General features: G+C 45.0%; 1 protein-coding gene across 1 annotated transcript; it reads left to right on the plus strand.

The window, feature by feature from the left end:
- Nucleotides 1–16,724: 16,724 nt before the first annotated feature.
- On the plus strand, nucleotides 16,725–47,202 carry LOC135058125 (bile salt-activated lipase-like). The gene is made up of 3 exons (XM_063963721.1): nucleotides 16,725–16,792; nucleotides 26,114–26,332; nucleotides 45,998–47,202. The coding sequence occupies exons 1-3, from the start codon at nucleotides 16,732–16,734 to the stop codon at nucleotides 46,471–46,473; spliced, it is 756 nt and encodes a 251-aa protein (XP_063819791.1). The 5' UTR covers nucleotides 16,725–16,731; the 3' UTR covers nucleotides 46,474–47,202.
- Nucleotides 47,203–72,089: the final 24,887 nt, after the last annotated feature.

Below are 72,089 nucleotides of genomic sequence, written 5' to 3' on the forward strand. Positions count from 1 at the left end.
GCACTACGGCGCCAGCGCATGCGCAGCGGGGACCCGTTCGCACTGCTGCGTTAAAACGCAGCGAGCGAATGGGTCAGGATGACCCCAAATAGGTCATAATTTGTGTTCTGAGTCCAAGAGTGCCGATGATGACCCTCACTCAAGCCCAAAGTCCCTATTTGTGGATGCCTCTAAGTTCGGTGGTGCTTTGGTCTTCTTTAGGAAGGGACGGTTCTCACCCTTTCTCCTTTCTTGCAGAACATTATGTCCGGGAGAGAGGGTGCAATGTCAGGTAAGCAGCCAGTCTACACCTGCATGGCAGCAGGCACCTCACTGCCCTCTCACAGTAGGATAGACAATAGATAGTTGTAGTAAATGAAATGCTTATAGTAAGACTCAGAAGAAAAGGTGACCAATGGATAACCCAGGTATGCATTCTTGGATCAGTCCTTTTCAATATCTTTATTGGTTACATTATTTATGATATTAAGGAAAAATATGATGTAAATTATATTAATTATAATGGTTAATAATTAATAATAATAATAATAATAATAATAATTATTATTAATATTATTATTTATTATTATTAACATGACTTGTTTTTTTTGGCCCCAGCACACTTTTCAAAAGATTATGAGGCGAATTCAGTTAGGTGCAAGCTTGATCCCGCTAGGGAAATTCACAACAAATTTGCATTGCAAATTACATTTGCAATTGATTTCCAAACTTGCATTTTGGGGGTTATTCAGAGATGAACTCAGATGGATGCATATGCAGCCAGATCTGCGTTCATCTCTGCACATGCTGAGGGCCGCCCAGCACAGGGCAAGGACACCCTCTGATGCATCTATAATTAAATTGTGGAGGTGACCCATGGCTGCGCTGTCAGGTGGTTGGTGGCCATATTTTCCTCAGAGCGGCCGCCCCGAAAATGCTCCCGTCATGCTTCCATTTGGTATTCCCCCCCCCCCCCCATGTCACAACGACGGCCACCGCTGTCAATCACACTGCAGTCACATCCTTCATGAATGCGCCCGCAATGTGTAAGGTCACGCATGTGCACTGCGGTCAGTGTGCATGCACAGACCAGATGGACGCAGCCGCTGTCCATCTCTGAATTAGGCACTTCTTTTTCAGAGTAAATTTTACCTGTTTTTGTTCGCACCCCCCGAACCAGGTGAAGAGATGGGAAAATCTTTATAATAAGGTTTTTTTAAGTAGCTTAACCACTTAGCTGATTAATAGTTTTCCTAAAAATCCTCAGAAATTGTCATTTTCTTAAAAAAATGAAGGAAATTAGATTAAGAACATTTATTTTAAATATATCCAATAAATGTTATAAAAAATAAACATTGGTATAAACTTTGAGGAGAGGACCTGGAAGCAGAGGTACCAGAGAGCAGCTCCCTCTTCCTGCAGTTGTACAGTGGGCTCTCTGAAGGTCGCATCAGATGCCACCATGTCAGGGAAAGCACAGCCTGGTGTGTTCTCATCTGATGTGACCAGTGTCAGACAGGGGCATGTAGGGCCCACTGGGGGAATACAGTAGTAGGGGGCCCATGTTAATGGTGTGGCCAGTCTGCCGAGGGGGTGTGGCCTGCCACCTCATTGATTTGACTAACCATTAGAGAGTGCAACGTTTTGGGCCCCTTCATAAAACATACACAGTAAATTCAGCTACTACATGCATGAGAATGTACCAGATTAATAAGAGCAATGCACTGTAGAAATACACCATAGTCCAGTATAAGGTAACATATGTGTAATGTATAATTGAAGTGCACAGTCTGGAACCTGATCCTTTGAGGAGGAGGTAGGGCCCCAGACAGTGGGGCCCACCGGTGGTTTCCCCTGTACCCCTGTGGGCCAGTCCAAGCCTGTATGTGACCATGCCAGGCAAGTGGTAAATTAGGCCAATAACTACAGTACATGTCATTTATGGGGTGAAAACAAAATGGCCTCAAATTACCCCAAATCAACTTTTCCACTAGTTTATGCACCCCAAAATAAATGAAAGTATTTATTTCAATGAAAAATTATTTAATTGTTATTATTTTTTTTTAGCTTTTTCTTCAAACAGATTAGTGGTCTCAAATTACTCCCAAATATTTTTTTCCTACTTTGTTTTGCATTTTTCATTTAATCCCTTCATAATTTCACTAAATTCATCAGCTTTTTACAATATTTAACAAATCAGCCATTTGACACCTTTTAAAAGCGTACAGTAATTTCTTTATGCCCACTTCAGCCTTCTATATGGTCCTAGTAATGGGTTGGGTATGGTATGTTGGCGCCTGGGATCCCGGCGGGGGGGAGAGCACAACGAAGCCCCTTGCGGGCTCACTGTGCTAGCCACGCTGCGGGCTCCGTGGCTTGCTGCGCTTGCCACAGGTTCTATTCCCACTCTATGCGCGTCTTGAACACCCACGAGTGGGATTAGCCCCTGTAAGTCAGCATTCTGGCTGTCAGCACTTTTAGTGGTCGTTTCCGTCGTCTGTATCCTGACCGCAAGGGATCCCGACCGCCGGCAACGTGACTACATACCCTAGTGATGACGTTGTCACTTTTTCATGCTCTTTTCCCTATTTGCTTTTTTACAACATTTGCACAACCTTGTGAGTAGTAGTGTGAATCTTGGTTCCACACAGCGAAGTGTGCTCCTTTACCTCGCACCTAATTGAATTTCCCCCTATATCATGGTTATCTATTTAGATGAAGAAACATCATTATTGCAGAGCAATGCTGGCACTAGAAATCATGTCAATCAGCACGGAGCTATAATGTACAGTCATGCTAAATGCATTAATAGTAACATCGTTCCTTTTATCACTTCTGAAGGAGTTGGTGCATTTTGCTATTTCTGTTTTATTGAAAATAAAACTAATGTTCCTGCCAACTGACTTTACACTATAGAAAGTTTAAGACTTTCCACTAGATGGCAGCACTGCATAACATTTTGCATTGATGTGCACCTACAGAATGCTGCAGATTTCTGATGCTGGACACTCTTGCTTGTTATTAATTCACTCCTGTACAGCATGTATTCTGTAAATTACCAACAATGCAGCATTTCACAGTGCCAAGCACTACAAGCTATCTGTACTGTAAGTCATTTAGTGACCAATTATCTATTTGAATAATTTACTTATACTTGCTTCTGGAATAGAACATCTTTAATCCAACTAATTAGCAAAAACGCACATCATGTTTATAACAATAGCTCAATCCAATATGGCCATACCACAATACATATCCCTAGGTAATGCATTCTAAAGAAATGTTATTAGCAAATGTCATTTGGGGACTGTAAAACTGCATGGTTTGTATGGTGGGCGTGTGGTTTTACCTAGCCAATGAAATCTATGAAAAAACATTATTTAAAAAAAAAAAATCAATACAAGAAGTGAATTAAAATTGCTGGACATTTAAAACATGATGATGAAATCTTTGCGGACGATTTCTTGCTACACAACTACGGCTGATACTACGAAACTACGCGTGATGCAGAGTTGCACGCAATCTGAAAGCATCTTGGTTATGGCTGAAGAATCAGAACCAGGTTGAAATGGGCGTTCTTACATAGTCAATGTATAATATTGTGTGCTATGCAGTGTTGCACATTTGCGGAGATGCACATTACAGTAGGTTTACAATTATCACCTATTACAGGGTAGGTGCAAATCCAATGATAATGAACTAATAGACTACCAGAGAGGCCATGATGCAACAGCTCCAGAAATGACATTACTTGTGTCGTCAAACAAAACTATTAATGGTAACTGGACAAACACACAAGTATATATATATATATATATATATATATATATATATACATACACACATACATACAGGGTGATTTGACAGTCGAACTACCCCACTTTGTTTCAACAACTGTGCAGGATGTGGGAAAACTGAATACTCCAGTAAGGTATGGTGGTGAGGTGGGCTATCTTTTATTGTATGTACCGAACATGGGTGCCATATTGAAATCGACCATCTTGAATCTATGTCAGTTTTTTTCAAGTGGAAAGGGGTCGTGTAACATGACAAACAACATCAGAATTTGCTGAAAAGTTTATTGCTGCAAACAGATCTGCAATAGCAGTTATGATTCAAAAGTTACAACACTGTTTTTTGTTCCAGGTAGCTGAAGATGGCTTTGACAAAAGAGTAGAGAATTTAGGTAATTTTGATGTCTGAAGTCTCCATGTCATACTGTAGCTGCAAATTTTAACAACTGGCACCCTCCAATTTCACATAACACTGTCAGGTTCCTAATTTCCAAATTCCGAGAATTTGGGACTGTTGCTGACAAGTCACAGAGTGGTCGTCCAAAAAGTGCTACTAACGAGACAACCTCAACAGTGGTTTTGGCATCCTTCGTGAAGATTCTGCAATGCAGCACACGACATTTGTCAGCAGAATTACATTAATTCTCTCCTCTATTGTCAAAGCCATCTTTAGTTACCTGCAACAAAAAAGTGTTGTAACTTTTGAACCATAACTGCTATTTCAGTTCTGTTTGCATCAATAAACTTTTCAGCAAATTCTGATGTTAGATTCAAGATGGCCGATTTCAAAATGGCGCCCATATTCGGTACATACTCTAAAAGATAGCCCAACTCACCCCCATACCTTACTGGAGTATTCAGTTTTCCCATTTCCTGCACAGTTTTTGAAACATAAGGGTGTATTTTCGACGTTTAAATCTCCCTGTATGTATGTGTGTATACAAATATCTATCTATCTATCTATCTATCTATCTATCTATCTATCTATCTATCTATCTATCTATCTATCTCTGTATATCTATCTATATCTATATCTTTCTCTCTATATACTGTATATATATCTATATATATCTATATATACATATACACATATACACACACACACACACACACACACACACACACACACACACACACACTACATGGATAGGGCCGCATTGGGTCACAATGATTAGCATTGCTAACTGTCAGCATTTAGGTCATGAAGTTGCTTCTCATCAGGGCCCAGGGTTTCATCCATGCTCTCCAGTTTCCAAACACATACTGGTAGGCTAAGGCTGCATACTATGGTTGGCATTACATAAATAAACAATAATAATGTCCTTTCACAGAACAAAATACCTGGCGAGCCACCATTGAAGCTATAAAGTTTCTAACATTTGCTTAAGTTGATAACAGCAAAAGGTCTCCTATTGCTATATCTCCTCAAATCAGACTTAATTACAAAAAGGTTAGAAAAATATACTACAGTCTAAATGTTAGTAAAATATCACAGACAAGAAATAATGTTGATTAGAGGATAGGATTTCATAGAAACAAAATATGAAGTTACCTGGACATTTGACATTGACAGTTGTTATTCTGTGTTTCTGTAAAAGTAAATATCAACCTTGTCAAGCGAGAGAATATTCTTGTTTCCAGAATGTGCCTGAAACATATTGGAGTTTTGCTTGCACTATTTAGTGGTAAACATGCAGTAAAATGGATCCTATATAAGGTAGAACTAAATCTATCTATCTATCTATCTATCTATCTATCTATCTATCTATCTATCTATCTCCCCCCCCTCTACACCAGACATTTATTTTTATTACCAGTTATTTCTATAGCTCACACATATTCCATAGCGCTTTACAGGGAATATTTGAATTTATATATATATATATATATATATATATATATATATATATATATATATATAATCTGATGACTTGGGGTAATAAGCATGGTAGAGGGGTGCTTAATCAGGATCCAAACACAGCTTTTTAGGCAAATAGTGAAATGGTGCATTACTGTCAGATGAAGCTAAACAATAATCACCCTCACCCTGACTATCCCTGTGACAGCCAGCCTAATCAAAGGAGGGCAACCGCACAGCATGCAAATAGGAGGCATTCCTCCTGTTTGAATACTGTGCTGTTGCACTCCTTTGATTGCCTTGACCCTTCTGTGCCAAAATGTCGACAACCCTGTGAAGACATTAATGGCCTAGTAAACCCTTTTCAGTCATTTGATTGGTATATCCAAAGCCTGGAAATATTGTGTGTATACTGTGTATATATACTGTATATATATATATATATATATATATATATATAGAGAGAGAGTGAGTGTCATATGCGATGGTCACTGTATAAAGGACCTATAATAAGGATAATGCTACACATAGGGATATGGCTTAGTTCATGTACAGAGATCACAATGAGAGGGAGAAAACAAATACTCCTGCACTGGCCCGGCCTCCCCCAACCACCCTCACCGTGCCTACCTGGCCTCTCCCAGCCAACTACCTCTGCCCAGAGTGGGTGCTTGATGAGATGATCTTTATGCCTGGGCCCTTCAGAACGCCAAGTTATCACCATCTGGGTGTCAGCCGGTGATTAGTGCAGGCCCGCTCCCTCCCGGGCTTCCAGCCGGCCCTGTCCCTGCTCCTGCTGTCAGAGAGGGGCGGGGGTGCAAATCCCCACCCCTAAATTTCCCTTCAGCACACTAAAAATTACCTGTAACCATTCCTGAACCTATCTGGTAATAGAAATTCAGAGAATTAGTCACACATGTTTGCAAACGCATATTTAAGCTGCTGAGCCACTTCACGGCTTCCCTGATATCAGCAGTCCTGACACTACATAATAGCAGTGCCCACATAGGGCCATGTAATTTGTCACAGTAGGCCTCATGATAAAGGCTATTACTAAAACACATCCAGACAGAGAGCTAACTTACCCGGGAGCCACCCCCAGGATCTCCCATTGGCACTACAAGGAACAAATAGGTTCAGGTATGGTTACAGGTAATTTTTAGTGTGCTGAAGGGAAATTTAGGGGTGGGTATTTGCACCCCCGCCCCTCTCTGTCTGTTGTTTGTCTGTGACCCCTCCCCCTTTCCAGCACCTGATATATAATTATCTGCAGGAATGACCGAGCAACTACCATTGTTTGTCTGCTTGTGTGCGCGAGGCATTGAATGGGAGCAGCATTTGGAAGGCATGCTGTTCCTTGTAGTGCCAATGGGAGATCCTGGGGGTGGCTCCCGGGTAAGTTAGCTCTCTGTCTGGATGTGTTTTAGTAATAGCCTTTACTTCTGGTTGAAACATCTGTAACCTTCAGCCTTCTAGCACTGTACTAGCTACCGACATACTTCACTAGTAACTCATCTTCTTTCAAAGAGTCACTATTATCCTGAGTTCCACCAGCATCATATCTTTCGGACTCTCAACCTCTGTACTCTTTTCTTCACATAACTTGCTCATATGTTTATATCACTGATCCTTAAACCTCATCCTTAAACCTCATTTCATAATTTTGATGGCTATCTGCCACTTCAATAAGGCTTATTTCTCCGGCAGGGTCCACAGTTTATCCACAGGATAACACTGTGATATGAGGTAGCGACAGCGGATTGGAAACCAAACGATCAAAGCTTTCGACCTCCCAGCATGCAATGGGGTGTCCATATATATCCCCGCCTCCTGGCTCAGGCAAATTAGTTTTTGGTTTAGTGCGGCAGGAGTCAGATTATGGTCAATGGGCTGCTGGATTTAGCAGCCATAAGCTTTTTATTTAATTTTTATAGTCTTACTATTTTTTTGGAGTGATCTAAAAAGTGTCTTATATGTACCTTGGAAAGAGTCGCTTTAACAGCGTCCCGCCGGGTCGCAACAATGCTTACCCACGTATACAGTACTGTTTCGGCGGGCGTCTGTGTAGGATGTCCTAGCAAGTCGAGCAGACATTACCCGGCTGTGGCCGGAGCACGGGGAGAAGGTGAGGTATCGGCTCCGCTTAGTAGGGGAAACGTGAGACACAGCCGCACTGTTTCGGGATGGAAACTACCAAACAGTCGCTGACATGGCTGCCACCTTGGGTGCACCAGCGCTAAAGCCTCAGGGACCATAGGCTCCAGGGGTAGTATGAGGCCACGATCCCTAGGGTTGATGTCAGCAGTGGGTCGTCCCTCCCCCTGGTTCATGACCAGTTTCCTCCAAGTTTCCCACCATGAACTGAGTTCCTGCTTCCGTCTGAGATGCTGTGTATCTAAAAGGACCCAGTCACAGCATAGGCTGCTGTGTGGCTGGTGCGTCAGTGTTCACTTGGGCATCTGTGTTCACTGTAGGTTCACTGGGCAATTGTGTACACTAATAGCATCTGGATCCACTCTGCATTCACTAACGTATTGATCGATCATGGAAGCGGGTTGACGTCTCCCTGTATCCCACTCTCCTGAGCCAGGTGATACAGCACTAAGTCTCTATCTACCTTTGAGTACGAATAGTTGGAAAAATGCCTGATGCATATGAGTCTGTAAAACTATTACTGCTGTTTATTTCACTGTGCGACTGAATATGTTTAAACTCCTATATAAGGTAATGCCGTAATATGTTTCTCCTACATACTTGAAATGTATCTGTAGTTGATTATGTGCTCATATTGCTTATTATACTAATGTATATCCTGTGAATGATTGCTAGTGTGATTGCTGACTTTACTAATAATTCTGTAAGTCTAATGTGTATTCTGATCCTCAATGCTGGTGCAAGGCAGGGAAGGATCGGATTGTATGTCACTTTAACAAAATTTAAAGTGATTGCAGTCACAAATTGTGTAGTAACACTGTACAGGTGTGTGATTTATTTATGGTGTCTAAGAGAGGCAAGGGTGAGGAGGATACACTCTCCACAACATCAACAACACTCATTTCATGTTGTCTTGCAAAGCTGGGTTAACCTCTCAGGATCTGGTTCAAAATGGATTAAGTGCACATTGTTTTAGCTTTTACTAGAGCCTCTTAAATAATCCAAGGCAGGCACAGGTTCAAGTGGAACCACCATGGGCTACTTTTGCACAGACTTTATCCAGTATGGCTGAGCGGATAATGCCAACTCCTATACCAGGGATAGACTACCCTATTAACCCTTACATGCAACATTCCACCTGGGTTTTATCACATCCAGCACAGGAATTGACAGCCTCTCAACAAAAGCAGACTGAAAGGCCAGTGGTAAGTAAATCACATAGACATGAAACATCATCTTCACAGTCTACACATGTTTCAGATGAGGACTCATCGGAGGATGATGACTCATCGCACTCCGGGTCTGCATACAGAGATGAGGAGGAAGGCCTAAGCACAGTGGACATACCTGAGCTAATTAGTGCTATGAAAGCCATTCTATCCTTATAGGAGACAGTAGAGCCTCTGTTAAAATCTAAGGCACCTGTGTTTAAATGTCCCAAAAGAGCTAGGACTGAGTTTCCTGGGTCAGAACGGCTGGTGAAAATTATGCAAGAGGCCTGGGTTGCACCCAGTAAGAAGTTTAGAATTCCCATTATCTTCATCCGGCTGGGGACTGTCTTCGCAGGACTAAGGGGGGGAGTAGTGTCTGCCCTGCAGGGTCTGAGCCACTTACTCCGCTGACAGAACACTGAGCTCCTGAGGGGTCAGATCACTCCCCGCCACAGGGGATCGCTCGCCCCAGCAGCATGTCGTCACCCCCTTACAGAGCTGAAGAATCGGTGGTGGGTGAGACACTGACCCCCTAGCAAGCGGGGGGTCGGTGTGAAAATGGCAGCAGCAGTATTAACTGCACTCCGGGAGGCTCAGTGGTACATGGTGGGGTGCCCTGAGCCAGCGCTACACCCTACACTGGTCCCAAAACCTATCGGGGTCCTCTGATTTCAGCCAGCACTCAATCCTCAGGCCAGTATAATCAGTGGAAGAGTGGGAAGACAGCACCATTTTGGGGGCGGACCTTCTCCTCAGAGCGGACCCAGCAGCGTTCAGCACCATTTTCCTGCCTGCACAGCGCTGATCAGGAGAGACCGGTCCCTCCACAGCAACTCCAGCTATCTGTAAACGGTATCAGGGGGTTGTAGAAGGGGAGGGGGGGAGGCTGCAATATGACTGTGTATCCTATTAAGGTGCACAGTCAGCACTGACAAGGGGTCTCCCTTTTGGTTAGAAGCGCTGTGTGTGGGTTGGCTCCAATCTCTGTGTCTCTCTTGCCATTCTTGGGGGGGGGGGGGGGCTTTGTCTGCCCTCCCCTGTGTGTGTGTGTGTGGATGTCCAGGGACACTGTGTCATATGCTGCGGAGGATGTGTCCTCCAGGATGATCCCATTCCATGTAATCAGGATAGCACTGGTTTAGCACAGATTCCAGCAATGGAACCTGAGTGGTTTTCCTCTATCAAATCTTGGATTTCTCAGATTTCAGACAGGGTTGCAAGTAATGAATCTGCAACCCAGGTATTACAGAACTCTATGGCAGTATGGCCCGATTCTGGTACCTCAGGATGCTCTGCTATATACCCCCACAAATGTGCGCTTGTTCATGTCATGCAAGATGACACGGATACCGATTCTGACACCACAGACAATAATGGGGATGTGTTGAGGGGGTCTGCCTCTCTTGCAAAGGGGGTGCAATTGTTTATGGAGGCTATCAGGGATGTGTTGAATATTAATGATACCACACCTGAGCAAGTTGAGGAGGATTTTTTCACTGAAAATAAGAAAGCCTTGCTTACCTTCCCTGCGTCAAAGGAAAGCATGGGAAAACCCTGCGAAAAAATTCCAGATCCCTAAAGGGTCCAGGTGGCGTTCCCTTTCCCTAAGGAGGACTGAAAAATATGGTAAAACTCGCCAATTGTTGACACATCTGTGTCCAGATTATCAAAAAAGGTGGTTTTACCTGTCATGGGATCTACCGCCTTAAAGGAGCCGGCTGATCGTAAAATTGATAATACACTTAAATCATTGTACACCCCTTCGGGGGCCATATTACGTCCCACTATTGCTAGTGCATGAATTGCAAAAGCTATAGTAAAGTGGTCAAGCACCTTACTTGAGGATTTGGATACGATGGATAAGGGTGATGTTGAATAACATTCACGATATCCACACGTGGTGCAATTGGGGCACCTGAAACAACCATTTCTTATAGCCCCCAAAAAGGTGGGAGTTTCTTTAGTGCCCAGTGCAGAGACATAATTTTCACTAAGTAGTCCCTCAGATTTTTGCTTCAATCATAAGTGTTTTCTGATGGAAAATCTTTATTGGATTTAATCATGGGCCATAACGTTTTAGCATGTGTATCTATGCATGTACTCAAGTGTGTAAATTTATTAGCCCACACATGTCTATCACTGGTTGACTTTCTAATCTTAGGTTTAAGTAATTCGTCAACCGGTATAGCCAAAGCCTTAGATTTGGCCCTCTGAAGGTCCAAAAGGTTATATCCTCTTTCCAAAAATTTAGAAAACATCTTCTCAAGTTGTGCAACTCCCACCTCTCTACTGCTGGAGAACTTCAAGGCCCACATAAACTGGGAGTAGGGCAATGCATTTTTTAAGGAGCCAGATGTGCACTAGATGCCAACAGCAAGTTATTTCTGTCTGTAGGTAAGTATATATATATATATATATATATATATATATATATATATATATATATATTATTTGCTGCTTTTAAAAAAAAACCTTCCCCTCTGCCTTCAGGCATGCTCTTGTCTCCACTATTCTTAAAAAACTTACCATTGATCCAAACGCCATCTCCAACTAGTGCAAACTGATCCATTTTTCCATCATCCGTACACGGGGGTGAAATATAAGATCAGACATCACTTGAGATATACTACAGGTAGTAGGTTTGTGGTGTATGCTATTACCTGTCCGTGCTCTAAAATGTATATCGGTAAGACTGAGGTTACGTTCAGGGAAAGGATGGCACAACATCACACGGCTATCCATGCTGCCATCAACACAGGTAACAGCATACAACCAGTAGCCTGACACTTCTATGAGGCAAAACATAATTTGTCCTCCCTACGCTATTGCATTATCGATAATGTACCACCACTGACTAGGGGAGGTGACAGATCGAGCAAACTATTACAGTGAGAATCTGAGTGGATTATAAAATTGGACACATTAGCTCCTCTAGGGCTTAATGAATTATTAGGGCTCCAGGCATTTTTGTGAGCACTATTAAACAGAGGTGTAAACATTGGTGGGCTCAGCTTGGCTGTTCATGTTCTAATGGCCGTTAAGCTATGATTAACTGGGTAACAGTTAATCATAGCTTGGGTACTATAGCAATGGGTACTATTGTTTATTATAGACTGTGTTTGTGGCATTACTAATTGTAGATGTTGATGTATCGCTTCAGCATGTATAGTATTTAATTGAGGTCTAAGTATGTTCTATTCATGCAAACTGTTTACACAGTTCAATCAGTATGCTTTTTAGAGATGTGCACCGGAAATTTTTCGGGTTTTGTGTTTTGGATTCGGTTCCGCGGTCGTGTTTTGGATTCGGACGCGTTTTGGCAAAACCTCCCTGAATTTTTTTTTTCGGATTCGGGTGTGTTTTGGATTTGAGTGTTTTTTTTTCAAAAACCCTCAAAAACAGCTTAAATCATAGAATTTGGGGGTAATTTTGATCCTATAGTATTATTAACCTCAATAACCACAATTTCCACTCATTTGCAGTCTATTCTGAACACCTCACACCTCACAATACTATTTTTAGTCCTAAAATTTGCACCGAGGTCGCTGGATAACTAAGCAAAGCGACCCAAGAGGGCGGCACAAACACCTGGCCCATCTAGGAGTGGCACTGCAGTGTCAGACAGGATGGCACTTCAAAAAATTGGCCCCAAACAGCACATGATGCAAAGAAAAGAGAAAAAGAGGTGCACTGTGGTCGCTGGATGGCTAAGCTAAGCGACACAAACACCTCAATATCACAGGAATTATTCGTTCTAATCAATGGTATTATTGGTCCAAATCACTGGAAGAAAATGACAAAATCACAGGAATTATTCGTTCTAATCAATAGTATTATTGGTCCAAATCACTGGAAGAAAATGACAAAATAACTGGAATTATTCGTTCTAATCAATGGTATTATTGGTCCAACCAGTGGCGGATCTTGCCACGGGCAAGCAGGACTTTTGCCTGGGGCGCCGCCTTCCGGAGGGCGCCGGCGCCATCCGGAGGGCGCCGCACCATGGCAAGATCCGCCACTGTCAGTGTGCGCCCCAGCAGTGTCCCCCCGCTGTGCCCCCCCTCCCGCTGTGAGAAGGGAACCAGACGCTACGCGTCTGGTTTCCCTTCGTGGCGCTGGTCCTCCCCCGCTCTGAAGGGAATCAGACGCTAAGCGTCTAGTTTCCCTTCATGGAGAGGACCTTTGGTGTGCGGTGCGCGATGACGTCATTGCGCACCGCACAGCATTGTGGCACAGACGCTAGGGGTCATAATTGACCTCTAGTGCCTATGCTGTGCTATGGGAGAGACATCATGACTGACGTCTCTCCCATAGATCCGAGGAGAAGAGCGGCGCCGGTCTGCAGGGTCTGGAAACAGGAGCGGGGTATAGTAAGTATACTTTTTCTTTTTTCCCTTTCAGCCGCGCTACAAATGGGGGCGTGACTGACCACGCCCCCATACTAATGCACGCCCCTAACTTTTGCCCGGGGCGCCACAAGGGCAAAAACCGGCCCTGGGTCCAACTCACTGGAAGAAAATGACAAAATCACTGGAATTATTAGTTCTAATCAATGGTATTATTGGTCCAAATCACTGGAAGAAAATGACAAAATCACTGGAATTATTAATTCTAATCAATGGTATTATTGGTCCAAATCACTGGAAGAAAATGACAAAATCACTGGAATTATTCGTAAACATTTGTAGAAAGTCGCTGCTTTCTGATTACAGAAATGCTCAGATATTCCTGTGAATCCACAATCCCTTCCCAGAGGAAAAAGAAATTGAGAAACCGTTGTTTGAGAACGTTTGTTCTCTTTCCCTTACTAAGGAACAAACCACTTTCCAAGAAGACTGACGTTTTGGGGATTATGGAGACATAATGTTTTTAAATATAAATCCTAAAGCAGGTGGTGTATTAGAGCAAAAGAGTGCAAGAGACCAGCCATGCAGTTTCTGAAATATTATGACAAAATGTTACTGTATTTCATAAGCACTCATTCCTAACTCTGCTAAGTACTGTTTGGTATACTGTATCTGGCTTCCATGAGGTAGTTGTCCATTATTTCAGCTTCCATTGACCTTTTTGAAAGCGGTAGAAGTTATCGATTCTTTTTTTTATTTTTATTTTCCCCTATTTTTAATTTTCTCCTGCATAGCCCAGTAAAATGTTGCAATGTTAAGTATTGACTTGTGCCTTCTGGGGGTCCACTTCTTCACCAAACCCAGCCAAATCTCATCCTAACCCTCTGTTCCACGTTCTCTATGTACCCCATCTGTGTCACCCATGTCTGTCTACCCCTCCCCTTTAGATTGTAAGCTCTCACGAGCAGGGCCCTCTTCCCTCATGTGCTTATCCTTTATCTTACTTTAATAATCTTTAACTGTACCACATCCAGCAGTCTTCTGCCACCTGATACTTATTCCAGTGTCATCTGCTGATATAACTATGTTTATTTACCCTGTACTTGTCCTATACTGTCATCAACTGTAAGTTGCTGTTTTCCTGTTTGATTATTTATGTACTCTGTAATTGGGCACTGCGGAACCCTTGTGGTGCCATATAAATAAAGGATAATATTAATAATAATATAGGGTGTATAATCCCCAGGTGTATCTCACACATCACACAGTACAGTATATACGGTGTATAATCCCCAGGTGTATCTCACACATCGCTCAGTACAGATTACAGGATGTATAATCACCAGGTGTATAACACTCATCACACAGTACAGTATACAGGGTGTATAATTAATTACCAGGTGTATCACACACATCGCACAGTACAGTATATAGGGTGTATAATCCCCAGGTGTATCTCACACATCACACAGTACAGTATATAGGGTGTACAATCCCCAGGTGTATCTCACACATCACACAGTACAGTATATAGGGTGTATAATCCCAAGGTGTATCTCACACATCGCTCAGTACAGATTACAGGATGTATAAAATCACCAGGTGTATAACACACGTTGCACAGTACAGTATACATACTGGTCACAACAATGCAGCAGATATTGAGCACTGATCAGGATACTAGAAGTGACACAGAGCTGCAAGATACAGCAATGGCCTACTGTACTATACTATATGTATACTGCTGGTCACCAAAATGCTGCACTGTCCTACTATATACTGCTCACAATAATGCAGCACAGAGATAGTATACTTGACACAGAGCTGCAAGATACAGCAATGGCCTACTGTACTGTACTACTATAATTATATACTGGTGGTCCCTACAATGCAGCACACTGAGCACAGATATTTGCAGCACACTGAGCACAGAAATGGAGCGTTTTCAGGCAGAGAACGTAGATATTTTCAGCACACTGAGCACAGATATTTGCAGCACACTGAGCACAGATATTTGCAGCACACTGAGCACAGATTACGGAGCTTTTCAGGGAGAGCACGCAGCCACGTCCTCTCAGTTCAATCTCCAATGCACGAGTGAAAATACGAATCTCGCGAGAATCCGACAGCGGGATGATGACGTTCGGGCGTGTTCGGTTTAACCGAGCAAGGCGGGAAGACCCGAGGCTGCCTCGGAACCGTGTAAAATAGGTGAAGTTCGGGGGGGTTCAGATTTCGGAGAACCGAACCCGCTCATCTCTAATGCTTTTCTGTGATTTTATAGAGCATCGGTGTTATGTTTTATGTGTTTCCATGGAGACCAACGTCACTTCTGGGGAAGGTCCATTTGATGACCGGAAACGGAGGAGGACGTGCGGCAGGTGCTTGGTGGCGGGTAGCTTTAAAAAGTGGTAAGTGTTCTTGTTATGTGATTGTATGTGGCTTGATAAAAGCACTGAAACGTTGCCGTTCAGATCCGTGTCCTGTTGTCATTATTTACGAGACCTGAGTGCCGCCATTGGAGGGAAAATACACACACACACACACACACACACACACACACACACACACACACACACACACACACACACACACACACACACACATATATATACACACACACAGGTTGAGTATCCCTTATCCAAAATGCTTGGGACCAGAAGTATTTTGGATATGGGATTTTTCCGTATTTTGGAATAATTGTATACCATAATGAGATATCATGGTGATGGGACCTAAATCTAAGCACAGAATGCATTTATGTTTCATATACACATTATACACACAGCCTGAAGGTCATTTTAGCCGATATTTTTAATTACTTTGTGCATTAAACAAAGTGTGTGTACATTCACACAATTCATATACATTTTATATAGACAGCCTGAACGTCATTTAATACAATATTTTTAATAACTTTGTGTATTAAACAAATTTTGTGTACATTGAGCTATCAGAAAACAAAGGTTTCACTATCTCACTCTCACTCTAAAAATTCCGTATTACGGAATATTCCGTATTTCGGAATAATTGAATGTGGGATACTCAACCTGTATATTTATTTGATTAATAATATTAACCCTAATAAACTTTACTGTACAAAAGTTGGAGCACCATGCATCTTTACACCATATGCTATTGACTTCTCTGCCACCCACTACAATAATTATATGCCTTTACAATCTTTTTACCTAGCAGGTAATTCTCATTTCCTTATCCCAATCTATTGCCAGCTATACAAATACTTCTAATCCTTTCCACTACTTAATCTGAAGATTTATTTTACAAAGGGGAAGTGACTTTGTAAAAGTGGCATGTCACCAGACCAGAGTATATAAATGGGTACCAGAGAGGCGGTTCGATTTTAGGGGTCTGTGTCTCTTGAAACCATGAAGGGCCGAGTTGCTGCTCTCGTTATTGGTCTGGCACTTATACATGGCTCACTGGCTGGTAAGTCTTTGCCCAAAGCTATTAAAATACAAAACTTATTGGTAGAAAATGTCATGCTTATTATTAAATAATATGGGACACTTACAAAAACCTGTATTATGATAATGTTGTTTGGGAGAAGAGAGGTTAATGAGTATTATTAATATTATTAATAGCTTGCACATACACGTGCCCACTCACTTCTTAATATGTCCCTGGTGGTTACATTGTAGGTGTGCAGTTAATCTCTGCAGTACAGTAAAACTATTACAACTATCAAAATAAGATCTTCTGTCATTTGAAATGAAATATCAGAGCACCCATGTGACCTGGGACCGCACATCCCTGTCGCCGGCACCCTACACACGGAGCGATGTGTGCTTAATGCCTAAGCAGTCTAGTCAGATTGCTTAGAAATTAAGTTGAAATCGCTCCCTGTGTACCCCCCTTAAGGAGTGTCAGCAGTGAATCACGCTATAAGAAAGAGAGAAATAAAGTCTTAATCACAAGTTCAGAGAAAGGAAGAAAAATATAAGCAGCGAATCACAGGTTCAGAGACAGTATTGACAGTAAATAATGGCTTCAGATAAAGAGCATTAGCAGTGAATCAAAACTAGAGAGAGACAGGGGGGCTAATTCAGGTTGGATCGCAGATTGGACCGGAATTTTTGCTGAAAAGATGCGGGCGCATGCGCAGTGCCTGTCCTGTGCATGTACCCGCATTTTCTGCGTGGGGTCCACAGAAAATGCGATCGCCTCTGCCTGTCAATCAGGCAGAGGCGGTCACGGGGTGGCGGACAACGCTCCGTTTCCAGGGAAGAGACAGAGCATTGCGGGGGTGGGGAAACCCGAATGGTGGGCGGTGCGGCATGAACGGGGGAGTATCGGGGGCATGGCCGTAGCGGCTGTGTGACATCACCTGAAGCCGCCGCGACAGGTAAAATGGCGCCGGGACTCCTGCGGCCGCAGAAATTGCAAAGCGATCTCAATTTCTGCTTGTCGAAGGGAGGGAGGTGCCGGTCAGTATGCTGGGCGGCCTTGCCCAGCGCTGGACAGCCCCCTGCATGTGAGCAAAAGGATAGCAATTTCTGCTGATTAGCAGAATTTGCAATCCTTACTGAATTAGCCCCTCAGAGCGAGAGCATTTGCAATTAATAACAGGTTCAGAAAGAGCACAATGGCAGTGAATCACATGTTATGAGGAGATCATTAGTGGTGAGGGATGCGCTTAGCATCCTGACAGACCGGATGCCAGCAGTCATGTGACCAACGCCAGAATCCTGACACCACTGGAAGACTGGCACCGGAACACTGACATCTGACATGCAGAAGGTAAGTATTGGGTTCTGGTCAGGGTTAGGGCCCGGGGGAGTGGGGGTGAAGGGTTTAAGGATATGCACTATGGGTGTAGATGTGTAACAACATAATCAGGACGACACTTGCAGCATCAGTGTAATACAGGTCTTTACTCAGCATGAGCCAGACACCAAGTGGAAGTAACAGTAGACAAACAGTAAGTGAGTCACCTTGGCATGACATCATCTCCCATGATGCACAGCATGCATTTACATCCCCCCTTTAAAACTGGAAGGATGCAGAACATAGATGAAACAAATGCAACAATGTTAGGCATGAACAAAAGAAAAGACATTATACAATAAAGTCTTGGAACTTTGGGTTGGGTTTGGACATACAGCCCGATCTGGTAATGTTACACTGGGAACCTATAGGCATGTCCGCTGTGACACCAGAGGGCTCTATTACTTCAGAAGTGGTCTCTGAGGAAGGACTGTCCATGCAATGCGAATCATCACTGACATTGGTTGCAGCTGTGGTAGAAACTGATGAGTCAGGCTGTGTAGAGCTTTCTTCAGGGACACTTAACAGATGGTGGCGGTTGCGTTCATAGAGGGCATTATTAGACTGTACCACGTAGCTATTTGGATGACCTGCAGGATGCTGAACCACTGCCATTCTGTCGAATCTTTGCTCGGTTTGCATGCGGACAGGCTGGCCTGGAGACAGTGGTGGCAGGCGGTATGCTGATCTGTCATAAGAAGCTTTGGCAGCCATTCTGCGCTTGCTGATGTTCTCCCGTACCTGTGGCTCTACTCTGGGTTGCAGGAGCTGCTTTTCCATTGCGATGCCTGTGCGGGTGCGCCATGCTAATAGGCACTGTACAGGGGATGGAAGTACATCTCGGGCGTGTTTCTCAAGTTTAACAGTGCCAAGTATATGTCCGATCCATCTCGTGCACACATTTCCCCATTAGGTGCTTTGCAGAGCGGACTGCACGCACTGCCAATCCATTTGATTGTGGGTAGTGTGGACTACTAGTGATGTGCTGGAAGTCCCATGTATTCACAAAGTCCTTGAACTCTCTACTCTTGAATTGCATGGCAGTATCAGTGATCAGCTGCTATGGGATGCCATGTGCTGCAAAGTGTCTCTTCAGCTTTGCAATGACCATGTGACTTGTGGTGCTGGGCAAGTAGTTTATCTCGAACCATCCTGAAAGGAGTCAACTAGTACCAGGTACTCCTTCCCCCTCCATTCAAATAGATCAGCTGTAAGAATGGACCACGGAAGATCAGGAATGTCATGGAGCAGTATGGGCTCCCGTGACAGGTGTGGATGCAAGGCATTGCAGGGTGCACAAAATGAGACAGCATGGTCAATGTCACCGTACATGGAGGGCCAGAACGTGGTGTCACAGGCCCTACGCTTGGTAGCCTCCTGGCCGGGATGGCCCTGGTGCATCTGCTGGGTGTAGAACATCTGAAGGGCAGCCGGAATCATGAAGCGATGTCCCCACAGGATGACACCATCAGAAACTGTCAGCTCATCTCTCATACAGTAGAAGGAGCAAAGGCAGTGTGGCAGTTCCTTGGAAGAGGATGGCCAGACGTTGAGAATAACAGCTGGCAAAGATCATCCTCAAGTGTAGCAGCATGCAGCTCTTCCAGCCACTTGGTAAGGAGCACCTCCACAGCCATGACCTCATAGTCATCCTCAGCAGCGTTCATGTTAGTAGTTTAAAGGAAGGCACGAGACAGAGCATCACCCACGTACATTTCTTTGCCTCGCTTATATATGACATCCAGGTTGTACTGCTGCAGCTTGAGCATCAAGACCTGAATACGGAAAGAAACACAGTGGATGGGTTTCTTCAGCATGGTGATAAGAGGCTCGTGGTCGGTTTCCACCGTGACAGGATGGCCATAGATGAAGTCATGGAAATGGTTGCAGGCGAACACCAGTGCCAATAGTTCTTTGTCAATTTGTGCATACCTGGTTTTAGTGTCAGTGAGAGCCCTGGAATCAAAAGCCACCAGTCTGCGGTGTTGGAGGCACATGGACCCTAGACCACTCTGTGAAGCATCAACAGAGAAGACTACCGGATCATGCACGTTGAAGTATTGCAGGACTGTTGGATTTGTCAGCATGATCTTCAATGGATCAACAGCAGCTGTGTGTGCGTCCAGCCAGCACCATTCTGAGTCCTGGTGGAGTAGCTGCCGCAAAGGTGCCGTGGTTTAACTGTATTGCGGGACAAATTTAGACAGGTAGTTGATCATCCCCAGGAAGCGCTGCAGTGCCTATTGGTCAGCTGGTAGCGGCATTTGCTGGATGGCAGTGATTTTATTAGGATCCGGTTTGACGCCTTGACTAGAGAGCACGTTCAAAGCATGGGCCCGTTCAAGTACGTGGTGCAGTTGCTGGTCGTGTTCTTCCTTGGTGCGGCCACACACCAGGATGTCATCAACGATGATTTCACAGGGATAGCCTGCAAACTGTTGCTTCATGCAACGCTGGAAGACCTCACTGCCCTTAGTGATTCCATAGGGCATGCAAAGGAAGACATACCGCCCTATCGGGGGCATGAAACCGGTGAGCAGGGACAAAGCTCTGTCCAAAAGGATTTGCCAGAATCCGCACTTTGCATCCAGGGTACTGAAAACTTTGGCACCTGGCATGTCAGCAATAACTTGTTCGATGGTGCAGAGAGGGTGATATGGACGCAGCAGTGCTTTGTTCAAGTGTACTGGATCAATACAAAGACGTACAGTCTCATCCTTTTTTAATGCGGCCACCATAGCGGACACCCACTGTGTTGCTTCCTCTATGGGGTCAGTGACACCCAATTGAGTCATTCTGTGGATATCTTTAATGATTTTGTCTTTCATTGCGATAGGAACCCTCCAGGGGGCACAGACAGTAGGTACAATGGAGTCATCCAGCCTCATATGGTACACAACAGTAAGCTTGCCAAATATACTACAATCAAATAAATCCTGAAAGTTGTAGCAGTGGTTTAACCTTTTGATCCACAATGTGGAATAGCAAATCAGCACGGGTAATCTTTAGCTTTGTGGTGCCATCTGGCCACCATAAGCTATCAAGTTGATCTTGTCTCATGGGTTTATCTGTGCAGATGGATCTATTTCACGTAGTTGTTTGTAGGATATGACATTGCACTTTGCTCCTGAGTCTATTTTGACTATGGCCACCTTGTTCATATACTTTGTTCTCAGTTTGATAAATATTTTGCTCTTTTCATCCAAGTGGTCTACACTATCACAAACTGTCATGTGAACCGATTCACACCCTGGCTCAGTTTCAATCTGGATAATCCGCCGGGGTGAGCGGCTATAGCATGACTCAGACTGTTGCTTTATGAAAGTTTAATCTTTGGAGTGGCAGCACCTTGCAAAATGATTTAATTTGCCACATGCATTACATCGTTTATCATACGTGGGGCAGCTTTGTCAGGAGGGTGCTGTGCCGCACAGTTCCCACACGTGAAGGATCCGAGCAGAACGGCCGCCATGACGCACACCTCAGCGTCCTTTCTTAGTTGCCTTGTGCCCTTTTCAGACTGCTCATTTAACATACAGATATTTATGGCAGTTTCTAATGTGAGGCTCTTCTCCCGAAGCAGCTGTGCACGTACCTTGTTGCTGCGTATGCGCATATGATTCTGTCACAGATGAGCTCCTCTGTGGGGATACCAAAATTGCACTTATTTGCCAGCAGCTTTAGCGTGGAGATGTAGGACTGTAGAGTGTCGCTTTGTGCTGTTGAAAACATGCCTGTCCATAATTACAATCTTTACTGGCATGCAGATCTCTTCAAACTTTGCAATTAGGTTGTCAGGATCCTCTCTGTCTTCTCAGACAGCGTATACAAAAGCATCTGATTTGTCCACAGCATCGGTGCCTGCAAGGTTCAGCAACGTGTATGCCTGGACTTTTTTTGATTTGTCTGAAAGGCCTGCTATGGAGTATACGTGCCATTCCCTTTTAAACCTCAGCCAGTTGTCAGCGGGTCTGTTCTCCTGAGACCTTGTGCCATGGCATCCCACTTCTTACACCATGTAGATGTGTAACAACAAAATCAGGACGACACTTGCAGCATCAGTGTTATACAGGTCTTTACTCAGCATGAGCCAGACACCAAGTGGGAGTAACCAGAGACAAACAGGAAGTGACTCACCTCGGCATGACATCATCTCCCATGATGCACAGCATGCATTTACAATGGGGATTGAGGTTAGGCACTAGGCGGTGGGGGTTAGCCCTAGCCAAATGAGGGATTTGCCCTAGCCTCACCTCTGGAGAACTAGGGTAGGGGGTGGATTAAAAGTACTTACTCCCTTTGTCTTTGGGATCTTCATTGTCAGGATGCCACTGACAGTCATGTGACTGCCAGCCTCCCAACCACCAACATTTTGGGCCTAATTCAAGGTTGATTGCAAAACAACATTTATCGCTAACGGGCAAAATCATGTGCACTGCAAGTGGGGCAAATATAACATATGCAGAGAGAGTTAGATTTGGGTTGTTATATTGTTTCTGTGCAGGGTAAATAGTGGCTGCTTTATTTTTACACTGCAATTTCAGTTTGAACACACCCCACCCAAATCTAACTCTCTGTGCACATTACCCCACCTGAACTGCACATGGTTTTGCCCATTGGAGGAAAATTTTATTTTGAAATCAACCTTGAATTAGGCCCTTTTAACTGAACCCAGTAGTAAATCCCAGGTTCTGATAACCACCATTAGCATTGCAGAATCATAGAGGACGAGAGAGTGAGAGATGTATTGGCAGAAGATATGCTGTTGATAGGTGTCAGCAGTGTGCAATGAGGTCATTCGGCAAATAGCATAGCTGGGCTTATTGCTTTATTAACCGGCAGATAACAGGACGCAGGGTAATACAAGGTTGCTGCAGGTATACATATAGAGCAGTTAGAAACTGATCCATCCTGGAGATTATGGGCTCAGTGCAGGTGGTCTGCATAGATGGAGTAACACACACCTGTATATAAATCAGTGGTGGTAGTCAGGGCCGGCTCCAGGCCTACTAGCACCCTGAGCGAGAAAATGTAAAAGTGCCCCCCCCCATGCGCGCGCCGAAGCCGCGCGCGCTCCTGGAAAAGTGGGCGTGGCCTCCTGGAAAAGTGGGCGTGGTCTCGTCCCCCAGCAGTGCCAGCTACACATGACATGCCCTCCAGCAGTGCCAGCTACACGTGATAGTGTTCACTTTTTAGGGCAGGTTGCTGATCACAGGGAGGGCACATTTTTAAGTTAGGTGGGCAAAATGATGTACATACTGTAATGCTTGTTGTTCCCATTTCCACACGCTAAAGCATGGACAGTGCGCGCCGAAGGCGCGCTGCAAAAATTTAGGGGAGTTACTTCGTGGGGAAGGTGCGTAGCCACATTATAGTGGCAATTCACATTACACCACACAGTAGTGCAGCTAATACACATTGCACCAGGTAGAACCTCCTATAAGAGCACGTTAGACACATTGCGCAGGTAGAGCACTGAGACACACTGCCCAGCCACAGACGCCTAGCGGGAACACTACATGATATGCCCCCCAGCAGTGCCAACTACACATGACATGCCCCCCAGCAGTGCCAGCTACACGTGACATGCCCCCCAGCAGTGCCAGCTACATAAATGGCCACACAGTTCCAGATGGATAAATGCCCCCACAGCGCAGATATGCCCCCACAGTGCCAGATACATTAATGCCCTCACAGTGCAAGATATGCCCCCACAGTGCAAGAAATGCCCCCACAGTGCAAGAAATGCCCCCACAGTGCAAGAAATGCCCCCACAGTGCCTGATACATAAATGCCCCCACAGTGCCTGATACATAAATGCCCCCACAGTGCCAGATAAATGCCCCCACAGAGCCAGATAAATGCCCCCACAGAGCCAGATAAATGCCCCCACAGAGCCAGATAAATGCCCCCACAGTGCCAGATATGCCCCCACAGTGCCAGATATGCCCCCACAGTGCCAGATATGCCCCCACGGAGCCAGATATGCCCCCACGGAGCCAGATATGCAATGCCCCCACAGTGCCAGAAATGCCCCCACAGTGCCAGAAATGCCCCCCACTGAGCCAGAAATGCCCCCCACTGAGCCAGAAATTCCCCCCACTGAGCCAGATATGCCCCCACAGTGCCAGATATGCCCCCACAGTGCCAGATATGCCCCCACAGTGCCAGATATGCCCCCACAATGCCAGATACATAAATGCCCCCACAGTGCCAGATATGCCCCCACAGAGCCAGAAATGCCCCCACAGTGCCAGAAATGCCCCCACAGTGCCAGAAATGCCCCCCACAGAGCCAGAAATGTCCCCAGTGCCAGAAATGCCCCCACAGTGCCAGATAAATGCCCCCACAGTGCCAGAAATGCCCCCCACATAGCCAAAAATGCCCCCTGTGTGCCAGAAATGCCCCCACAGTGCCAGATAAATGCCCCCACAGTGCCAGATAAATGCCCCCACAGTGCGGATCCCCCCCAAAAAAAATACCTGCGGCGCTGGGGAGGAGTACTGCTGGCCGCCTGTCCGAGTGTGGGAGTGCTGGCGGGCGGGCGGCCGGGCGAGTGAGAGTGAGCCTGGGTCCGAGTGCGGGCTGGCGGGCGGCCACTTGTGTGCGCTATGCGCGGCGCCGGCGTCTGACGTTAGACACCGGCGCCGCGCAGCGCGCATAGCGCACACACAGCGCGACGGGCAAATGCTGCACACACAGGGCCGGCTCCAGCATCGAATATGGCGGCACCAGCGCGCGGCGCCCATTAAGGGTGGCGCCCTGCGCGGCCGCTCTTCGAACATGCCTAGAGCCGGCCCTAGTGGTAGTGGCCCTTGTACAGTCAGCAATGGTAACACAGTGGTGTATGTAATGCCTCCATATGAAGGACACTCAGGGGCATGTCCTCTTCTGATGGAGGACAGAGAGAGAAGATGCGTGGAGACCATGTGCTTGCGCAGTAGCACATTTGGGTCAGAGGTGGCACTGTAACATCAGCACACTTCTGTTCAGGTACAGTGTTACTGTATGTTCTCGGCAGTGAGAGAGAGACAGCAAGTACAGAGGGCTTGATTCATAGATGAATACAGTTTAATTCTTTCACAAATGGCCGATGGTTTGTTGTCTGCACATGGGTCTGAACCACACTGCACATGTGCTGCCATGTTCTTGCAATGGCGGTCACAGTGTAGTGTCAGACAAAGTTTGATTGACAGACTGTAACCATTTGGGGCAGTGACGGGTAGTGGCGATTACAATGCAGGCATGTCGGCGCTGTTTTGGGAGTATGTTGAAGACAGCGACTGCGTCTTCAGATGCAGTGTCACTGGTCCTGCAAGCTTCATTGCAGCGAGCATTCTGACCAACTATAGAATTGCTGAGGTCAGTTGGACAACCAATATTTCCGATGTCACGTTCGGACACATACAATGAATCTGGGAAGCTAGCGCAGAGGCATCGCTTAGCATATATTCCCCATTCCACATTGCCCAATGACTTCCACCTCTGAATCATGCTCAGAGAGAGATAGACAGAGAAAGAGACATACAGAGCATTAGCAGCGTATTGCCTGAGATAGATTTACTAAAGCTTCTGAAACAGAAAACTGGAGGCGTTGCCCAAAGCCCATAGCACCCAATCATACTTTAATTTTCTAGAATGCAATAGGGAAATGATAACTCTTGTTGCGCTCGCCCCCTGCTGCTAGCAATCCGCGGCCGGGATACTGGCATCGGTAAGGTGACCGGCCGTCTCCTGAAAGCCAGTCACACATACCCAACATGTTCAGAGAGAGAGAGAGAGAGAGAACATTAGCAATGAATCACATGTTCAGAGAGAGAGAGAGCATTAGCATGAATCACATGTTCAGATAGCTGTATTACCTATATTAGAGGTCACCTCAAAGTTCTTTGACTTGTATATGGTCACAGAACTCCTTAGTAATGTCTTATATCCTTATACATTACTCTATTATCCCATATAAAATCTATTGATTTGCTTCAGTTAACTTGACAGATTCATCTGAAGAAGTGTTGTGGGGAGATCGCCCATTTCTGAAGGAGGGTCATACATTTGACGAAGATGAACATTTTGCTGAAGAATGCAATAAGCTGCTAAAATACAGTGCCCAAGTGATGAAAGAATGCACTACTAAAAAGTGCCAGACGTACAAACAATGTAACAAGGAGGGTGATCACATAATCTGTATGACACTCCATCTCTGTAAGTAGCCACTCCATTCAGCCCTAATATATAGCATAATGTACAGATATTTAACCCCTCAAGTGCAAAACATTGGCCTGTTTATGCTTTTCTTTCAGATACTGTACACTGTAATGACAATACTGTGTCTGGTTCTAACCTAAGACCCCTTTCACACCGCAGCTTATACCCGGTATTTTGCCGTTTTAACTGGCTTCCTAAACGGGTCAAGCTGCGATGTGAAAGGGTCCCCTTCAATTTACCGTTTTCAAAATACCGGTATTTTGAAACGGTAAAAAAGAAGGGTCCTACCCGTTTCAGTCCCATTTCACTGTGCAGTGTGAAAGGGTCTGAAACGGTATTTGCAAGCCCCAGAAGATGATAGGCTGTCTCCATGTGTGATGTCACCAGCCACAACCAGGAAACAGCTTGGAAAACACAGGAGACACATGAGAGAGTGGCTTTATAAACGTTTAAATGTGAAAAACACGGAAAAAAATTGCGTGGGGTCCCCCCTCCAAAGCATAACCAGCCTCGGGCTCTTCGAGCTGGTCCTGGTTCTAAAAATGCGGGGAAAAAATTGACAGGGGATCCCCCGTATTTTTAAAACCAGCACTGGGCTCTGCGCCTGGTGCTGGTGCAAAAAATACGGGGGACAAAACGAGTAGGGGTCCCCCGTATTTTTCACACCAGCATCAGGCTCCACTAGCTGGACAGATAATGCCACAGCCGGGGGTCACTTTTATGCCGTGCCCTGCGGCCGTGGCATTAAATATCCAACTAGTCACCCCTGGCCGGGGTACCCTGGGGGAGTGGGGACCCCTTCAATCAAGGGGTCCCCCCCCCCCAGCCACCCAAGGGCCAGGGGTGAAGCCCGAGGCTGTCCCCCCCATCCAATGGGCTGCGGATGGGAGGCTGATAGCCTGGAGTAAAATGTCAGAATATTGTTTTTTCCAGAAGAACTACAAGTCCCAGCAAGCCTCCCCCGCAGGCTGGTACTTGGAGAACCACAAGTACCAGCATGCGGGAGAAAAACGGGCCCGCTGGTACCTGTAGTTCTACTGGAAAAAAAATACCCAAATAAAAACAGTACACACACCGTGAAAGTAAAACTTTATTTCATACGTCGACACACACATACTTACCTATGTTCACACGCCGACATCGGTCCTCTTCTCCATGTAGAATCCAGGGGTACCTGAAAATAAAAGATCAATATACTCACCTCAACCAGGCTCCAGAGATAAATCCACGTACTTGGAGAAAAAAACAAACCGGACAACCGACCACACGGGCTGAAAGGGGTCCCATGCTGACACATGAGACCTGTCAGTGACAGCTGTCACAGAAAGGTCTCTAAAGCCAATCAGGAAGCGCTACTTCCGTGGCGCTCACCTGATTGGCTGTGCGCTGTCTGTGCTGTGACAGCGCATCGCACAGCTCCGTCCATTATATTCAATGGTGGGAACTTTGCGGCTAGCGGTGGGGTCACCCGCCGGTCAGCGGCTGACCGTCACCGCTAGCCGCAAAGTTCCCACCATTGAAAGTAATGGAGCGGCTTTGCGATGCGCTGTCTGACAGCTCAGACAGTGCACAGCCAATCAGGTGAGCGCCACGGAAGTAGCGCTTCCTGATTGGCTGAAGGGACTTCAGTGACAGGGGTCACGTGATGTCCCGGCATTCGGGGAGAGGGGTCTCATGTGTCAGCATGGGACCCCTTTCGGTCCGCAGGTCCGGGTGTTCGTTTTCTTTTTTTGTTAAGTCCGTGGATTTATCTCTGGACCATGGCTGAGGTGAGTATATTGAACTTTTATTTTCAGGTACCCCTGGATTCTACATGGAGAAGAGGACCGATGTCGGCGTGTGAACATAGGTAAGTATGTGTGTGTCGGCAGTGTGTAATAAAGTTTTACTGTCGACGGTGTCTGTGTCCTGTTTTTATTTGGGTATTTTTTTTTCATTAGAACTACAGGTACCAGCGGGCCCGTTTTTCTCCCGCATGCTGGTACTTGTGGTTCTCCAAGTACCAGCTTGCGGGGGAGGCTTGCTGGGACTTGTAGTACTACTGGAAAAAACAATATCTTTTCATTTACAACAAAGGCTATCAGCCCCCCCATCCGCAGCCCATTGGATGGGGGGGGACAGCCTCGGGCTTCACCCCTGGCCCTTGGGTGGCTGGGGGGGGGACCCCTTGATTGAAGGGGTCCCCACTCCCCCAGGGTACCCCGGCCAGGGGTGACTAGTTGGATATTTAATGCCATGGCCGCAGGGCACGGCATAAAAGTGACCCCCGGCTGTGGCATTATCTGTCCAGCTAGTGGAGCCCGATGCTGGTGTGAAAAATACGGGGGACCCCTACTCGTTTTGTCCCCCGTATTTTTTGCACCAGCACCAGGCGCAGAGCCCGGTGCTGGTTTTAAAAATACGGGGGATCCCCTGTCAATTTTTCCCCCGCATTTTTAGAACCAGGACCAGCTCGAAGAGCCCGAGGCTGGTTATGCTTTGGAGGGGGGACCCCACGCCATTTTTTTCCTGTATTTAACCATTCCATCTAAAAAAAAAAAAAAAAAATTTTTAAAAAATATATAAATAATACTTGTGCCTCCAAAAAAGACAAACCAAGTACCTAATCCCTTCTAATATAAATAGATATACTTCAAGCTGCTGGGTTCCATCGTACGACTATCCAAATTATTAATAATGAATTAATTAGTGATTAATAATAATGTGTGGGCCAGAAAAGTCCATTTATAATGACAACCACTGTTTTCTATGGGTGAAACGGGTTCAGTGTGAAAGGTACCAAAACGGGAATGAAATGGTAATTTACTGGTTACAACATGAGATGTGAAAGGGGTTTAACTGCTCAGACCCGTTTTAACAACCGTTTCAAATACCATTTCAAAAGCAGGTTTTGCGATGTGAAAGCAGCACTATTATGCTGCATTCACACCGCAAATGCCGGGTCCTACCCGGTAAGACAAACGTGTACTTACCGGGTGGGATCCGGCATTTGCGCTCCGTTGCAGGCTTCCCGACCCGGCAATATACCGGGTCGGTTGCCATGACAACGGAGGGAGCAGCAGCAGCAGGGGCGGGGGTGGAGGCGGCGTCGGGAGATGTGCTCATCTCCAGCGCCGCCTCTCCCTATCTTGTGAATGGGAACCGTGTCGCATCGACACGGCTCCCATTCACACCGCACCTGACCCGGTAATCAACCCGGGTAAAACCCTTCTTTTTTACCGGGTTGATTTACCGGGTCAGGCGACCCGCTAAATCGCCCAGTGTGCTTTCACATCGCACACTGTCCCGGTTCGACACGGCAATATGCCGTGTCGGTACCGGGTTATTTATGCGATGTGAAAGGGGTATTACTAACTTGTCTGATTTACCCATATTCACTTGGGCCAGTTCTTTTGGCACTATCTACCTCTCTAAAATAGAGATGTGTGGCGGATACTTTTCGGGTTTGTGGTTTGGATCTGGATTGGTTTTGCCAAAAGCACCCTTTCGGGTTTAGGTTTTGTATCTGGATGATTTAAAAAAAAAAACAACAACATAAAAACAGCTAAAATCACAGAATTTGGGGGTAATTTTGATCCTATGGTATTATTAACCTCAATAACATTCATTTCTACTCATTTCCAGTCTATTCTGAACACTGAACACCTCACAATATTGTTTTTAGGCCAAAAGGTTGCACGAGGTCTTTGGATGACTAAGCTAAGCGACACAAATGGGTGGCACATACACCTGGCCCATCTAGGAGTGGCACTGCAGTGGCAGACAGGATGGCAGTTTACAAATAGGCCCCAAAGAGCACATAATGCAAAGAAAAAAAGAGGTGCAAGATGGAATTGTCTTGGAAATATCTGTTGTTTAAACAGGGCATGCACAGTTTAATAAATCCATAATTTCAGCGACAGGTCCCCTTGGAAAAAGCTTGCCAAGTTCTCCGAATCATAGTTAGGTACAAACATATCATATCCTTCTTTGATGACTTTTCACATTATGAGAAGAGGCAAGAGGAAGAGGACAGTGTCAAGAAGGTGATTAAAAATTAGAGAGGCACACGCAATCAGGAACAACACACAGGCTTTCACCTCCACTCCTATATTGGTGTGGAACAGAAAGATCTTCAAGCAAGCAAATATATAATTATTAATTACCATATTACTGGACAAACTGAAAAACTAGGGGTCAAAGCCTCCAAATTTGTTCCCCCTTCTCCACGTTCAGGGATTAAGATTAAGATAAGGTAAAGATTTATTGCTGGGATTCAAATAAACTGGTGTATACCACAGGATCAAGATTGGATATTTTCCCCTCCACTGAGTCTATAGACTTATTTTGTGAAAATCTCGTGGGTTTCTCTTTTTTCCATTTTTTTTTGCAGTTTTATTTACGTATTTTGTGGCAGATGCCTTATTTTTGTTTTTCATAGCTCCCAGTTACACGCATGTGAGCATACCTGTGTGTCTCAGTTACACGCATGTGAGCATACCTGTGTGTCTTGTTTATTTTATTCATATTTTATTTTTAAATAAAGCAGCCCGTTAGATGTTTTAGCAGCCCCTCCTGAGCCCCTACAGTAGCCCCGGACAAGTTGAGTTCGGGTGGGTTTGGTAAAGTACCAAGCATGACTGTGCAGTGAATTTTTTTGTTATTGAGCCCCTGCCCTAGTGGAGCTTACCACTCTACAGTCGAAACTCATTTCATAGTATAAGTAGGACTGTGGGAGGAAGCAATGCTAACTTCTATGCCCACAGCATGCCTCAGCCTGGCAAGCCAGACATCTTTCTGGCTGTAAACCACCATGAGACTCCATACTGGGCCTTATTCAGTAACTGTTTGTGCCTCACAGGAGCTCCTGTCCCATCTAGTGCTGCAGTGCAATGGAAAGCTGATACAATGCAAGATCACTGAAACTGTTCTTCTAACACGCGAGGTCTTGCGATAACCATACACAGACCTTAGGAAAAGAACATCCCTGTAAAACAAATGCGCATCTTCTAAATAAATAATCCCAAAATGTGGAACATCAATAATAAATCAAAATAAAGGTTGACTAATTGGAGCCATTAATTTGACTGAGTTCCTAACATGAAATAATTGAGAAGAACCTCTCTCTAATGCTCCGGCAGAAAATATCACCATTACCTCTCCGGCAGTTGAGCTGGATTATATTCAAGGGCAGATTTATTAAGCCTGGTGAAGTAATAAAGTGGAAGGTGATAAAGCACCAGTCAGTCAGCTCCTGTCATTTTTCAAACCCAGCCTGTAACATGGAAGTTAGGAGCTGATTGGCTGGTGCTTTATCACCTTCCACTTTATCACTTTACCAGGCTTAATAAATCTGCCCAATTATTGTGCGAAAGAACTGCGCTAATATACCATGCAGCCTTACAAGCTGGTTGCTGCTATGGAACTATTGGTGGGTGTACTACAAGACCCCACTCTGGAGAGGATACATATACAATGAATGGTTCAGCTCACCCCTAGCTTGTATACAATACAAGCTAGGGGTGTGCTGAACCATCCATTGTATTAATAAATCTGCCCCATAGTCTCTTCTGAGTCACACTAACTTTGGCCGCAAATGTTGGTCTCTCACCACTTTATTTAAAAACACTTTGTCAAAATATCAATTTCAATTTCCACCTTTGCGGCTATGTTTTCACAAATCTCTTTGTGATGTTGAAGCTTGTTTCATATCTGCTGTAGGCTTTCATTTAAACCAGAGATTTTCAACCTTTTACAAATTGCAGCACACTGAACAAGATCTAAATATTGCTAAGGCACACTCAAATATAATGGTGATGCATGGTGTAGTTGTGTGTCCTAGGATTTCACGTTGCAGCTTCTCCATAGGTAACGCCTGAGCCCCATCTGAGAGAGCCAGAAGAGCCCAACACTGCCAAGCCCAAAATTAGAACTGTCTCTGCAGCCACTAAACCCACCAGTATTAATCGTTCCAGGGCCTCAGCAGTGGTAAAACACCGACGGGCATGGCTCTGCTTCTATGGCGGCACACCTGGAGACTGCTCAGGGCACACTAGTGTGCCACGGCACAGTGGTTGAAAAACACTGATTTAAACATAGGATCAAGTACGGCAGCTCCCCTGGACTTATACAGCATAGGCAGCACACCTTGAGAATTACACAGCACAGCAGACAGTCAACAGCACTCCTGTAATGGTAGGGCAGAGGGGCAGCACCCCTGGAATGATGTGGCAAAGAAAAGACGTGCAAGATGGAATTGTCCTTGGGCCCTCCCACCCACCCTTATGTTGTATAAACAGGACAAGTACACTTTAACAAACCAATCATTTCAGCGACAGGGTCTGCCACACGACCGTGGCTGAACTGATTGGTTTGTTTGGTCCCCCACCAAAAAAGAAGCAATTAATCTCTCCTTGCACAAACTGGCTCTACAGTGGCAAGATGTCCTCATCCTCAGATCCCCCTTCAGTGTTAACATCCTCATCCTCACAGAGACATAATATTCAAACTAGAGATGAGCGGGTTCGGTTTCTCTGAATCCGAACCCGCCCGAACTTCATGTTTTTTTACACGGGTCCGAGCGACTCGGATCTTCCCGCCTTGCTCGGTTAACCCGAGCGCGCCCGAACGTCATCATCACGCTGTCGGATTCTCGCGAGGCTCGGATTTTATCGCGAGACTCGGATTCTATATAAGGAGCCGCGCGTCGCGGCCATTTTCACACGTGCATTGAGATTGATAGGGAGAGGACGTGGCTGGCGTCCTCTCCGTTTAGAAATTAAAATAGATAGGAGAGTGAGAGTGAGACACTTCATTTACTTACTGGAGCTTAGGAGGAGTTATACTAGTGACTGATGACCAGTGACCTGACCACCAGTGCAGTTTTATAATTTATTATTATTTAATAATCCGTTCTGTTCTTGTTCTCTGCCTGAAAAAAACGATACACAGTGACTCAGTCACACTCACATACCATATCTGTGCTCAGCCCAGTGTGCTGCATCATCTATGTATAATATCTGACTGTGCTCACACAGCTTAATTGTGGGGGAGACTGGGGAGCAGTTATAGGTTATAGCAGGAGCACATATTAAACAGTGCACACTTTTGCTGCCAGAGTGCCACTGCCAGTGTGACTGACCACTGACCACTGTGACCAGTGACCTGACCACACTGACCACCAGTATAGTATATTGTGATTGTCTGCCTGAAAAAGTACACTCGTCGTGTGACTTGTGTGGTGTTTTTTTATTCTATAAAAATTAAAAAACTCATTCTGCTGACAGACAGTGTCCAGCAGGTCCGTCATTATATAATATATACCTGTCCGGCTGCAGTAGTGATATATATATATTTTTTATATCATTATTTATCATCCAGTCTATACTAGCAGCAGACACAGTACGGTAGTTCACGGCTGTAGCTACCTCTGTGTCGGCACTCGGCAGTCCATCCATAATTGTATACCACCTACCCGTGGTTTTTTTTTTCTTTCTTCTTTATACATACTACATCTCATTATCATCCAGTCTATATTAGCAGCAGACACAGTACAGTACGGTAGTCCACGGCTGTAGCTACCTCTGTGTCGGCACTCGGCAGTCCATCCATAATTGTATACCACCTACCCGTGGTTTTTTTTTCTTTCTTCTTTATACATACTACATCTCATTATCATCCAGTCTATATTAGCAGCAGACACAGTACGGTAGTCCACGGCTGTAGCTACCTCTGTGTCGGCACTCGGCAGTCCATCCATAATTGTATACCACCTACCCGTGGTTTTCTTTTTCTTTCTTCTTTATACATTACATACTACATCTCATTATCATCCAGTCTATATTAGCAGCAGACACAGTATGGTAGTCCACGGCTGTAGCTACCTCTGTGTCGGCACTCGGCAGTCCATCCATAATTGTATACCACCTACCCGTGGTTTTTTTTTTCTTTCTTCTTTATACATTACATACTACATCTCATTATCATCCAGTCTATAGTAGCAGCAGACACAGTACGGTAGTCCACGGCTGTAGCTACCTCTGTGTCGGCACTCGGCAGTCCATCCATAATTGTATACCACCTACCCGTGTTTTTTTTTTCTTTCTTCTTTATACATACTACATCTCATTATCATCCAGTCTATATTAGCAGCAGACACAGTACAGTACGGTAGTCCACGGCTGTAGCTACCTCTGTGTCGGCACTCGGCAGTCCATCCATAATTGTATACCACCTACCCGTGTTTTTTTTTCTTTCTTCTTTATACATACTACATCTCATTATCATCCAGTCTATATTAGCAGCAGACACAGTACAGTACGGTAGTCCACGGCTGTAGCTACCTCTGTGTCGGCACTCGGCAGTCCATCCATAATTGTATACCACCTACCCGTGGTTTTTTTTTCTTTCTTCTTTATACATACTACATCTAATTATCATCCAGTCTATATTAGCAGCAGACACAGTACAGTACGGTAGTCCACGGCTGTAGCTACCTCTGTGTCGGCACTCGGCAGTCCATCCACTATTGTATACCACCTACCCTTGGTTTTTTTTTTCTTTCTTTATACATTACATACTACATCTCATTATCATCCAGTCTATATTAGCAGCAGACACAGTACGGTAGTCCACGGCTGTAGCTACCTCTGTGTCGGCACTCGGCAGTCCATCCATAATTGTATACCACCTACCCGTGGTTTTTTTTTTCTTTCTTCTTTATACATACTACATCTCATTATCATCCAGTCTATATTAGCAGCAGACACAGTACAGTACGGTAGTCCACGGCTGTAGCTACCTCTGTGTCGGCACTCGGCAGTCCATCCATAATTGTATACCACCTACCCGTGGTTTTTTTTTCTTTCTTCTTTATACATTACATACTACATCTCATTATCATCCAGTCTATATTAGCAGCAGACACAGTACGGTAGTCCACGGCTGTAGCTACCTCTGTGTCGGCACTCGGCAGTCCATCCATAATTGTATACCACCTACCCGTGTTTTTTTTTTCTTTCTTCTTTATACATACTACATCTCATTATCATCCAGTCTATATTAGCAGCAGACACAGTACAGTACGGTAGTCCACGGCTGTAGCTACCTCTGTGTCGGCACTCGGCCGTCCATCCATAATTGTATACCACCTACCCGTGGTTTTTTTTTTCTTTCTTCTTTATACATACTACATCTCATTATCATCCAGTCTATATTAGCAGCAGACACAGTACAGTACGGTAGTCCACGGCTGTAGCTACCTCTGTGTCGGCACTCGGCAGTCCATCCATAAGTATACTAGTATCCATCCATCTCCATTGTTTACCTGAGGTGCCTTTTAGTTGTGCCTATTAAAATATGGAGAACAAAAATGTTGAGGTTCCAAAATTAGGGAAAGATCAAGATCCACTTCCACCTCGTGCTGAAGCTGCTGCCACTAGTCATGGCCGAGACGATGAAATGCCAGCAACGTCGTCTGCCAAGGCCGATGCCCAATGTCATAGTACAGAGCATGTCAAATCCAAAACACCAAATATCAGTAAAAAAAGGACTCCAAAACCTAAAATAAAATTGTCGGAGGAGAAGCGTAAACTTGCCAATATGCCATTTACCACACGGAGTGGCAAGGAACGGCTGAGGCCCTGGCCTATGTTCATGGCTAGTGGTTCAGCTTCACATGAGGATGGAAGCACTCAGCCTCTCGCTAGAAAACTGAAAAGACTCAAGCTGGCAAAAGCACCGCAAAGAACTGTGCGTTCTTCGAAATCCCAAATCCACAAGGAGAGTCCAATTGTGTCGGTTGCGATGCCTGACCTTCCCAACACTGGACGTGAAGAGCATGCGCCTTCCACCATTTGCACGCCCCCTGCAAGTGCTGGAAGGAGCACCCGCAGTCCAGTTCCTGATAGTCAGATTGAAGATGTCAGTGTTGAAGTACACCAGGATGAGGAGGATATGGGTGTTGCTGGCGCTGGGGAGGAAATTGACCAGGAGGATTCTGATGGTGAGGTGGTTTGTTTAAGTCAGGCACCCGGGGAGACACCTGTTGTCCGTGGGAGGAATAGGGCCATTGACATGCCTGGTCAAAATACAAAAAAAATCAGCTCTTCGGTGTGGAAGTATTTCACCAGAAATGCGGACAACATTTGTCAAGCCGTGTGTTGCCTTTGTCAAGCTGTAATAAGTAGGGGTAAGGACGTTAACCACCTCGGAACATCCTCCCTTATACGTCACCTGCAGCGCATTCATAATAAGTCAGTGACAAGTTCAAAAACTTTGGGTGACAGCGGAAGCAGTCCACTGACTAGTAAATCCCTTCCTCTTGTAACCAAGCTCACGCAAACCACCCCACCAACTCCCTCAGTGTCAATTTCCTCCTTACCCAGGAATGCCAATAGTCCTGCAGGCCATGTCACTGGCAAGTCTGACGAGTCCTCTCCTGCCTGGGATTCCTCCGATGCATCCTTGAGTGTAATGCCTACTGCTGCTGGCGCTGCTGTTGTTGCTGCTGGGAGTCGATCGTCATCCCAGAGGGGAAGTCGTAAGCCCACTTGTACTACTTCCAGTAAGCAATTGACTGTCCAACAGTCCTTTGCGAGGAAGATGAAATATCACAGCAGTCATCCTGCTGCAAAGCGGATAACTGAGGCCTTGACAACTATGTTGGTGTTAGACGTGCGTCCGGTATCCGCCGTTAGTTCACAGGGAACTAGACAATTTATTGAGGCAGTGTGCCCCCGTTACCAAATACCATCTAGGTTCCACTTCTCTAGGCAGGCGATACCGAGAATGTACACGGACGTCAGAAAAAGACTCACCAGTGTCCTAAAAAATGCAGTTGTACCCAATGTCCACTTAACCACGGACATGTGGACAAGTGGAGCAGGGCAGGGTCAGGACTATATGACTGTGACAGCCCACTGGGTAGATGTATGGACTCCCGCCGCAAGAACAGCAGCGGCGGCACCAGTAGCAGCATCTCGCAAACGCCAACTCTTTCCTAGGCAGGCTACGCTTTGTATCACCGGTTTCCAGAATACGCACACAGCTGAAAACCTCTTACGGCAACTGAGGAAGATCATCGCGGAATGGCTTACCCCAATTGGACTCTCCTGTGGATTTGTGGCATCGGACAACGCCAGCAATATTGTGTGTGCATTAAATATGGGCAAATTCCAGCACGTCCCATGTTTTGCACATACCTTGAATTTGGTGGTGCAGAATTTTTAAAAAAACGACAGGGGCGTGCAAGAGATGCTGTCGGTGGCCAGAAGAATTGCGGGACACTTTCGGCGTACAGGCACCACGTACAGAAGACTGGAGCACCACCAAAAACTACTGAACCTGCCCTGCCATCATCTGAAGCAAGAAGTGGTAACGAGGTGGAATTCAACCCTCTATATGCTTCAGAGGTTGGAGGAGCAGCAAAAGGCCATTCAAGCCTATACAATTGAGCACGATATAGGAGGTGGAATGCACCTGTCTCAAGCGCAGTGGAGAATGATTTCAACGTTGTGCAAGGTTCTGATGCCCTTTGAACTTGCCACACGTGAAGTCAGTTCAGACACTGCCAGCCTGAGTCAGGTCATTCCCCTCATCAGGCTTTTGCAGAAGAAGCTGGAGACATTGAAGGAGGAGCTAACACGGAGCGATTCCGCTAGGCATGTGGGACTTGTGGATGGAGCCCTTAATTCGCTTAACAAGGATTCACGGGTGGTCAATCTGTTGAAATCAGAGCACTACATTTTGGCCACCGTGCTCGATCCTAGATTTAAAGCCTACCTTGGATCTCTCTTTCCGGCAGACACAAGTCTGCTGGGGTTGAAAGACCTGCTGGTGAGAAAATTGTCAAGTCAAGCGGAACGCGACCTGTCAACATCTCCTCCTTCACGTTCTCCCGCAACTGGGGGTGCGAGGAAAAGGCTCAGAATTCCGAGCCCACCCGCTGGCGGTGATGCAGGGCAGTCTGGAGCGACTGCTGATGCTGACATCTGGTCCGGACTGAAGGACCTGACAACGATTACGGACATGTCGTCTACTGTCACTGCATATGATTCTCTCAACATTGAAAGAATGGTGGAGGATTATATGAGTGACCGCATCCAAGTAGGCACGTCACACAGTCCGTACTTATACTGGCAGGAAAAAGAGGCAATTTGGAGGCCCTTGCACAAACTGGCTTTATTCTACCTAAGTTTCCCTCCCACAAGTGTGTACTCCGAAAGAGTGTTTAGTGCCGCCGCTCACCTTGTCAGCAATCGGCGTACGAGGTTACATCCAGAAAATGTGGAGAAGATGATGTTCATTAAAATGAATTATAATCAATTCCTCCGCGGAGACATTGACCAGCAGCAATTGCCTCCACAAAGTACACAGGGAGCTGAGATGGTGGATTCCAGTGGGGACGAATTGATAATCTGTGAGGAGGGGGATGTACACGGTGATATATCGGAGGATGATGATGAGGTGGACATCTTGCCTCTGTAGAGCCAGTTTGTGCAAGGAGAGATTAATTGCTTCTTTTTTGGTGGGGGTCCAAACCAACCCGTCATATCAGTCACAGTCGTGTGGCAGACCCTGTCACTGAAATGATGGGTTGGTTAAAGTGTGCATGTCCTGTTTATACAACATAAGGGTGGGTGGGAGGGCCCAAGGACAATTCCATCTTGCACCTCTTTTTTCTTTAATTTTTCTTTGCGTCATGTGCTGTTTGGGGAGGGTTTTTTGGAAGGGCCATCCTGCGTGACACTGCAGTGCCACTCCTAGATGGGCCCGGTGTTTGTGTCGGCCACTAGGGTCGCTTATCTTACTCACACAGCTACCTCATTGCGCCTCTTTTTTTCTTTGCGTCATGTGCTGTTTGGGGAGGGTTTTTTGGAAGGGACATCCTGCCTGACACTGCAGTGCCACTCCTAGATGGGCCCGGTGTTTGTGTCGGCCACTAGGGTCGCTTATCTTACTCACACAGCTACCTCATTGCGCCTCTTTTTTTCTTTGCGTCATGTGCTGTTTGGGGAGGGTTTTTTGGAAGGGACATCCTGCGTGACACTGCAGTGCCACTCCTAGATGGGCCCGGTGTTTGTGTCGGCCACTAGGGTCGCTTATCTTACTCACACAGCTACCTCATTGCGCCTCTTTTTTTCTTTGCGTCATGTGCTGTTTGGGGAGGGTTTTTTGGAAGGGACATCCTGCGTGACACTGCAGTGCCACTCCTAGATGGGCCCGGTGTTTGTGTCGGCCACTAGGGTCGCTTATCTTACTCACACAGCTACCTCATTGCGCTTTTTTTTTTCTTTGCGTCATGTGCTGTTTGGGGAGGGTTTTTTGGAAGGGACATCCTGCGTGACACTGCAGTGCCACTCCTAGATGGGCCAGGTGTTTGTGTCGGCCACTAGGGTCGCTTAGCTTAGTCATCCAGCGACCTCGGTGCAAATTTTAGGACTAAAAATAATATTGTGAGGTGTGAGGTATTCAGAATAGACTGAAAATGAGTGGAAATTATGGTTTTTGAGGTTAATAATACTTTGGGATCAAAATGACCCCCAAATTCTATGATTTAAGCTGTTTTTTAGGTTTTTTGGAAAAAAACACCCGAATCCAAAACACACCCGAATCCGACAAAAAAAATTCGGTTAGGTTTTGCCAAAACGCGGTCGAACCCAAAACACGGCCGCGGAACCGAACCCAAAACCAAAACACAAAACCCGAAAAATTTCCGGCGCTCATCTCTAATTCAAACAAAACCTAATCTTTTAGGTGTCCGTGGACTACTTATGCCATTACCCAAAGTTTCTGAACTTGACAATGACTTATGATGAATGCGCTGCAGGTGACGTATAAGGGAGGATGTTCCTAGGTGGTTAAAGTCCTTACCCCTACTTATTATGGATTGACAAAGAAAACAGATGGCTTGACACCTGTTGTCTGGATTTGTGGAGAAATAATTCCACACCGAAGAGGTGGGCTTTTGGTATTTTGCCCAGGCATGACATGGGGCTTTTTCATCCCATGGCCAACAACTGTCTCCACTGGTGCCTTTTTCAAACAAACCACATCACCATCAGAATCCTCATCGTCTACTTCCTCCGCAGCGCCAGCTACACCCATATCCTCCTCATCCTGGTGTACTTCTACAGTAACATCCTCAATCTCAATATCAGCAACTGGACTGGCAGTGCTCCTTCCAGCACTTGCAGAGGGTGTGCAAATGGTGGTAGGGGCCTCCTCTTTCTGTACAGTGTTGTGAAGGTCAGGTCTAAACATCACAACTACAGACCTTGCCAGCACCCCTGTATTTTCACAACACCCATGTCATTTTACAGCATACAAGACAATGCCAGTGTACATTTATTTTCACTGCACCCCTGCATTTTTACTGCATACTGGACCAGTGTACTTTTATTTTAACAACAGCACCCAAGTATTTTTACAGCATTAAAGACCAGTGTACTTTTACTTTAAAAAAGCACCCCAGTATTTTTACAGCATACAGGACTAGTGTACTTTTATTTTAACAACAGCACCCCAGAATTTTTTACAGCATACAGGACCAGTGTACAGTACATTGATTTTCACTGCACCCCAGAATTTTTACAGCATACAAGACAGTGCCAGTGTACTTTTATTTTAACAACAGCACCCCAGAATTTTTACAACATAAAGACAGGGCAAGTGCACATTTATTTTACTGCACCCCTGATATTTTTGTGGCATACAAGACAGGGCCAGTGTACATTTATTTTACTGCACCCAAGAATTTTTGAATCATACAAAACATGGCCAGTGTACATTTGTTTTACTGCACCCCTGGATTATTACAGCATACAAGACAGGGCCAACCTGATTTTTTACAGCATACAAGACAGGGCCAGTGTACATTTATTTTACTGCACCCCTGAATTTTTGCAGCATACAAGACAGGGCCAGTGTACATTTATTTTACTGCACCCCTGAATTTTTACAGCATACAAGACAGGGCCAGTGTACATTTATTTTACTGCACCCCTGGATTATTACAGCATACAAGACAGGGCCAGTGTACATTTATTATACTGCACCCATGATTTTTTACAGCATACAAGACAGGGCGAGTGTACTTTTATTATACTGCACCCCTGAATTTTTACAGCATACAAGACAGAGCCAAAGTACATTTATTTTACTGCACCCCTGTATTTTCGCGGCATACAGGAGGACAGTGTCCCTGTACAACATAGTGACAGCCAGGACAACAACACCCATGTACAGCTGCAGCACCCCTAACAGCACATGAAACACCAGTGACAGCCAGGACAGCACCCCTAACAGCACAGGTACACCACAGTGACAGGAGCAGCCCCCATACATAGCACACACTGACCTCACCTGACGCCACCACCCACAGAGAGACAGAGGACACTATCCAAGTCTGGAGTGAAAATGTCGGCGACATGCGGCTGTTTATATGGTATCCAAAACCCACGCAAATCTGACAGCGGGATGATGACATTTTGCCTCGTCCTGGTTTCTGAGTCTGGCGGGAAGTCCCGAGCCGGACTCGGAAATTGGCTCGGAATGGGATGTTCGGGTTGGTTTGGTTCTCTGAGAACCGAACCCGCTCATCTCTACTCTAAAATAAACTCCTCCTTGTATTATGTAATTTTAGTTTTGAAAGGTACAGGGATCAAACAACCAGCCAATCAGATTATTGAAAAGTTCATGGCAGCCCAGACTATTTCAGAAGAGGAGTGTGCTGATTGTGTGATTGTGAGTTTATATTAGAGATGGTTTGTCTGATTGTGACAGGAGTTGTGTTGTGAAGGGAGGCCACAGACTAAAGCTAGGTGCGCACTATACAATTATTGGCTCGATTTGCCAATAATCAGGTGCTCAGCCTGTTTTATCGCATAATGGGGGTAATCGTATAAAGGGTCACTGCATAGCAATAAATGCAATGTGCCAGTACATTGCATATGCTCCAGACCCATACTGTGTATGTGCATTATGTGTCTTGCGGCGTTGGACGTAGTATGGATGCAGATATCAGTTGATTGGCAGCCATTTGAGGGTGGGGAGGGGGCGACATAGGGCCCCAGTTTTGAAGGCATGAATAGTCCAGGGTCTGCATCATCAGAGGCAGACTTCCTGGCTTCAGTTTACACAGGCTGGCCACTCCCTGAAACCATTGCGAATCGCAACCCATGGTCATGATGGTGATCCGAGGCTATGTGCTCAGGCGAGCATCCAAATGCTAACTGGAGGAACACCACATCTATCTCCTACAAGTGCTTCTTATTGCATTTGAATTTTAATGACATGGAATTGCACAGACTTTCCTGTGGCTGTGCAATTACTTACAATCATGAATTAGACCCAGTGTGTACTTTGTATACATCAGACAGTGGAAAAGAGAAGAGAATACAAGCAAATAAAAATAATATTGTGAATCAGGAGAATTGTGGTGTCAAATGCACCTCTATTTGATATAATGGTTAGCATTACTGCCTCACAGAGGTCATGGCAGGGGCATTTCTTGAGAGGATGAGGCCCGTGTGCAGGCTCCGTCTGGGTCCCCTCCTCTCTAGCAAGCAGCACTGTACAGCTCAGGGCACTAGGGTCCCTAGGGGCGATGCCTTTGCACTTCAGGAGTAGCTCCTGGCCAGCGCAGCTTTAGCGTGCTGGCCGGGAGCTACTCATCGCTCCCGGCCCGCAGCGGCTGCGTGTGACGTCACGCAGCCGCTGCGGCCCACCCCCCGTTTGGTCTGGCCACACCTGCGTTGGCCGAACCAAACCCACGAAACAGTGGGCAAACGCCGCCATTCCGCCCCTTCCCGCCCAGCGATCGCCTCTGCCTGTCAATCAGGCAGAGGCAATCGCATCCCTGCTACGGCCTTCGACCATCTGGCATGTGCCGGCACACTACAGCGCCGGCGCATGCGCAGTAGAGACCCATTCGCTCTGCTACATTAAAACGCAACGAGCAATGACCCCATATATACCTGTCAGAGAAGGACCATAGGATTGATGTTCTAAGCAAGATAGGATTTACCTTTCCTGCAGAATAGCCCACTTTACAGTTCCAAATCCTTATGGTTTATAGTTAGTCATTTACCTTTTATGTCTATTAAAATATTTCCTGTATCTGTTATAGAAAAGATTAAAAAAAAGTTTAAAAAACAAGTAAAAAGAGGGAAATATTTGTGAAAACCGGTACAAAGGAAAAAAGTAGGATAACGTAGAAATTGAAGGCAAATACCTTTTCACAGGCACCCAGCTATTTCCCCCACGTCTGTTGTCATTGATGCCTACCAAAATCTAAACTAACAGTAAAATAACATACATTCATACATACCACTTTCATACCAAAAACTGCGGGACTTACCTGGGAATATGGTGCCGTGATCATGCAGTGACATTCCCGGGTTAGGCGCCTTTCATTCCGCAGTCAGCAGCCCGGCATATTGCCGGGTTGCTGACATCAGCAGTGATGCGGCAGGGGCGGCACTAGAGTTCATATGATCTCGAAGCGCTGCCCGTACATACAGAGTGCATCGACCCGGCTCCCGTTCACACCGCACAGGGAGCTGGGTTGAACACTGGACCTGGTATTTCAACCCCGGCACCCTTTCATGCCGCACATGAACACAAGTTATGCGCATTCTTGTGCCAAAAACCCGTGTTCAGAGGTGCTAGTGTGAAAGGGGTATAAGTAGCATACTATCCTTTTTCTGCTATGTATTACCATATGGCCTGATTTTAAAGTATACAATGTATTTCCTGCTGTGCAGGCTGCCTGGCAAGTACAATGTCCTTCCTTTCTGATTGATTGTTAAACCATCAACTAATTTGTGAGCAGTTTTATTTCACTAGAAGAATAGATGAGAGCTGTTTAAGCTTAAGTCTATTTAAGAATCCTTAGTTTTTTTGTGATTGGCCAGAAATATTCACTACTAGGCATATTTACTGGCTTAAGTTGGTCATACACTACTAGACCAATGGATCCCACAGGTCACCTGGGAAATGTGAGCTGTTAGTGCTTCTTGAGGACTAAGTTTAGGAGCCACTGCACTAGACCAACTTTCCTCCAACTATCCAGCTAGTTTATTGGTTGGAATGAAAATCAGCCATTTGCCCTCACTCTGGAAAATAAACAAAAACTGTTGTTCAAAGAAGTTGGTTAAATTGGTTTGGTTTAAACAACTTGTCTGAAAGATATTTTTGTCCATTTTCATGGGCTTGGGAGCAAATTGCTGATTGTCATTTGTTCCCATCTATTACCAGATTTTTATTTCAACCAATGAACTGGTTGGATGGTTGGGTTCGGTATGAAATATCATCAGTTGGGATGCCAGTGGTCACATGACCGACAGTGGCATCCCAACACTGAAGATCCTGACATCAGAGGGAGTAAGTATTTTTACTCTACCCCCTCCCCTCCCCTAACACTCCAGGGGTGGGGCTAGGGCTAACCCTCCAGGGGTGGCGGTTAGGGCTAACACTCGGGGGCTGGCATCTAAGGCTAACCACACCCCCTAGTGCCTAACCTTCCCTAATGCCTAACCCTAATTTCTCCCGGGCCCTAACCCGAACCCCGATACTTACCTTCTGGATGTCGGCTGTTAGTGTTCTGGTGCTGGTCTCCTGAGTGGTGTCAGGATTTTGGCGTCGGTCATATGCTAAACGCATCCCAGAAGGTTTGGATGTAAGTTTGTCTAGTGTATGGCCAGCTTCAGGTATTGGTTATCATGTAGCCTTTTTGGGTGCCTTGGAAGTGTTTTGATGGGCTCTATAAATTCCTAGATTTGAATATTGTTTGGCTTTTTTTGGTTTGAAAGTCCTTCCTGTTAAAAGCATTGCTCAGTTTCTTCTGTTTTTTTTTGTCCTCACTAATCTAATTGGGCTCATACATCAGCAATCATATGAAGGTAATTCTGCTTTTTGAAGATGATTTTGTAAAAATATCACCAATGTATGGGATTCGCTGATCGCCAATTTTGTCCAAAAAATTATCGGGGCTGAAGTTTACTAGTGTAGGTCGATGATCAGCCGATTTGCAGGCCGTTACTATTATTTTATTAGTAAAATAGGCCCTTTCATGATTTGCAGATCTGATCTTTAGATGAAAAAAAAAATCTGTAAATCACTGCTAAATAAATGCAATGTCTGGGCAAATATTGGTGTATTAGAGAATCTGTAAATTGGGTCAAAAAATGCGGAATCAGTCATTTGTTTTTTTTATTGCTGATGCATGGGCCCCATAACTTTTAATCAGATGAGGCGCAGCTAGGCAGGAATGCACTAGAAACCAGTGTCCACGTGTACCGCAAGATGTTGCTATGGGGCCCATACCCTTTTGAATTATGGCGGATTTGTACTATGAGCTGGGCATTTTTCTTTGTGGAAGCATCTAGACTGTGCTAGAGTAGGGGTGGTGAGTCCTTTACAGAGCAAGTTGGGCTTTAGAAGGAGGGGATGGGCTAGTCTTCCCCAATTTTGAGTAAATGTATTTGGCTAGGGCTGAATGTTTTGTAGTGAGTTCTTGGCCACCCACTAAAATATTACTATATGGTCATTTAATTTATTAAAAGCTGTGACCTTTTTGCAGTTTTGTCCATGTTAGTTAAGGGGTTTATTATTATTGGAAATTACAATAAAGTGATGGACACCTTAACCAGCCTAATATTTTTTTATTTGTTGTTTATACAGTACATGTGGATGAAGTGTTAGGTTATTTACAAAATTATGGCATAGAAGGAGAATCCCAGACAGAGCCAGATGAAATTGAAGGAGATTCCAAGACAGAGCCAAATGGAAATGAAGAAGAATTCCAGACAGAGCCAGATGTAATTGAAGGAGATTCCCAGACTGAGCCAGATGGAACTGCAGGAGATTCACAGATAGAGCCAGATGGAAATGAAGGAGAATTCCAGACAGAGCAAGATGGAATTGAAGGAGATTCTCAGATAGAGCCAAATGGAGATGAGGGCGATTCCCAAATGGAGCCAAATGGAAATGAAGGAGAATCCCAGACAGAGCCAAATGGAAATGAGGGAGATTCCCAGACAGAGCCAAATGGAAATGAAGGGGATTCCCGGACAGAGCCAAATGGAATGGAAGGAGAATCCCAGACAGAGACAAATGGAAATGAAGAAGAATCACAGAAAGATCCAAACGGAAATTAAGAATCCAATACAGAATTAAGTGGAAATGAAATATAAACCAAGACAGAGTTTTAATTGAAAATGACAAGCAATCTGTGAAAGAGCAAAAAGAGATTCCAGAAGTGGATAAAATAGAAGATTCTTAGTTTGCTTTATATAAAATAATTGTAATAATTGTGTCTGCAAGTAGAGACAAAAGGGTAATGCCTTAAGTTCCATCTCAATCTTTTTCACACTGTTCCCATTCATCTAACAAGAAATAAACAAACAAACACACAAATAAATAACTAAATAAATATTAATATTAAGTATTGCCAGAGATGTGTATATTATATTGTTTTTTCACCAAATGAGTAAGAGATCATTTTATCATGGGGGGTATTTTGGCAATAACATTTTATGTCCCTAATTATAATCTAACAGAATGTTTAGACAAATTATTATTGAACCACAGGCACAGAACTTGTTGGGGGTTGTAGTCCAAACAACTGCTGACGTATAGGTTACATAGTTAAATCCATGCATTAGATTTCCTTACACTTTGCTGCAGAAACAGTGAAGTGAAATACTGCACCCACTCATGTGCCTCCTACACAGTATGGCCTGGGCATAGCATAGCAAGGAAAGCTTGAAAAGCAAAGCCAATGATAGCAAACGTACTGTAGATGCAGTATCATAGAAATAATTTAAAGATGCAGCAAGTTATGTAAATGGCAATAAACATTAAATTAATAAAAGTGCACATGTTGATCACGCCTGTTTATTCAATGGCCAATGGGGGTAATTCCAAGTTGATCGCAGCAGAAATATTTTTAGCAGTTGGGCAAAACCATGGGGGTAATTCTGAGTTGATCGCAGCAGGACATTTTTTAGCAGTTGGGCAAAACCATGTGCACTGCAGGGGAGGCAGATATAACATGTGCAGAGAGAGTTAGATTTGGGTGGGGTGTGTTCAATCTGCAATCTAAATTGCAGTGTAAAAATAAAGCAGCCAGTATTTACCCTGCACAGAAACAATATAACCCACCCAAATCTAACTCTCTCTGCACATGTTATATCTGCCTCCCCTGCAGTGCACATGGTTTTGTCCAACTGCTAACAACTTTGCTGCTACGATCAACTCAGAATTACCCCCCATGTGCACTGCAGGGAAGGCAGATTTAACATGTGCAGAGAGAGTTAGATTTGGGTGGGTTATTTTATTTCTGTGCAGGGTAAATACTGGCTGCTTTATTTTTACACTGCAAATTAGATTGCAGATTGAACACACCACACCCAAATCTAACTCTCTCTGCACATGTTAAATCTGCCTCAATTTGGAATTACCCCCAATATATGCTAGGCAAGACAACTTATTACAGACATATGATGAAAAAAACACAACTGCTGTATTACATATTGTAAAAATGTCAGCACAAATAATGAATAGAAGTTCTGAAAATGTTGCAGACCAAATAACCAAGACTCAAACCAAAAAGGAAATTTATGGAATGCTCCTAAATGTGTAATAGAAATTTGGCCTGTGGTATGAGATGTCAACAGTAATAATGCCGCCATTCATCATGTACACAGTGATGAAATGTCAACAATTTAAAATGTCAACATATCATCCCTGGTGGTCCAGTGGTTACTTACCTGCTCCTGATGGCTGCAGTGACTTCAGTGCAGCTTCTAGATCCCGCCGGCAATGTGACCATGACTTCCAGGACAAACTTCTGCTGCTTCAGTATTTTTGTTCCTAACCCTAATCCATATTCCTACCCCTGACCCCACCCCGGTGCCTAACCCTAACCTCCCCAACTCGGTGCCTAATCTCCCCTCCACAGCCTACAGCCTAACCCTAATGACAACATTTTGCCAACGCTGACATTTTACATGTTGACATTCTGAGAATGTTGACACCTCGCCTTTGGACATTTTAACATTATAAAAGTCAACATTTTCAGTGTCGACCTAATGACTACTTCACATAAATTTGTTATGAGGTTGCACACTGTATCATGTGATGCTGTCACACATCAAAGCTGATGGGGAGCTGAGCACAAGTTGGCTTTAATGGCTCCTGCATTGTGTGGAAGGAATTAAGGGGTCTATTTACTAAGCCTTGGATGGAGATAAAGTCGCTGGAGATAAAGTACCAGCCAATCGGATTCTAACAGTCATTTTTCAAACCCAGCCTGTGACATGGCAGTTAGGAGCTGATTGGCTGGTACTTTACCTCCAGCGACTTTATCTCCATCCAGGGCTTAGTAAACAGACCCCTAAATGTTCTGCTGCATGGAGAGTTGTAAGTACCTTTGGGAGTGGGCACCCCCTATGCATATACAGCACTTGTTTTGATACTCATCTTCAAGGCCCATTTGCACCAGCCCCACCCTTGGTGCAAAAAATGTCAGAAAACAGGAAAATTTACATGGGTTCTGATACAGAAGATAGACATTAAAAAGATAGACAGTCATTAAGTAGACCGTAAAAGGTCAACAGTCAAAATGTCAACAGGACCAAAAGGTCGACACAAAGAAAATTAAATTTGGGTGGTGTTTTGTGTTTTTAAAATTTTTTACCCCAATTTTTTGAAATGCGGTCCCTCCCGGGCTCGCTTCGCTCACCATGCATCGGGCTCGGTGGCTCGCTTCAAAACAGGGTTACCAAAGTCCACCTGTGCCCCGAGACTGCAGCTCAGTCCAACACTCAGGAGCACCACCTCATCTTTACAACATATAAACAAAAACTGTGGTCCAAAGAGCGCTGTGTCTTAGTAGAAAACCGGGTCAATCTTCTTTTAGTTCTGACAATAGTAATTGTATATATGGTCTGTGTTCCCAATAAAAAAGAGGATCAAAATGTTGTTCAGTAGTAACTTCACTTTCTAGACACATAGAAATCCCATACAGAGGTTTACCAGGGAAATGAGATGCATTCACGTAAAGGTATCTTTAACCATGCATCAACCTCAGACTTCTGCTGGCTGAAAAACAGGAGGACATTGTACATCCAACAGATTCCCTTATAGAAATGCACTGACCTGGGACCAGGTAGTGTCGTTCATCAAAAGTTTTGATGCCATAAAAATATATAATGGTCATTTATGGTCATAAAATATATACAGGGAAGATGATGGGCAAGGGGGGAGGATGATGAGGCATAACATTTATGTACATGGTCCCTGCTTGCCCATCATTTTCCCTATATACAGATGTGTCCTCATACATCTAGCCTCAATGGACCATGCACCGCGAGATGCCTGGCGTGAGTGAACTGGCAGTTCCCGAGCAGTTCTGTTAAAGTAAAGGTTTTTTTTTTTTTTTGCCGAAAATGCATCTTATTCACATTGCTAAGCAAATAGGATGCGGAAGCAGACTCTTCTAATTAAAATATGTGTGGCATGGCTATATTCTGTGTGCGACTGTGGCTGTATATGCACAGAATATCCTACTTTACAGTGTTTTCTAGGAAAACAGCCACTGACACTGTATTGGTTGGTAATGAAATGACTGCAATCAGAATGCCAGCGGTTACCTGACCGACCACAGCATCCCGACAGTGAGAATCCCGACACCGGACAGGGGTTAAGTATTTTACCCCTCCCTTACCTTAACCCCAAATCTACGGAGGTGTCGGCTAGGGCTAACCCTCCGGGAGTGTCAGTTATGGCTAATCCTCAGGGGGTGTTGGCTACAGCTGACCCCCCCTTAGTGCCTAACCCTAACCCCTTCCTGGGCTGTAACTCCAAACACGATACCTTCAGGTTGTGGGCTGTTGGTGTACTGTTGCTTGTTTCCTGAGGGGTGTCAGGACCTGACCGCCAGGATGCCCAACGTATCCCCACAGTAGTATGTAGTTAATATTCTGGCGGTCAGTATCCCGGCGGTCAGAATACTGATTCCATGACACCCATAGGGTGGGAATAGAATTTGGGGCAAGCACAGTGTGGTGAGCGCCGTGAGCCCACGAGGGGTTATCTTGCACTCGCCCCGCTGCTGGCATTGATGGCCAGGATCCTGGTGTAGGTATACTGACCGCTGGTGTTCCATCCCCAACCCCACACAGTACTGTAGCATTCTGTATGCAGATACAGCTGCAGTTGCCAGGCATGCCACATATCATTTATAGGCATGCCACATATCATTTATAGGCATGCTGCATATCAATTTAATCAATTTGTGTGTGGGTCTTATTCACATAGCAATGCGAAAAAGATGTATTTTGGGGAAAATGCACAAAAAGATGTCTGCTGTTAGTTCAATGTGTTCACAGTAGGTCTAGGAACACTAGTAGGTGTGACTAGAAAGGCTGTTTAACATGGCTGCAGTAAGGATGTAGGAGAACAGAGCTGTACAGTATATTTAATGTCCATCATCTTTCGTATATTTTTATGGTATACAAATATATAAGAAACACAATAGGCATAAAGATATATAGGGAAGGTGAAGGTGAAGGGCAGGGAGGGATCATGTGCATAACTTTTTAATGCTACATCATCCCCCCCTTGCACATCATCTTCACAATATATATTTTATGATCATCTTTTTTATATATTTGTATGCCATAAAAATTTACAAAGGTGGTTCAATAAGAACGGTAACAAGATCTCTCGTGTTTAATCATGCCAATGGTAGGGTGTTTGGCATACCCCTGCAAACAATAAATTTGTGCCCGCCTACAAATGGGACAGGCAGTGGGTTGGGTGACACTGGGGAGAGGCAGTGGGTAAGTCAATAGGTTACAGGCAGTGGGTGATGCTGGGAAGAGGCAGTGTGTGACACTGGGAAGAGGTAGAGAGTGATGGAGAGGGAGACGGAGAGGGAGTGGTTGATGAGTAGAAGCAAAGGTGGAAGGGTAGAGGCAAAGGCTGATGGGGGAGGGTGATGGGGAGAAGCAATTGATGATGGGCAGAGGCAGTGAGAAGAGAGACTGGTGCAAACGGATGGGCAGAAAGGCTGCTGCAGACAGAGGATAGGCAGAGCGGCTGGCGCAGAGGATTAGCGAGGCTTCCTATTGTCAGTGAAGTAAGCCTCCTCAACCTGCTCAGGTGTTGTATCTGCAATTTTCAGCACATTTCTAATAGCCTCTATCATCAAGAGGATGGGCAGAAACTCTGGCACTGAAAGAAGATGGGCAGAGAAGATAGCAGAGAAAGAAAAAGTCAGAATGCTGGCATACTGAACAGATACAGGAGAATGATACCACTTAGACCACCTCACGTGTCTCCACATGCCACATGGACCAGCTCACATGCCACCACCATACATGCCTCTACAAACGACTCAGGTCACTCCATGCAACTGTGCCCTCCCCATGCCACAACAAATACCACACTGCCTGTCTCCACATCCAACAACAAAAACATTAGTTGTAAGATGGTGAGGCCTGCGCAGTGGTGCAAGTAGAAAAAATGTCTTGTGCCAAAATGGGTGTGACCAAATGCCACATGGGGTGTGGCCAATGAAAATGAGGGCGTGATACAAATATGGGGGGGCCACATACACTTATGACACCAATAGTGCCAGATACACATATGCCCCCACAGTGCCAGATACGCCCTCCCCGTGCTAGATATGCTCCTACAGTGCCAGATGCACAAATGCCCCTTGGTGCAAGATACACAAATGCCCCCAGTAGTGCCATATATGCCCCCACAGTGCCAGATACACATTGCCCCAAAGTGTCAGATACACATTGCCCCAGAGTGTCAGATACACATATGCCCCCACAATGCCAGATATGCCCCAGTGCACCAGATACACATATGCCCCTGCAGTGCCAGATACACATATGCCCCCAGAGTGCCAGATTTGCCCCTTCAGTGCCAGATATGCCCCCACAGTGCCAGATACACATGCCCCCACAGTGCCAGATACACATGCCCCCACAGTGCCAGATACACATGCCCCCACAGTGCCAGATACACATGCCCCCCACAGTGCCAGATATGCCCCCACAGTGTCATATATACATGCCCCCACAGTGCCAGATATACATGCCCCCCCAGTGCCAGATATGCCCCCACAGTGCCAGATATACATGCCCCCACAGTGCCAGATATGCCCCCACAGTGCCAAATACACAAGCCCCCAGAGTGCCAGATATGACCCAGCAGTGCAACTTACCATTATTGCTGCTGTCTGAGGCTGGCACTATCTTCTGCAGCACGCGCTCCTCCTGTCCCTCTCCTGTCCTCAGTCTGGTCTGCTGAATTGGCGCCGGTCCGCAAGCCTATCAGGGCTCACGGTCTGGCAGCAGCGGCTCCTGATTGGCTGCCGATCCGTGAGCTCTGATTGGCTTGCGGACAGGCTCAGTGCACGCCTCCGCCACTGCCGGACTTGGGACTCGCAGGCAGGAGAGGAGAGGCGCATGCTGCGCTCTCCTCTCTCCAAGACCCGGTATCTGCAAGGTGGCGGCCTGGCAGTACGGCGTACTTGCTGGGATTTTCTTACAGGTACGCCATACCACCATACGTGCATCACTGGGCCTGCACATACATGGTCAAACATTGAGGTGCTTAGTTTGATCAGATTTCTGCATCTAGAGGACACATCAGCATCACAAATTCATTGACAACTTGTTGAGATGTACAGTGATTATGTCCTGTCATGGAAACAGGCTTGGGTTTTGTTCACTGCCTTTGATAAAACATGCGTGAGTTGTTATGGGTCTACCATTGGGAGGTACTGGGCCATCATCACTACAATCCTGACCTGGCACCGAGTGATTTCCATCTCTTGGGACCATTGAAGAAGCACCTGAGTGATGCACATTTGATTATGAAGTTCAGCAAGCCGGCATGTCCTGGCTTCAGGCACTAGACACTGATTTCTTCTATGTCTGGACCGGATAGATGTCTTGGTGTACCATTAGAACAAATGTATGCTATTGATAATATGTACAGTATATGTACGAATGGAATATATTTACACAATGAGTGTCCTTGTTAAGTTATTTATTGAACCACCCTCATATTAGGAAGATGATGGGCATAAAAAATATATGGAAGATGCAGTGCATACATTTTATGCCTCATCATCTATTCCCCCACCCTTTTTGCCCATCATCTTCCCTATATATTATATAAACAAGTTCTTGATGAAGCTGTACGCACAATCAACTTCATTAAGAGCAGTGCAACAAGTGCACACCTATTTAGTTTTGTGTGAGGAAATGGGAGCCAAGCACCATCAGTTTCTTTACCACACAGAGGTACGCTGATTGTCACAGGAAAAGGTGGTCGACAATTTGTTTGAGCTTAGGGAGGAAGTACATTTTTTTCTTTCAGACAGAAATTCCCAGCTAGCTGAACATTTTTTAGATGCCAAGTGGCTTGCTGCGCTAGCTTACCTAGCAGACATTTCTGACAGCTTAAATGCACTAAAGTAAATACCTTCCTCTAAGGACAAGAAATTAATTTTTTTTTGTCTACTGACAAGCATGAAAGTTGGATCAAGAAGCTGTCCTTGTAGTACACTCTCGTGGAAAGTGGTCATTTTGAAGCATTTCCTTTGTTGGATGTTTTAAAATCTTTTTTCATCAGCCATCTGGAAGAGCCTTCAACAGCAATTTCATCTGTACTTTCCTGCAAAGGATGGAAAAGCAGAAGGGTGGATTAGAACTAGGGGTGTGCACCGGGCCATTTTTTGGGTTTTGGTTTTGGATCTCCTTTGTGGTTTGGCTCTGGATTGGTTTTGCCTAAACCACCCTTGCAGGTTTTGGTTTTGGATCTGTATATTTAAAAAATAATAATCATAAAAACAGCTAAAATAACAGAATTTGGGGGTGTTTCTGTACCTACAGTATTAGTAACCTCAATAACATTCATTTCCACTAATTTCCAGTCAATTTTAACCACCTTACTGCTCACAATATTGTTCACCAATGTAGGCCAAAGCCTGGCTGGCTAAACTAAACAACAGAACAGTGGCATAAACACACGGCAGTTATTTCTGTTTAAAATTAATTTACAAGTTAGTAATGTATTAGCAATAACCAATCAAACCAACTCACGAGTACTATCAATAGGAAACAATACAACACAGAAATTTCTTGAGAATCGTGTGTACGATATCATTGCTCCATAGTAGTTACCAAACAGCAAAGAAAAAAACCCGAAACCATGTGCAAAATAGCAACAGCAGACACTGATGCCCCCTACATAAGTGCACATGCTCCCAGCACATGGCTATTCTCAGTGCCCAGTCTGTACCTCTCTCCTGGGGGCCCTGGGTCATTGATGGCTGGCACTCTGTGCTCATATAAAGCTCCAATCAATTAGCCTTTTTGTCGAGCAGCTACTCAAAATCTCCCCAATCACAAAAAACAGCATTCTGTACCTGCGTAGTACAGTGTGGAATACTTTGGGACACACAATTAAATATTGACCAGGTTACAGCGCCGGTCGGATACAGTGCAGGTCAGACACAGTGCAGGTTACAGTGCAGGTTGGATACAAAGTGGTTCGGATACAATGCAGGTTACAGTGTGGGTCAGATACAGTGCTGGTTGATACAGGGCAGATCAGATACAGTGTAGGTGAAATTCATTGCGGGTTGTATATAGGGCAGATCGCATACAGTGTGGGTTGGATATAGTGCGCATTGGCTACAGTGCAAGTTCGGATACAGTGCAGGTCAGAGTGCGGGTTGGATACAGTGCGTCGCATACAGTGTGGGTTGGCAACAGTGCAAGGTCAGACACAGTGCGAAATACAATGCAGGTCAGATACAGTGCGAAATACAGTGCAGGTCAGATACAGTATGGGTCACATACACTGTCATATATACAACATATATTATGGGTCAGTTACAGCGTGGGCCGGATAAAGTGCAGGTTACAGAGTGGGTTGGATACAGTGCAGGTCAGATACAGTGTGGGTTTGGATACAGCGCAGGTCAAATACAATGCGGGTTTGATACAGCGCGGGTTTCAGTGCAGGTCAAATACAATGTGGGTTGGATACAGTGTGGATCAGATTCAGCACGTGTTACAGTGCAGGTCGGATATAGTACAGGTTAGATATACCATTAGTGCACTTAGTATGGGTACACACCAGAACGATCACGATCGTTCGATGATCGCGAGACAATTTCCCTTCAACTTCCTGGAAGCTCCTGGACAGGCCTAGGCTCATGATTTGGCAAAAATGGGGCATTTGTGTCAAACAATTCCGACCAGATTCTGATCCAATGCATGTTGGTACACAGAACACCAGGCAACCGTCTTGCCGATTGGCCTGAAATTTAAATAATGGGCAGGACTAGCTGAGGGGGGTACAATTTCAGCAGCCATTTTAGGTCTTTACACTTCTGCTTTGTGACTAATGAGACTTGGTTTATACCTGCTGAACACTGTACATAGCTATTGTGCTCTCTTTTGTTTTGCCTGGCATTACAAGGTGTGCTTTTCCTGTGTAGTGATGGATCCTTCACAGTATCAACTTCTCCTGTTCTATGCTGGGCTGAGGCTGAGACATGAGAGGGCCCAGCGTAGGGGGGTGAGATCGTGCTGGACAAATCAGTGGTTGCTAGGGAGAGAGACTTGTTCTCACATGCCACTGCTCATGGAAATTAGGGAGAACAATCCTGATGACTACCACAACTTCGTGCGAATGGATGACGCCACCTTCCAGTAATTGTTGCGTCTGGTGACCCCCTACATCGAGAGGCAAGATACGAAGTACCGCATGGCTATCCCTGCTGAGGTCAGGCTGGTGGTGACACTGAGGTTTCTGGCTACAGGAAGGTCTCTGGCTGACCTGAAGTTTGGATCTCACATTTCCCCACAAGCTTTGGGCCTCATCATCCCGGACACCTGCAAAGCTATCGTGAAGGTGCTGCAGGAAAAATATATCACACACTTGTTGTAAATACAAAAACTGTTATATTAAAACTAATGAAACTGTGTTTTTTGTTTGTTTGATTGTTTAACACACTAGGATTTTTTTTCTTTTCTTTATAAAAGACAGAAACTGTACAAACATATATAAAACTTTGTAAAAATGTTGCATCATCCAGTTTTGCCATTCGCAATAGGTATGGACCGGTATGATAGACAGTGTTTCTGGTGCAAATATGCAAAGGCTCATGCGCATGTGGTGCAGAGGCAATGGCCCATCCCCATTGATCTGCACAATGCAGCATGTGTGCAAAAAATCATCTGCGCCAGAAACAGTGGATATCATACCCCTCCATACCTACGCAGATGATAACACTGAGGAACACTTTATTAACTGTCTTCAAACAGAGGAGACTCCTGATCATCCTCCAGTAAGGATGTATACAGGTGCCTGTAGCTGGGTGGGGGACCAGGTTGTGAGGAGGATGCTGGGGGAGCAGGTTGTGAGGAGGATGCTGGACTGGGTGCTGGACAGGGTACTGGCGGATATGAGGAAGAGACTGGTAAGTGGGTTGGTGGAGTGAGGTATGAAGAGGGGGGTGGTAAGGAGGGCCTTGGATCAAGGGGTGAGGAGGTCCTCGGACAGGAGGATGGTGGAGTTGGCTCCGCTGTCATTGCAAGTACAGCCTTGGTGTGCGCAAGGCCAACTAGTTGTGTGTGCGATGTAAGCCACCCTTTCCACCCTTGGAATAACAGTTCGCTTGCTATTCGCTCAAACTCCAGCTGTTGTTCTGCATCCATCTGGTGGAGCCCATTGGCCAGATAAGTGCCGATTTTATCCTGGCAGTCTGATGGCCTCCTGAGTGCCAGACCAGCACATGACAGCAAATCATCTTCTGCTGCTTGTTTTCCCTTGCGCCACAGTTTCTTTGAGGGGGGTTGTTGTAGGTTGGGGTTTTGGCAGGTGGGCTACCTGGGCCAGGAGTGGCTGTTATCAAAGATAGGTCTGGGGTCCAAGGTGTCTCTTGCTCTGGCTCTGCACTGTGAGTCTGTGGGTCAAAAAACAGAAACATTTATAAATAACCTTTCTTTTTTTTCTAGTTCCCTTCAAGCATGGAAAAGTGGAAAAAGCCATCGCTGAGGAATTTTAAGAGCGTTGGAATTTCCCAAATTGTGGAGGAGCCATTGATGGCAAACATGTCCGCATAACCCAGCCTGTCAACAGTGGTTCAAGCTACTATAACTATAAAGGGTACTTCAGTATCGTTCTGATGGCAGTGGTTAATGCAAACGACTGAGTTTATCTTTCTGGATGTCGGCAGGAATGGGCGGGCTTCGGATGGTGGCACTTTCAAGAATACACCGTTCTACGAGAGACTCACCTCCAACACCCTTCACTTGCCAACTGTCCAGGAAACTAAGTATGGCTTAAATTTTGTGTTCGTGGTAGACAAGGCATTCGCCCTGCATGGGCAAAGCAAAGCCATGCAGCAAAGGCCAACAGGCACAGCTCTGCAAGAAGACCCAGACCTGCCAAAGGAGGTAGTGCCAATGTCCTCAATGGAAGCACCTGCACTTCATTACATGGGGACTGCACGGGCCAAACAAGTCAGGGAACAGTACATGGCCTATTTCAATGGAGTGGGTGCTGTCAATTGGCAGGAGAAGTCCATTAGGTAAAGTAGAGTGGATTATACCTGTTCTCTTGTCACTGCAAACTTGAACATTGCAGAAGGACATTTAAATACTGTGACTGTACTTACCAAAAGTGGCAGCAAACTTTCATCCACATTTTCCACTTTGTCAACCTCCTTCTCGGCCATCACCATGACGCCAAACCTCTGCATCTCCTGGCTGAGAGTAAAGGTGAGCAGGTCATAGTACCAGAGGGAGCTCTAGTAAACTCTTCGGCTCCAGCACCAGATCTCCGGGAGCTATCCATTTTCTTACGCTCCTTTAGGAAAACCGTATGTACGGTCTGGATTTTCTTGTGGGCCCAAACCACGGTGGCCTCAGGATAGTAGGACCTACTGAAAGCCACCAACTCTTCAAGCGCTTTGGTCCTTTTGACCTTATTCTTATACTCTTTTGATTTCGTGCGCCAGAGACATTCCTTCTCCCTATACTTTTCAATAAAAGATTCCACATACTCATGCTCTTTCTCCTGAGCAAGAGACATTTCTATGGGAAAAAAGGAAAACAAACAGTTTGCTTTCAATAAATGTTGTTCGAAACTTTTTTGGTTTTAAATATTTTTTGGGGGACACTTTACAGAAAACTTTATAAGAAATGTCTTTATTTATACATGTGTTTTTATATATTTCATATGTTAAATATATATATAAATATATATATTAAATATATACAGGTTGAGTATCCCATATCCAAATATTCCGAAATACGGAATATTCCGAAATACAGACTTTTTTGATTGAGAGTGAAATAATGAAACCTTTGTTTTTTGGTGGCTCAATGTACACAAACTTTGTTTATTACACAAAGTTATTAAAAATATTATATTAAATGACCTTCAGGCTGTGTGTATAAGGTGTATATGAAACATAAATGAATTGTGTGAATGTACACACACTTTGTTTAATACACAAAGTTATAAAAAATATTGGCTAAAATTACCTTCAGGCTGTGTGTATAAGGTGTAAATGAAACATAAATTCATTCTGTGCTTAGATTTAGGTCCCATCGCCATGATTTCTCATTATGGTATGCAATTATTCCAAACTACGGAAAAATCCAATATCCAAAATACCTCTGGTCCCAAGAATTTTGGATAAGGGATACTCAACCTGTATATATATTTCATATATTAAAGCAGGGGTGGGGAACCTGCGGCCCTCCAGCTGATGTTGAACTACGCATACCAGCATGACCTGCAAAATTTTTAGCATGACCAAATAGGAAAACTGTAGCAGGGCATGCTAGTATGTGTAGTTTAACAACAGCTGGATGGCCAAAGGTTCCCCACCCCTGTATTAAACAATCAGTGGGCATACAAAGGCATTGTTGGCCAGCGTGGCCATATATAAAGCAATTAGTGGGCACATAAATATTGGTGGGCAGTGTGGGCATATAATCAATCAGTGGGCATAGGAGAGTATTGTGGGCCAGGAGTACACATACCTCAGGATGAAATCGGATGGGTATACAAAATCAGAGGAGAGAGTGTGTGTCTGCACTGCTGGTACACCGCACAACACTGGAGAAGATGGCGGTGGGTGGGAGTGTACAGGAAATGCCACTCAAATAGGGCTGTCAGCAGTGTCCACAATGCAGTGGTGCCGACAGTGTCAGCAGTGCAAGGGTGCCAGTGGTGTCCTCAGTGTGGTAGTGTCGGCAGTGCAGGGGTGCCAGCGCTGTCTTCGGTGCGGTGGTTCCGGCAGTGCAGGGGTATCAGTGGTGTCCTCAATGCGGTGGTGCTTACAGTGTCGGCAGTTCAGGGGTGTCAGTGTTGTCCTCAATGTGGTGGTGCTGACAGTGTCAGCAGTGCAAGGGTGCCAGTGGTGTCCTCAGTTCAGTAGTGTCGGCAGTGCAGGGATGCCAGTGGTGTCCTCAGTGCGATGCTGCTGACAGTGTCGGTAGTGCAGGGGTGCCAGCGATGACCTTAGTGTGGTGGTGACAGCAATGTCGGCAGTGCAGAGGTGCTGGCAGTGCCAGCAATGTGGGAGTACCAGAGGTGTCCTAAGTGCAGGAGTGCCAGAGGTGTCCTCAGTGCAGGAGTGCCAGCAGTGTCCTCAGTGCAGGGCTGCGGGTGGTGGTGTCAGCAGTGCTGGGGTGCGGGTATCTATGTCGGGGGTGTGGGCAGCGATGTGGACAGTGCAGGACATGGTGCACGCAGTGGGAGCAGCCATCTTGCCCCACTATAATCAATGGGGACAAGCTGATTGGCTGAGAGCCGTGACAGATGGCTCTCTCAGCCAATCAGCTGTCTCCTATTAATATAATGGGGACTTTGCTTTCCGAGGCAAAACCTCAGGGTGTGACAGTGGGATCCTGAGGTTTTGCTTCGTTTGGGGATCCGGGGCAGGCAGGAAGATCCAAGCTTTGGCTTGGATTGCCCTGGATCCCCTATGTTCAGGGGGGTTCGGTTCTCTGAGAACCAAACCTGCTCATCTCTAATTTGGACCCCTTCAGTGCTGAAGCGACTGCAAGTGCTTGTTTACCACTTTCACTGGATGAAAAATTGATTGACCTCTTCTGTGATGAGATATTGAAGCTGAGATACTTTGACCAACCTGTTGCAAACTTCTCGATCTGAGTTCAACAGGAAAACCCGAAGCTGTCATCTTGTGTGTTGAAGGTGCTGATGTGCTTTTCGTCTATTTAACTTTGTGAAGCTGGATTTAAGCTTTAATTTTACTGAAACATAGGTACAGATCCCGCCGCACTGTTGAAGATTTCATTTGCCTTTATCTCAGTCACATAAAGCCATGTTTCTAGGATTTGTGTTCAAAACTACAAGCTCACTCATCCCATTAACTAAGACGTAAATAATTTTTATTTATTTATCTAAATTCTACTTATTGAAAAGTGTCACGTTGATAGACGCAGACTCACAATGCTATTTTACGATTATTCTGTCTACTTTGATCTGTTTATCTAGCAGCCTTATGGCTAAATGTAATAGGGTGCGATATCGGAAAATGTGCGATTTTTACCACAAATTTGCACGTTTTCCGAAAATTGGAAAATCGCAAGTTTTGAAAATATACCAAATATCGCAAGTGAAAAATTGCATCCAGATGTTTTCCCATTGAAAACAATAAAAATCGCAAATGTAATAGGATGCAAATTTTTCACTTGCACACAAAACCTTACAGAAAATCACCAGAATAATAGACCGGGTTTAGACTGGCGAGTTTTGGAGAAGCATGCACAGATCAGTGTGATCCATGCATGCTTCTGTATGGAACAGTAAAGAAAGTTTAAAAAAAAAAATAATAATGTGCAGGTTCCCCCCAAAAGCTCTTTGAGTTGGTCCCCCTCAGGCTCTTTGAGTTGGTCCTGGTTGCAAAAATACGGGGGGAGGGAATTGACTGGGGTTCCCCGTATTTAAACATCCAGCACCGGACTCTTGGACCGGGCTTGGTTACAAAAATATGAGGGACAAAAGAAGTATGGGTCCCCCATATCATTGAAACCAGCACCAGGCTCCACTAGCCAGGGAGGTGATGCTGCAGCTGGGGGACACTTTTATATAGATCCCTGAGGCCAAAGCATCACAATCCCCCCAACTAGTCAGTCACCCCTGGCCGTGGTTCCCTGGGGAAGTGGGGACCCCTTAAATTAAGGGGTCACCCCCTCCAGGCACCCAAGGGCCAGGGATGAAGCCTGGGGCTGTCCCCTCCATCCATGGGCTGTGGATGGAGTGCTGATAGCTGTGAAAGTGTTAAAAAGAATATTGCCTTTTGCTGTGCAAGTACAAGTCCCAGCAAGCCTCACCCACATGCTGGTACTTGGAGAACCAAAAGTACCAGCATGCAGGGAATTAAAGTGCCCGCTGGTACCTGTAGTTCCGCAACAAAATAAATACCCCAAAAAAGACAAGACACACACACCTTGAAAGTAAAAGTTTATTTACATACTTACACACTCACACATACTTACCTACATCCCATGCCGCAATTCACGTCCCCTTGTCCAAGTAGGATCCATTAGGGTACCTGTTTTAACAATAAATATACTCACCACAAATCCTGTGTAGATCTGTCCTCTTCGATACATATAGGCATCCCAGGGGTTAAAATAAAAAACCATATTCACCCGAACCAACGAACAGGTAGAAGTGTATGCGTAAACAGACACTTCTACTATGCAAATGAGGACCCTCTACCGATAGTAATAACGATAGAGGGTCCCACCAGCCAATCAGGAGCCGCTGCCGCAGCAGCAGCTTCCTGATTAGCTCTATGTTGCTAGGATAGGGGAAACCACAAAGTCAATTGATGCTGACCCTTGTGGTTACATAAATTAAGCGTCACACAGCCTAGTAATGAATGGAGCATAGCACCTCCATTCATTACACTGGGGAAGCCGCTATTGGCTGTACCTTAGCAAAATAGAGCCTATAGTAAAACTATTTTTACTATAGTGCCCTGAGGAAGCCTATATGAGTGAAATGCCAATTGGCTTTATAGCATATGTGTTTCCTGCTTAACATGTATACTGTATATACACTTAAATTCCTTTAACATGAACCCACGATCTATGAATGCTTGTATATAGGAGTCCTTTTTAAATATATTGCATGAAGATAGTTGATTTACGAATTGAACTGTACCAGTGGTCACTCTGTTCTTGTTGCTATTTTACACTATATAATATTTGTGAATCTTATATCTTCTGCAGCATAGTATAAGACGTCATGTGCAGCAAGACATATACTAATTGAACTGCATTAGCGGGTATGCTGCTCCTGCCACGATTGCACACAGTGTGACATTAAGAATCACGTATCTGCTGCAGCATATCATAGACTGTACTCAGGGGCGGATCCAGAAGAAAATGATAGGGGGGGCACCATGGAAGGGGCAAGTACATTTGCGTGCGGCTTCGGTGCATGTGAGGTGGCGCTTCTTATACAATGCCCACAGTTGTAGCGCTCATTATGCAATGTCCACTGTACTGGTAGTGCCCCTTATATAGACCCCATAGTAGTGGTGTCCCTTATGCAATGCCCGTATTGCCCCCAGTAGTAATGTTGCCTGTAGTAATGCCCCCAGTCATTATGCCCCCAGTGGTAATGCCCCTGCAGTTATGACCCCAGTAGTTTAGCCACCAGTAGTAATGCCCCCCTATAGTTTGCCCCATTGTAGTTTAGCCCCTGTAGTTATGCCCCCCTTATAGTTTAGCCTCCAGTAGTAATGCCCCCAATAGTTTGGCCCCTGTAGTTATGCCCCCAGTAGTTTGGCTCCCCCTGTAGTTTAGCCCCCAAGTAGTAATGCCCCTGTAGTTTAGGCCCCAAGTAGTAATGCCCCCAATAGTTTGGCCCCCCAGTAATAATGCCCCCAGTAGCTGCCCCCCCAGTAATAATGCCCCCAGTAGCTGCCCCCCCAGTAGTGATGCCCCCAGTTATAATGCCCCCAGTAGTAATGCCCCCCCTCAGTAGTAATGCCCCTTGTTGATGCCCCCCCAGTAGTAATGCCCCTTGTTGGTGCCCCCCCAGTAGTAATGTCCCCCCGTAGTTTCCCCCAGGAGATGCCCCCGCTGCATTAAGGAAGAAAAAAACATAATACTTACCGAGCCCCGTTCCCGCGCCGCTGCAGTACTCCTTCTGGCTGGCGTCCTCTCCTCAGTACTATGAGAGAGACGTCATGACTGACGTCTCTCCCATAGCACACGGCGCAGTGACAGCGCCGGAAGCCGGAGCTCAGTACTGAGCTCCTGCCTCCGGCTACCGCTGTGCAGGGAGACGGGCGCCCGCTGGTAACACAATTTCAGCGGGCGCCCGTCATCTCCCTGTGCGGCGCCGGCGCCAACGCCGCGGGGGGGGGGGACGGACGGGGGGGGAGCCACAAATGACAGGGGGGGCACGGACCCGAGTGCCCCCCCCCTGGATCCGCCACTGACTGTACTAGCGGTTATACCGCTTCTGTTGCCATCTTACACATTGTGACATTTGAAATTGCATATTTGCTGCAAAGATACCATAAGACATTATATGTTAATTGAGCTGTAATAGCGGTTGTGCTGCCACTTTTCTACATATTGTGACAGTGACAGCCACGCACTTGCTGTAATACATCATAGGACGTCATGTGCAATAACACAGATGTTGATTAAACTGTACTAGCGGTTATGCTGCCCCTGGCATGATTTATGACACTGTGATACTGAGAACTATGTATTTGCTGCAGCACATCACAGGATGTTATGTATAACAATATATAGTGGCAACATTACTAAAATAATGAAAACAGTGAAAACGATATATAGAATCATCTGACACTCACTGTGTAATATTACTTTAAACACAAGACAGCACGCTAGAAGACATTGTCGGTAATGATGTTATACAAAATGGGTATCAGTAATAAAAAGCTGGTATTCTCTACAATCTACAGTGGAATCAGTCCTCTGAGCAAATAAAACCTATCATCTATCTATCTATCTATCTATCTATCTATCTATCTATCTATCTATCTATCTATCTATCTATCTATCTATCTATTAATTACTATTCCTTTTTCTTCTGCTGACTAAGTTATTTAATCTCTTATAGTGGGAGTAATTCCAAGTTGATCGCAGCAGGAAATTTTTTTGCAGTTGGGCAAAACCATGTGCACTGCAGGGGAGGCAGATATAACATTTGCAGAGAGAGTTAGATTTGGGTGGGTTATATTGTTTCTGTGCAGGGTAAATACTGGCTGCTTTATTTTTACACTGCAATTTAGATTGCAGATTGAACTCACCACACCTAAATCTATCTCTCTCTGCACATGTTATATCTGCCCCCCCTGCAGTGCACATGGTTTTGGCCAACTGCTAAAAAAATTTCCTGCTGCGATCAACTTGGAATTACCCCCATTGTTGGTAATAATCATCATTGAATTACCCTGTTAATAAGGAGCTGGAGGATAATTTCGGATTACGTGCATTTTAGCACTCATAGCATACTTTCAGCTTTAAAACTACATGTAAGCTGATGAATAAATACTATATTCTCTGGATACTCTAATAATTATTAACTGGTGATCATATATTATTCACTACAAATAGTGCCTTTTCTAGATAAAGCTGGAAAACTTGCACACAATCTTTTATGATATATACAATACAATCATACTTCCAACATTCTAACAGTGGTAGAGAATTACTGTTACATCATTTTGATACATTTGTAACGATTTGCTTATACAAATACAGTGGACAGTAACAATTCTCTCTAGAGAGACACACGTGGCAGTATCTGGTAACAGCTTCAGTCAGCAGTACATACATAGGCTCCTTTTACAATATTAGTACTGTTACGGTACTTCATATAGATTTGTCTGTGGTTCCTGCATATGTGGGAAATAAAATTCCAAGAACACATAAAGGATACAATACATTTGCTTTGTTTTTTAAATCTTTATTCACTTTATTGATTTTGATCTTTATCACATTCTTTCCTAATTGTAATATTTCGCTCAACATTAAACAAAGGACAGTCTCAGTCCAACTGTTATAAAATACAACTTAATTTTATAGATATATCATTGTCATACTAGGGCATTGAAGCCATTATTTGATAAAAACATAGGGGTTTTAATAAATTTATAATAAAGATCATATTTTTATTAATCTGTTGGGTTGAGTGGACCCAAGGTATAAGTCACCCATATGTTTTATTATTATGCAAACTTGAACCATATACCTAGAAATAAAGACACAGACAACTGTATAAATTGGAAAAAATGGAGGTCACAACCAAATTTATTAAATTTGAATCAGAATTGGAAATATTAATCACCGGTGCCGAAAAAAGCAGTGCCAACTCGGCCATGGCTTAAAACTTTTGAATCTTTAAACAAATGGGGCGGAGTTTCCACCCCTTTCACAATCCGTCCTGGGTAGAACCATCTCCCCTTAATTAGCACAGTGCTGGTCCCTCCTTAAGATGGTGACCTGGTCCTCCCCTGAGGTAGTGACCGACTCTCCTTTTCTCAAAGGGGAAATGCTAGCCAAGCTCTGCTGCGCTAAACTGAGCCGCCAAATAGCACTTATTTCCGCCCGCTGCGCCTCGCAATTGCTGGAATAATTATAATGAACTATTCCAATGTGAAAATTTTAAGACCATATTTTAAAAAAATTAACTTGCCGTGTGGGTGGGTGGGTGGGATCACAAAATGGCAAGAGCTATTTGAATTCCTCAGCCCTAACTTAAATAGACTAACATAACCTGCCTACCTAACTACTTCTCATTGGATAACTGTTTGATTGACAAACATCAACAACCTATTACTAATATCAACACAAAAACCAGATCCAGCCAGATTAGCTACATAACAAACAGGTTGCTTACATTCACTCTATCCTATAAAGTCTCTCGTTCTTTTTAAGTCACCGATATGTTTCATTATTACACAAACTTGAACCATATACCTAGAAATAAAGACACAGACAACTGTATAAATTGGAAAAAATGGAGGTCACAGCCACATTTATTAAATTCGAATCAGAATTGGAAATATTAATCACCGGTGGTGAAAAAAGTAGTGGCAACTCGGCCATGGCTTAAAACTTTTGAATCTTTAAACAAATGGGGCAGAGTTTCCGCCCCTTGCGCAATTCGTCCTGGTAGAAACATCTCCCCTTAATTCGCACAGTGCTGGTCCTTCCTTAAGATGGTGACCTGGTCCTCCCCAGAGGTAGTGACCGACTCCCCTTTTCTCAAAGGGGAAATGCTAGCCAAGCTCTGCTGCGCTAAAATGAGCCACCGAATAGCACTGCTTTCTGCCAGATTCGAAGGCTCAAGACTACAAAACCGCCACCACAAAACTAACACTTCAAACTTCCTTTAAGCCCTACAATAAGGCTGTGACAAATAACTCCAAACCACTCTCAGATAAATGCACCCCATCTAACCTAAATAAATTTTCCTTCTCATAACGCAAATCTGTGTGCTTAACAACTTCCCCCCCAAACTAATAACATATCTGGAGATTGTGGCATTGAGCTTCTTTCTCACCTTATCTAAAGCCGCTCCCCCTTGGGTGTTTCTCCAAAATCTACGCAGTACCACTTCCGACCACACAACCTTAACCAACGGCCAATGTTCCATGATTAATTGAAAAATCCCTCTTTATGGCGTTAATAAGTTCAATACCCTTACAAGTACCTAAATCATTGCCTCCTAAATGTATCAACAAACAATCGGGGGCACCCCACTTATCTTCAAAATCCCAAAAAAACGCTCAATAAATTGCTCCATCTCATTCCCCTTAAACCTATCCACCTCACTTCAAAGGGGAACGACTTGGACATCTTGTGCCTACTGGCCCAATAAACGTAAGTGACCCACAATCCACACCCGGTTTGACAAAAAACCTGCAGAAAAAACAGCAAAACAAAGAAAATGTTATTAAATATTACTATAATTCAACCACACTGCTAAAACAGGGAAGGATAAAACTTAGTTGTTTTGGCGACCGAGATGGAGGTGAACGACACCAAACCTCAAAATTTTGTGAGGAAAAAGGTGAAAAGAACTCCAATCCCCCTTTAACGGCGGGTAGCTTATGGCCCTTGGATTCCCAAACAACAAACTCACAGGACGCCTTTATGAATGCAACTTATCACCCCTAATATAACCTTTGTAAGCATCTGACTTCCACCACCCTAGCCTTTTAATCTCTTTGTTGGAAAAATCTGTCGATGGCGCGCAAGTCGCTGCTCCTATCCTAAAAGAATGCGTCCCATAACTCTCTAATGGAAGGTCCAAAGCTATCAGACACTTATTGAAAACACTTGTAAATTGGAATCTAGATAAAGGACTAAGATCCCTATGGACCAACCATTGCTCACCCCCTTCAGGACGAATCTGTCCGTAAGCCTTTGCTAATCTTAGTGGGCAAATGCTCAGCTCCAAATGCATAGGAACAGAAATCCATTTACCTTTCCCAAGCTGATCTGTTTTAGAACGATGTATTCTAATAAGCAACTTATTGTTCCTAACCACTACATTTTTTCGTAATATACCTGTATCAACTGAACTTTTGTTCTTTGCAACTAACTCGCCTACTCTTAAAGCACCAAAAAAGACTACTGTAAATGATAAGCTGAATAGGGTAACCTCAAAATCTCCTAACGCAATGCCCGAAACAGCAATTATTAAATCCTTCAAAAGTCAATTGGCCTCCGCTCATTGTCGACATTTGCTTGTTCCTTAGCCCAACCCCTCAATGCTTTTGACAGAATAAAGGACTTAGTTGGGTCAGTCAACCCCTCTAAAAGTGAAAAGTATGAAATTCCTGCCAACGCACCTGACATAGCTGCTTTAGAATGACCCCTCTGGTGCCATAACCATACAAACTCTAAAATAGCATCCTGTACATTCTTACCACTACCGCCAGAGCCTACAAATCATCCCAAGCTGCAGAATATGATCTCAAAGTTCCAGGGGTCAATGCCTTCAACGCTAGAGCTTTCATGCCGGTTTGATGATCTGCCATACAAATTCAGGACATGACAAACCCTCCGTTTAAGCTGCTGGAGCTAATGTTCTGAATCTATCCCATTGAAAATGAGACAAAGCGTCCGCTATCTCGTTCTCAACCCCAGGCACATGCCTAGCATTCAACTCTATATTCTTCTGTAGACACCTAAAGGTTAAATGCCTTAACAGTTAAGCGCATGAGAACATGAAGACCTTTGATTGTTGATTGCTTGAACTACCCCCTAATTATCGCACCAAAACAAAATCCTTTGATTACTGAGCTTATAGCCCCAGATCTCTACTGCGACAATGATTGGAAACAGCTCAAGTAAAAGCATACTATCAGTAAGCCCCTTTGAACGCCATTCCTCAGGCTTCAGCACACCACTCACCCTCAAAATATGCACCGAAACCTAATGACCCTGATGCATCTGTAAAAAATTGCAGCTCACGGTTGTTTACTTCTTCATGCAACCAAATGCGGACCCCATTAAACTCTCTCAAAAATTCCAACCAAACCTTACAATCCTTTTTCAATTCTAATGAAATCCGTATAAAATGGTGCGACATCTTAACCCCTGCGGTAGCTCTTTCTAACTTACAACTGAAAACCCTACCCATCGGAAAGATCCTACATGAAAAATTCAATAACCCAAGAAGTGATTGGACCTGTTTCAAAGTCATCTTCTTTGTGGAAATAATAGGATTTTGATAACCTACCGGTAAATCCTTTTCTCCTAGTCCGTAGAGGATGCTGGGGACGACATCAAGACCATGGGGTATAGACGGGATCCGCAGGAGACATGGGCACTCCAAAAACTTTTCATTGGGTCTGAACTGGCTCCTCCCTCTATGCCCCTCCTCCAGATCTCAGTTGTAGGAACTGTGCCCAGGGAGACTGACATTTCGAGGAAAGGAATTACTTAACTAGTGGTGAGATATCTACCATCTCACACCCTCAACCATGCCGCACACATGGCATTCAACATAACACACGCCAACAGGCATGAACTAATTGCAGCAACATGCTGAAACCAAGATAACACAACTTGTGTAACTGTAATAACTAAACTGCAGGTAAAGTACGCACTGGGACGGGCACCCAGCATCCTCTACGGACTAGGAGAAAAGTATTTACCGGTAGGTTATCAAAAGTCTATTTTCTCATAAGTCCTAGAGGATGCTGGGGACGACATCAAGACCATGGGGTCTATACCAAAGCTCCAGTACGGGCGGGAGAGTGCGGATGACCCTGCAGCACCGATTGACCAAACTTTAGGTCCTCATCGGCCAAGGTGTCAAACTTGTAGAACTTAGCAAATGTGTTTGACCCTGACCAAGTAGCTGCTCGGCAAAGTTGTAATGCCGAGACCCCCCGGGCAGCCGCCCAGGATGAGCCCACCTTCCTAGTGGAGCGGGCCTTTACCGACATCGGTAACGGAAATCTAGCCATAGTATGAGCTTGCTGAATCGTATTTCTAATCCAACGTGCAATAGTCTGCTTGGAAGCAGGACAGCCAATCTTGTTGTGATCATACAGGACAAACAGAGCCTCTGTTTTCCATATACGAGCTGTTCTAGCAACATAGATTTACAAAGCTCTGACCACATCTAGAGACTTTGAATCAGTGAATGTGTCAGTAACTACTGGCACCACAATAGGTTGGTTTATGTGAAAAGCAGAAACCACCTTTGGAAGAAAATGTTGGCGAGTTCGCAACTCTGCCCTATCTTCATGGAAAATCAGGTAAGGGCTCTTGTGAAACAAGGCCCCCAATTCCGACACCGCCTTGCGGATGCCAATGCCAAAAGCATCACCACTTTCCAAGTGAGAAACTTCAACTCTATCTTTTGTAGAGGTTCAAACCAATCCGATTGAAGGAACTGCAATACCACGTTAAGGTCCCATGGTGCCACTGGAGGCACGAATGGAGGCTGGATGTGCAGAACCCCTTTCACAAAGGTCTGAACCTCGGGAAGAGAGGCCAATTGTTTTTGGAAGAACACTGACAAGGCCGAAATCTGGACCTTGATTGATCCCAATCGTAGGCCCGTCTCCACACCATCCTGCAAAAAATGGAGAAAACGTCCTAAGTGAAACTCTTCCGTAGGAGCTTTCTTGGATTCACACCAAGACACTTATAGATTGGATTCACACCAAGACACAAGATATTTTCTCCAAACACGGTGGTAATGTTTTGACGTTACTCCCTTTCTGGCCTGAGTAAGGGTGGGGATGACCTCCTTAGGAATACCCTTCCTGGCTAGGATATGGCGCTCAACAGCCATGCTGTCAAACATAGCTGCGGTAAGTCTTGGTACACACACGGCCCCTGCTACAGCAGGTGCTCCCGAGGAGGAAGAGGCCGAGGATCTCCTATGAGTAACTGCTGAAGATCTGGGTACCAAGCCCTTCTTGGCCAGTCTGGGGCAATGAAGATTGCTTGAACCCTTGTCTTTCTTATGATCCTGAGTACTTTTGGGATCAGCGGAAGTGGAGGGAAAACATACACTGACGGAAACACCCACTGGGTCACCAGTGCATCCACTGCTACTGCATGAGGGTCTCTCGACTTGGAACAGTATCTCTGAAGCTTCTTGTTGAGAGGAGACGTGATCATGTCTATTTGAGGAACTCCCCAAAGACTTGTCACCTCTGCGAAGACTTCTTGGTGGAGGCCCCACTCTCCTGGATGGAGATCGTGTCTGCTGAGGAAGTCTGCTTCCCAGTTATCTACTCCCGGAATGAATACCAACGTCCCTGGAAGTTTTCTCCCTGAGCAACTGCTCCCCAGCCTCGGAGACTTGCATCCGTGGTTACTAGGACCCAGTCCTGAATCCAGAACCTGCGTCCCTCTAGCAGGTGAGAGCTGTGCAACCACGACAGGAGCGAAATCCTGGTTTTTGACAACAGGATTATCTTTCTGTGCATGTGTAGTTGTGACCCCGATCACTTGTGCAACAGGTCCCACTGGAATACTCTGGCATGGAACCTGCCAAACTGTATGGCCTCGTAGGCCGCCACCATCTTCCCCAACAACCGAATGCACTGATGGATCGACACACTTGATGGTTTCAATATCTGTTTTACCATTTTCTGGATTTCCAGAGCCTTTTCCAGCGGAAGAAATACTCTCTGAACTTCTGTGTCCAGAATCATCCCGAGGAAAGACAACCTTGTCGTCAGTTCCAACTGTGACTTTGGGTAATTTATGATCCACCCGTGTTGTTGGAGTATTGACAGGGAGAGGGATATGTTTTGTAATAACTGCTCCCTGGATCTCGCCTTTATCAGGAGGTCGTCCAGATAAGGGATTATATTGACTCCTTTTTGACGAAGGAGGACCATCATCTCCGCCATCACCTTGGTGAATACCCTCGGTGCCGTGGAGAGACCGAAAGGTAACGTCTGGAATTGGTAATGGCAATCCTGAACTACAAATCTCAGATAAGTCTGGTGAGGAGGATAAATGGGAACATGCAGGTAAGCATCCTTTATGTCCACCGACACTAAGTAGTCCCCCTCCTCCAGACTGGCAATCAGTGATTCCATCTTGAACTTGAACCTTTTCAGGAAGAAATTCGGATCTTTTAGATTTAGGATCGGTCTGACCGAGCCGTCCGGCTTCGGAACAACAAAGAGGCTTGAATAAAAACCCTG

Source organism: Pseudophryne corroboree, chromosome 3 (assembly GCF_028390025.1).
Source record: "Pseudophryne corroboree isolate aPseCor3 chromosome 3, aPseCor3.hap2, whole genome shotgun sequence".
NCBI classification, from domain to species: domain Eukaryota; kingdom Metazoa; phylum Chordata; class Amphibia; order Anura; family Myobatrachidae; genus Pseudophryne; species Pseudophryne corroboree.

Excerpts from the sequence above, each read along its gene's own strand:
- LOC135058125 (XM_063963721.1), top strand. The coding sequence starts at position 16,732 with ATGAAGGGCCGAGTTGCTGCTCTCGTTATTGGTCTGGCACTTATACAT. Across the intron at positions 16,793-26,113 it reads TATACATGGCTCACTGGCTG|TTAACTTGACAGATTCATCT; the intron begins GTAAGTCTTTGC and ends GATTTGCTTCAG. Across the intron at positions 26,333-45,997 it reads CTGTATGACACTCCATCTCT|TACATGTGGATGAAGTGTTA; the intron begins GTAAGTAGCCAC and ends TTGTTTATACAG.